General features: G+C 40.5%; 2 protein-coding genes and 1 long non-coding RNA gene across 3 annotated transcripts; all 3 read left to right on the top strand.

The window, feature by feature from the left end:
• Positions 1-17,412: 17,412 nt before the first annotated feature.
• On the top strand, positions 17,413-17,885 carry LOC148025697 (uncharacterized). The gene is made up of 3 exons (XR_015693203.1): positions 17,413-17,520; positions 17,617-17,718; positions 17,811-17,885. It is a non-coding gene; the product is annotated as an uncharacterized LOC148025697 (long non-coding RNA).
• Positions 17,886-32,796: 14,911 nt separating this feature from the next.
• On the top strand, positions 32,797-40,743 carry LOC148025698 (uncharacterized). Its single transcript, XM_087692006.1, has 3 exons — positions 32,797-33,348; positions 40,485-40,545; positions 40,631-40,743. Exons 1-3 carry the CDS (start codon positions 32,797-32,799, stop codon positions 40,741-40,743), a joined length of 726 nt encoding a protein of 241 aa, XP_087548132.1.
• Positions 40,744-42,223: 1,480 nt separating this feature from the next.
• LOC148025699 (pentatricopeptide repeat-containing protein At2g33680-like) lies at positions 42,224-46,028 on the top strand. The gene has a single exon (XM_087692920.1). It carries the CDS (start codon positions 42,595-42,597, stop codon positions 44,587-44,589), a length of 1,995 nt encoding a protein of 664 aa, XP_087549046.1. The 5' UTR covers positions 42,224-42,594; the 3' UTR covers positions 44,590-46,028.
• Positions 46,029-72,089: the final 26,061 nt, after the last annotated feature.

Below are 72,089 nucleotides of genomic sequence, written 5' to 3' on the forward strand. Positions count from 1 at the left end.
AGCTCAAATCATGTCCCAAAGCATCTCAAAACATTGCCAAGCAAACATCCCCAAAGCATCTAGGCATCAAATACCAAGCCTCACGAGCATCACATAAGCTAAGAGCATGCCATTTTCTTGCTGTAAATCAACTCAGATCTATTGCAAAAAATATTATGATCAGGATTTGGCAGATTTAACATTGCCATCGAGTCTGAAGCATGCCAAAATCCCAAGTTAGACTCTTACCTTGCCTAAATTGGGTTTTAAATGCCGGAAATATCAGAAAAAATGAGATTTTTGGGCCAGATTTTGAAACAGGTGCAAAAAAACATGAGCTGATAGTGTGGGGCATGCTAGTTATGCTGAGGATAAGAGGGCAAATGGGGGCATACAAGGTGCCCAATGAAGCCAAGGAACACCTGCAAAGAGCCTATGAGGGCCAGGGAGAGACTGGAGATGAAATCTTACCTCGGGGGAAAGAAGCCATGGATGGCATTGAAGCTCCAAGCTCTAGGTCTTCAATCCGGGCTGAAGTAATGCCGAGTCAAGCTCCATGATCAAGCTCTAATCCAAAGCTCTGATACCACTTGAAAGGTGAGAAGGATCAAAGCTTTCTTGGAAGTGAGCTATGGGCAAAGAGCAAGAGCAAGAAGAGAGAGAGTCACAAATGGGAACTCCAACAGTCACAATGTGTGACCGGGCCTTCCTTTATTGAAACTATCACTAAAAGAATAAATAATAAAGTGATGGTGACGGGTGCCCACCAGCTACAGTGTGCAGTGGCGGGTAGTGTCAATGTAGTAATACACGGCCAGCTAGGCAAAGGCGCCTTTACTCCCAACAGTTCCCACATCTTGCCTCTCTTGCTCTTGCTCTCTTGCTCCTTCCACCATAGCTCTTGCTTGTACTTGCGGCCTTTAATTTAAGGCTCACTCTCTTCAACTGGTATTATAGAGCTAAGATCGAGGAGCTCTTCCCTTCAATTTTCTTCAACTTGTGAATACCTACTATAATTTGTTTTAGGGCAGTCATGGATCCTTCACCCCAAGGTATGCATCGAGCTCCATCTTTTACCTACGGCTTCTTGCTATCACTTTAGGCTTGTTCCAAGGCTTCCTTGCGACTTATTAGAGCTTCCCTTATGCCTCATTTGGCCCAGCAATAGAAAAATACATAATAATCAATTCAACATGATTTGTGCTTGTTTTTCACGTCTATATCTCTAATTAGGCCGACCATCATCGTAAGCTCCCCAATCCTTGTGGCCACTCCCCTAGCATCGATCTTGTGATTTTGAGCATCATTTGAGCTCCATACTCTCTACTATTTGTTGTATATAGCAAAAATTCTACTATCATACAAGTTTGAGAGGGTTTACTTCAATGCTTGGAGCTTGCATGTGTGCCTACCGATGGCCATAAGCATATGCCTTGATATTGGGATGTTTGGCAAATGCCTTGAGGTGCAATTGGTTGGATTTGAGCTTGCATTGGCTCAATTTTAAAGATTTCAATATTGTAATACAATGAATAGCAAGCTTTTATTAGGGAACACTACATGCACGTTGCTCTTAGATGTCATTCGAGTGCTTCATATCAATGATTGATACTCAACATTGGTCTACTCCATTGAATATGCTATTGAAAGCTCTTGAGCCTCAATTTTGAGCTTGGTGACATTTATCTTGGCTGTGGCTACATGGATTTACTACTTTAGTGGCTTATGTAGCTACAGGTTTGAAGAACACGTTGGGTTTTATGCCTCCATCTTATGCTTCATGTACCTTGGATACTTGGATGTCATGTACTTAATGCATTGAGCTTGCATTTCTCATTTGGCATTCGCCTTTTATTCCAGTAGGAGCCACTACTTGACACTTGGATGTTACATAGAGCACTTGATATTTGCAATTGAGCTTGAGTGTCTTATAGTGAGACAGTGGGACTCATTGTGCCATATACATGCTCTCTTGATATGTATTGAATGTAGTTATCCTATTGTGAGGCTGATTTGATCTCTTGGCTTGGACCTAGCACTTATGTCTGTCAAAGTATTGTTAGTGGTATTTCTATGCTATTGGGTTATGTATTGAGCTTTCCTCAGTGGGTTATGCATATGGAAGTTCTCTTTATTTACCCTTGAGACCTACCTTGTGCATGATGTTTATGCCTATTGCATGTATTTTTATTAACACAGTGTAGTTGTGATAGTCTTTAGTGCTAGTTGTTCTTGGCTTCTTTTTTTCATCTTGATTGCTCATAGTGGGCTATTGACCTATTGTTGCACTTTATTATAGTAGCCTATTATTTCTTATCTATGCATTCTTTATGAGGGAAATCACTTATACTTGACAGTTTCTTGATTGCAATTTGTGGAGAGCTCATTACCTTGGCAATGTTTCTTGTTTATAGCTTGATTTGGCAATAGCTTTGGGGATCATTTGCAAGAAATTACAACCTTTTTTTCCATTCTATGCACTTTCTTGGTCTCATTATGGCTAGTGGTTCTCATAACAGTGCTACCATCAATATTGAAAAATTGGATGGGATCGACTACAGTTATTAGAAGACACAAGTATGGTAGGTCTCGGTATAGAAATTGCAGGTTAGAAGACCACTAAGAATTGAGGGTGACAAACTCGAAAACATTGATGCCAAGGATTGAGCTAAACTGAATGAGCTATGCAAGTCCACCATCATTTTATTACTCTCTAAGCATGTTCACTACAATGTTATGACTAACAATCAGACCGCATATTAGCTTTGGACACAAATTAAGAATATTTATGACAAGCATAGTCCTGCATTTCAAATCTATCAGCTAAAATAGTTAATGGACCTTCACATGAAGGAAGGGACTTCTATGTATGCACATTTGAATGAGTTTCACTCCATCATTAATCATCCAGCTTTATAGGAGATTTATTTCAAGGATGCTTCGCATCCTTTATTTTTGCTTGGTACAGTACATGAGATGTGGGACACTTTTCATATGGCTCTATGTGCTAATAATTCAAAGGATGGGCTGAAATTATAGGATATTGAGAGTGTCCTCTTGACAAAAGAGGTGAATAGAAATAATGTGGATGCTTGCATACATCACATGCATTAACTGTGAGAGGTTAGCAGGATGGCAAGTGCCGTGGTAGAGACTCTCAAATGTCTAAGTCTAGGACACATGGACAATCACACAGTAAGTCCCATGGTTGTAAGTCTGATCTTGTCATTATTATGGGAAAGCATATCATATTTGGCCATAGTGCCATAAAATGTGCAAAGACAAGTGCAAGGAAAAGGGTAAAGAATGAGTGTAGGAGAAGAATCATGACCGCAACATTGTGCCTAGCAAGTCTAGCATGAAGATTGAGGATATTAATGGGGTAAAACTTGATGTATCTGATGATCTTATATTGGCATCTTCTTTCTTGGATGCCTCATAGAGTTGCCAACTAATGCTTTGTCATGATATACTCATCGTTAATTGATAGATTCAAGGGCTTCCTTTCATGTGACCCCTCATAGAGAGCAGTTTCACTCCTATCATAGTATGATTGGATCTATTTGTTTAGGTAATGACCTAGCATTGGAGATAGTTGGTATTGGTTATTGTTCATGGTTCAAGTAGCATGTTCACTCTTCATGATGTATGTCATGAACTAGCTCTCACTAAGAGTCTTATATTTGTTAGCACCTTGAATGATGCAAGTTATTTTGTCTCTTTTAGTGATTCCTCATGAAAGATTACCTGTGGGAATCTTGTTATTGCATGTAGTGCTAGGTCTAGTATCCTCTACCCTTGCTTGTATTGGGTCAATTGACCATGTTTTTTGCCATGTCTGCAATTCCATATGTATCTCTTTGGCATCGTCACCTTGGGCACATGTCTTCGAAATGAATAAAAATGCTTACTTATTTGCATTATCTTCTACCTCTAGACTCTAAGTGTTTTGAGTCTTGTGATCATTGTTTATATGGCAAGCATACACATAGTATGCACAAGAAGTTTGGCATGAAGCATATGTGTAAGCCTTTGGATCTTGTTCATTTGGATATATGTGGTCCCATGCCTTGCCAATTGCTAGATGGTGTGATGTACATTCTGCCATGTTCCCAAGGACAATTGCAAATAAGCTGGATCCTAAGTCCATGAAATGTATATTTCTTGGTTATGAGGATGCAAGTGAGATGGAGACTCACCTATGGGATCTACAAGCTTACAGGGTTATCCGCAGCCGTGATATAGTTTTCTATGAGAAAAAGTTGCATACATAGCCTCTTGAGCAGGTAGCTGAGGTATGTAGGGTAATCTTTTAGGAGGAACCTCTTGCTCCCATACGACCAACTAGACATCTTGCAAGAGTTGATGTTCTAATGATCCAATATCCATCCATATTGTGCAAAATTAGCCTACTTTGAGATGCTCTATTAGAGGTAGACACCAGCCTAAGCACTTTACCCCCTCCGCGAATTATGTTACAATGACAGATGTAGGAGAATCTCTCTCTTATGATGAGGCCATGCACAGAGATGATAGTCACTCATGAGATATGGCTATACAGTCAAAGTTTTTTGTAGAAAAACCATATGTGGGATTTAGTTCCTTTGCCGAGTGGTGCAAGAAGACATTTCCATACAAGTGGTATACAAGCTGAAAAGTATCCATGCACATCCTAAGACCTCTTATAAGGCTAGATTAGTAGCTAAGAGCTTCAAACATGAACATGGTGTTGACTTCAATGAAGTTTTTTGTCATGTGATTAAGATGACAATCCTATGCTTGGTACTAGTATTGATTGCTCAACCTTTATCAAATGGATGTAAAGATAGCTTTTCTCCTATGGTTAAGATGATGATCATATACTTGGTACTAGCATTGGTTGCTCGACTAGATCTGGCGACTAGATCTGGACCTTTATCAAGATGTAAAGATAAGTTTTCTACATGGAGACTTGCATGATGAGATTTATATGCAACAGCCTAAGGGCTTTGAGGAAAAAGGCAAGGAACACCTAATGTGCAAGAAAGAGTCTTTATGGCCTTAAGCATGCACCTAGGGAATAGTACCACAAGTTTGATGATTTTATGCATTCATAGGGATATAGCCATAGTGCTATGGACATGTATTTATACACAAAGAAGGTTCGTGATGGTAGCCTTTTGATTTTGGTACTCTACGTGGATGATATGCTTATTTACTGGGAGAGCTCATGATGAGTTGGATGCCTTGAAAGCTCAGCTCAAGAAGAGCTTTGAGATTGAAGGATGTGGGACAAGCCTCACATATTCTTGGGAGATGCACATCATTGTGTCTGCTAGACTAAGGGACTCCTTTATCTATCCCAAAAGGAGTATATCAAGAAAGTCCTTGAGTGATTTTATATGAAAGATGGTAAGTCTATTCATTGTCCTCTACCTTCTCATGTGAAGGTTAGTCAGGCTGATTGTCCGTAGTCAGATGAGCAAAGAGCAGAGATGTCCAAGATCCCTTATGCATCCATAGTGGGTAGTTTGATGTATGCCATGATAGCCACTCGACTTGACATAACACTTGCAATGGGAATCATGACACACTATATGGCTACACCTGGCAGGTGGCATTGGGATATCGTGAAGGGTATCATGACATACCTAAAGGACACAATAGATATGTCCATATGTTATGGTGGCTAGGATACAAAAGTCGTGGGCTACATTGACTTTGATTATGTAGGAGATGCAGATAGTAGGAAATCCACCTCTGGCTATGTCTACCTTTGTTGGAGATGATGTTTCTTAAATGTCCAAGAGGTGCAAAAATGTATGACCCTCTCTACTTCCGAGGCTGAGTATGTTGCAAACCATTGAGCCTTGCAATAAGGAGGCTCTCTGGTTAGGCCACATACCTTGGTATTATTGATATGGTCCTTACTCTACATTTGGATTCTATGAGTGCCATCCAGTTGGCCAATAATCTGGTCTTCCATGATGTGAAGACAATGCACATTGAGGTGTGTTACCACTTTATTAAAGAGGTAATAGATTTACTCACTAAAAGTTTCAATTGATAGACACTTTGTAAATATAGATACTTCTATAAATTTATGGCATTGATGGAGTTAAATCACAAGTAATTTTGGCCACTTTTAAATTTTATATTAAAGGCACTTGTAAAGTATGTTGTACACAATTTGAACTTGCAAAATCAAGAAAATAAGTCTTTGCAAGCATGAATCATTGGGCTTTATTGAAAAGCACATTTAACACATTATATGGTTGCACTCAACCTCCATTTGATAGCGATGGAAACTTTTTATAAATAGGGATCAAGGGCAATCTAGATGTAAAAAAAAGTTAGACATATCAAGCTAGTCATTGTTGGCTTAAGGAAAAATGCACCATGTAGGGCATGTTATTCCTTCTCATTATTGTGCCAATCTTCCATTCCATATACGCTATGAATTTTGACATTTTTTGTCTTGTAGGGGTATTTTGAGGCATGGTCTGCTATGTACTTATCACCACAAAAAAACATAGGCCTTTTTCTTTCCACTCCTTCACAACATCTAGACCACTTGAGGTTAATGCAGTGCATGGTTTGTTTTTTAGCATATTTACCCTCACCATTAGAGCTAAGCATATTTACTCCTTCACAACATCTAGATCACTCGAGGTTAATGCAGTGCATGGTCTATTTTTTAGCATATTTACCCTCACCATTAGCATATTTTGAAGTTGCTACTAGACATGGGACTGCCTCAAAAAACATCGCCATAGGGGGCTGGCCAGAGTGGGGTGTGGGGCTATCCAAAACCTTGCTGAAAATTCTCATTTTTACAGTAATTCCTTGCATATCTTTTAACTACTTCAATTGCATTGAATAAGGGAGAAGGATTTTGAGCCATTATGTCAGTCAACAAGCTAGGCTCTAACCCATAGATATACTTGTGCAATTTTGCATCATCTCTAACACTTTCAACATACATTGTCAATTTCATGAACTAATTTATATACTCTCGCACTGTGAGATTATGTTAGTCAAGCTGATATTATCTTCTTGCCAACTACTCTTTTTCCTCAGAGGATACAAAGAGTTGAATCATATGCATCTTAAAGTCTTCCCAATTGACAAACTAATGTTTGGGGGGGGGGGGGGGGGGGGTTGTCCAAGATCCCAATGGGCACCCTCCCTTTGGTCCAAGTTGTGGCCACCCTTTCAAATCTTGGCCCATTTGTGGCTTCTTCCTTGTCGGGACTCCGATTCGAGCTCTAAAAAATCCTGCGCGTCCAGCTTGACATCCCACACTGACTAGCAGCGCCTGGCATCCCGCACTGCAAGCTGCAACCGCCGCCTTTGATGTTAAATATTTTTTCCCTAAATTTCGGATTTTTTGGCAAATTTTAGGCACATCCCAGGCTCAAAACTCCGCTCTCAATGGTTATCCAACATCTCAACATCTATATTGTGGATAGTTGCATTGTCTCCTTGACAAATAGGAGGTGGTTGAACTTCCAACGGCAACAATGGTGCAATTGGCATTTGGACACTTGTAGCTTGGATGCCATTGTATCTATCTCTATCTATGGTAGCATGATGTAGTTATTGTAATTCTGTTCTAACTATTGCCATGTGCATACGTTCAGCTCTCATAACATTAAGCATTTGCCTACGCACACTCAAGCCACCATTAGGATTGTATTGTCGAGTTGTGGTAGACATCTGAACCTGAAAGGATACCAAATCATGAGTAGCAAAGCAAGATGTAGCGCGAAATTGATTGGTTTGATATAGCTGATTTGGGATTTGAACATCCATATAGTTTCCATTTGCATGATGTTGTTCATACATATCTCTTGCATGGTCACGAAGATGTAATTCAGTCCTAACTCTTGCAACGTGCCTACGTTTATGTCTAGTAATTTTGAGCATTTCCCTACGTGCACGTAATACACGATCTCTAGGCACAAAATGTGTTGGAAGTACCATTGTCGAGAAAAACCTAAGATAAAAAGAAAAAGGTACTTTGATATTAGTATTTACAAATGTGAAGTTTTTTAAAACGTTATTATAGTCTATACTATGATAAAGATTATAATTTCACATAGGGAATAATGTAATCTCACATAGGCAAGAATATAAATTGAAATAGCATATTACGTCATTGTCGTGAGGGATACATAAGTCCAAATCACATGAAATTTCTCAAACCCAGCAATAAAATGACATATCTATTGGAGGATTTGTCCAAAAATTCTTGAAGGAATTAGATATGTTAAGAGAACTATGCATTGGACGATGAACTCGTATGATGATTCACACCAAAGTTCTGGCAGAAGGAGATTGAAGCTCTTTGAAGTTTGATTAAACTCTTCATTTGCTTCTTAACTGTATCCAACCGATGCATGAGCTTTAGGGATACAACACAATTGTTGTGCCATTTGACATGTTTGAGGGCACATCAAACTGACTTCGTTCTTGCTATGCCTTAGATTTTACAGACATTCATCCGTGCATTGAGAACACACGAAACGATGTCTGGTACAGGAACATTGCTTCTTGCATCAGATGTTTCAGCACACTCCATATGGCAATCGTTATACAACGTATTTTTAGAGAGAGAGAGAGAGAGAGAGAGAGAGAGAGAGAGAGAGAGAGAACATTTTTTAAAAGTAATTGCATACTTTTATGACCTAGGCGTACTAAAATTTATTCCTATCTCTTAGGGAAGATTTTAGCAAAGATATACCTCAAGATAAATTTGTTCTAAACACTATTTTCATATAAAATTTGAAGATTATAATATCACATAAGTAACAATATAATCTTACATGTGCAAGAATATAAATTGAAAGAGCATATTATGTCATTATCACAAGGGATACAAAAGTTCAAATCACATGAAAATTCTCAAACCCAACAATAGAATGACATATCTATTGGAGGATTCGACAAAAAGTTATTGAAATCCTTAGATATGCTAAGAGAACTATGCATTGGATGATGAACTCATGCGACGATTCAATAGGTTCAACATTGCAAAGAACCTATTGAGGCAAACTTTTAGAGATGTGATATGCACATCGAGGCAAATGCTCTCAGGTGCAAGCATGCTTGCATTCTTTTAAGCCAGTAATTCACACACTCCATCCTCTATACGATTATTGCTCTTAGCAAGGTCTCACAACTTTTCTGCATGGTCTTCCAAAGCACACCCTGGCCAGTGCTTGCGAACCAACTCATAGATTTCTCCTATATAGCCCTTTATTTCATCTATCTCGTCTTGCAAAATTATCCCATCAGCCAAGCCTCCTTCAAATTTTTCTGCTAGTATTTTTTCGATCCTTTGAAGGCAATCGCCAAAGTTTTGACAGAAGGAGTTCGAAGCTCTTTGACGTTTGTTTCAACTCTTGATTTGCTTCTCAATTGCATCCAACCGATGCAGGAGCTTTAGGGATGCAACGGAAGTGTTGTGTCCTTTGACATGTTTGAGGGCATGCCGTACTGACTTCCTCCTAGCCATGTCTTTGGCTTTACGCACATTCATTCGTGCATTGGGAGTACACAAAACAATGTCTGGTACATGGACATTGTTTCTTGCATCAGATGTTTTAGCATGCTCCATACTGCCATGGTTACACAAAGTATTAAGAGATCACAGAGAGAGAGAGAGAGAGAGAGAGAGAGAGAGAGAGAGAGAGAGAGAGAGAGAGAGAGAGAGAGAGAGAGAGAGAGAGAGAGAGAGAGAGAGAGAGAGAGAGAGAGAGAGAGAGAGAGAGAGAGAGGGAGAACATTTTAAAAAGTAATTGAATACTTTCATGACCTAGGCGCACCAAAGTATTACAATATTTATGCATACATGAGAGAGACACAATGAGACTATGTCGAGAAAATATTTGACACATCTTTTTCTCCACATCAAAGCATGAATATCCATACACACATGAGGGACATCATAAAAGCATTAAACTATTAAAGTATTCAAGCATTAATTGAAACTTAAATGAACAAAATATTAAGTTTTTTAAGTTTTAATAAACAATCTAATTACTTTATTCATCAACATTAACACATCTTTAACTCTATATTAAACCATGAATATCCACAGGTATTTGAGAAAGACAAAGTGTGCATCGATAAAGAAAAACATTTTACATGCGATAAATTACAATATTTAAATTTCAACTTTGTAACTTTTAGACAACACATAATACACATTAATTAATAACACACATACACATATCAATACATAACATTAACACAAACATAACAATATTATCACACATCCTCTCCATAACACACTTAACACACATTCATTTTTAAATGCATAATACACATTAATTATTAGCACATATGTACATATGAATACATACTATTAACACAAACATAATAATATTATCACACATTTATACTAAAACACATACACACATTAATTAATCAAACACTTAAAACACGTAATACACCTTAACAATGTAATGACACACATAACACATTAATTAATAACATGCATAAACACATTAAGAAATAATATTAACACACTTTCATATCAAAAGACATGGCATGCATACATTAATAGTAACACACTTTCATATCAAAAGACATGACATGCATACATTAATAACACACATAATACACATTATTTAATAACACACATTCATTTTTAAATGCATAATACACATTAATTATTAGCACATATATACATATGAATACATACTATTAACACAAACATAATAACGTTATCACACATTTATACTAAAACACATACACACATTAATTAATCAAACACTTAAAACACGTAATACACCTTAACAATGTAATGACACACATAACACATTAATTAATAACACGCATAAACACATTAAGAAATAATATTAACACACTTTCATATCAAAAGATATGACATGCATACATTAATAGTAACACACTTTCATATCAAAAGACATGACATGCATACATTAATAACATGCATAATATACATTATTTAATAACACACATTCATTTTTAAATGCATAATACACATTAATTATTAGCACATATATACATATGAATACATACTATTAACACAAACATAATAACGTTATCACACATTTATACTAAAACACATAACACACATAAATTAATAACACACTTAAAACACGTAATACACCTTAACAATGTAATGACACACATAACACATTAATTAATAACACGCATAAACACATTAAGAAATAATATTAACACACTTTCATATCAAAAGACATGACATGCATACATTAATAACATGCATAATACACATTATTTAATAACACACATTCATTTTTAAATGCATAATACACATTAATTATTAGCACATATATACATATGAATACATACTATTAACACAAACATAATAATGTTATCACACATTTATACAAAAACACATACACACATTGATTAATAACACACTTAAAACACGTAATACACCTTAACAATGTAATGATACACATAACACATTAATTAATAACATGCATAAACATATTAGAAATAATATTAACACACTTTCATATCAAAAGACATGACATGCATACATTAATAACATGCATAATACACATTATTTAATAACACACATTTATTTTCAAATGCATAATACACATTAATTATTAGTACATATATACATATGAATACATACTATTAACACAAACATAATAACGTTATCACACATTTATACTAAAACACATAACACACATTAATTAATAACACGCATAAACACATTAAGAAATAATATTAACACACTTTCATATCAAAAGACATGACATGCATACATTAATAATACACATACTACACATTATTTAATAACACACATTCATTTTTAAATGCATAATACACATTAATTATTAGCACATATATACATATGAATACATACTATTAACACAAACATAATAACGTTATCACACATTTATACTAAAACACATAACACACATTAATTAATAACACACTTAAAACACGTAATACACCTTAACAATGTAATGACACACATAACACATTAATTAATAACACGCATAAACACATTAAGAAATAATATTAACACACTTTCATATCAAAAGACATGACATGCATACATTAAAAATTTAAACATGCAATAAATTAAAATATTTAAAATTTAACTTTTATAACATTGAGAGAGAGAGAGAGAGAGAGAGAGAGATGCACCTGAGAAGTATTGATGATGACGAAAGAGTAGAGTTGATGACGAAAGCAAAAGTACAAAAACTGCATGGAAAAATAGAAATGATGTTAGAGAGTAACGTAAAATATATTTAAGTGCATCAAAAACATTGGCAATGTAATAATGCACATTAATTATTAACATGCCTACACACATCCCCCTCTCTCATTCTTCACAATAGCATGCACACAACACACAACACACACGCACACACTTGCACACACACACACACACACACACACACACACTCACTTACTCACTCACTCACTCACTCACTCACTCACATGATATCCTTACATTAATAACTCCCGTGACTATAGAACCACCGTTTCATATACCCCCATACATTAATAACTCCCATGCTATAACTCCCGTACATTAATAACTGATGCAATAACTCCCATACATTAATAACTGAAACGGTGTGCATGTACGGGAGTTATAGCATTAGTTGAAGAAAATTTTATATGCTAATGCTATATCATTAAAAGAAGAAAATTTTAGTCTCCTTTTACAATTCTTTGCAAAAGGCAGCCGATACCTGGAATGACCGTACTGAAAGCTTTTCCCCTTTCAGAGATGGGTTGTGCTGTCACTACAAGGGAATGGGGCAATAGCGACGCCGATTAGTGACGCCGGATATCGGCGTCGCTATAGGCGTCGCTATAGACGTCGCTATATGCGTCGCTATTTGCGTCGCAAAGCGACGCATATAGCGACGTCGCAGGGAAAAAAAAAGCGGCCGAAACCAGAGCGCCGTTTTCATTTTCTTTTCTTCGCCTTTTGAGAGCGAGAGCGAGGGAGAAAGCCAAGGCTTTGTGAGAGAAGAGGAGGAAGAGACTTGCTGCCGCCGCCACCGCCACCACCGTTGTTCACGAAGGAGAGGAGGAGCCCTCGTTGCAAAGAGAAGCCACCCATGCTCGCCATATCTCATTGGTGAGTCTCCCTCTCTCTTTCTTTTACTTGTTGAATGTTCAAATCGTTCTCTTTTGTTTGTTTAGGAGAGGAAAATGAAAGAGAAGGAGAGGGAGAGGGAGAGAGAGGGAGAGGGAGAGGGAGAGAAAAAGAAAGAGAGGGAGAGTGCATTCTCTCTCTCTCTCTCCCTTTTGCTTGTTTAATGTTTAAATTACTTTCTTTTTTGCTTGTTTAGGAGAGGAAACGAGAGAGTAAGAGAGAAAGAGAGGGAGAGGGAGAGGGAGAGGGAAAGAAAGAGAAGAAAGAAAGAGAAAGAGAAATAGAGGGAGAGGGAGAGGGAGGGGGAGGAAATAGGAGAGGGAGAGAAAGAGAAAGAGAGGGAGAAGGAGGGAGAGTGCATTCTCTCTCTCCCTCCCTCTCCCTTTTGCTTGTTTAATATTTGAATCACTTTATTTTTTGCTTGTTTAGGAGAGGAAATGAGAGAGAAAGAGAGTGAGAGGGAGAGGAAGGGGAAGGAAATGAGAGAGGGATAGAAAGAGAAAGAGAGGGAGAGTGCATTGTATCTCTCCCTCTCCCTTTTGCTTGGAGGATGTTTAAATCACTTTATTTTTTGCTTGTTTAGGAAATGAGAGAGAAAGAGAGATAGAGAGGGAGAGGGAGAAAAAGAGAAAGAGAGGGAGAGGGAGAGGGAGAGGGAGGGGGAGGGGAAGGAAATGAGAGAGGGAGAGAAAGAGGGAGGGGGAGGGAGAGGGAGGGAGAGGGAGAGGGAGAGGGAGAAAGAGGGAGGGAGAGGGAGAGGGAGGGGGAGGGAGGAAATGAGAGAGGGAGAGAAAGAGAACGAGAGGGAGAGGGTGAGGGTGAGAGAAAGAGAGGAAGAGAGGGAGAGGGAGAGAAAGAGAGGGAGAGGGAGGGGAAGGAAATTTAAGATAATATACGTATTGGTAATGGTATGCAATGTGCTTTGCATACGGCCACATACTTCATCAAAATGAACCCAAAATTATTGTTATAGAAGAAGAAACCCTTAAATTGAGTATAGGATAATTTCTCTCAGGTCTTATGACTATGAGTAGAATTGATTGAAATAAATTTTATTACCATAGTTATAAAATTTTATAGATGGCGTGCATTAATTTTAAAATGGATTACTTATACTCAAAGCCGAGATATAACAAAAAATTATCTACCGGGACAAACAAATCGTTGAGCATGATACAAGGCCGAGATATAACATCAGAAAATCTCTCGACTACTATATACAATGCAAGGTTTATGGTCAACTTGCAACTTGACGTACATCTCCATAAAGCTATCCATTTAAGCCTCGTTTGCTGTAATGTAGATAAGATGGCAAACGAAGAAGGTCCTATTGTTCAAGACCGCGAGTCGTATCTTAATCAGCGTGTCCCATGTCCTTGCTCTCAATGCAAGTTGGCAATTAGACGAAAACGTCGATTGTCTATAGAACACGTACGACGATTTGGCGAGTTTCAATCTGAGATCATTGATTAGGCGATTGCAGATTTTTAGCAAACGGTAATTTGAAGTTAGCATTTTTCATGCATTGTACTCTCAAGCTAATTGAAAACCATACACAATAAGATTGGGTCTTGTTGGCAAATTTTGTATCCAGGGGGGTGATGTCTCGACCCAAGGGGGAGTGCACCCTTTGCAGCCAATTAGAAGAGTTCGTGGACGTGCGATGGATGGATTGTAGGAGCCAATCGACCACTCGCAAGGCCCATCTATACTGTCAATGCCAGAGGAGACAGACAACCTTCCCGACCTGCCTACAATCTTGGAGCCTGAGATGGAGGCAATGATCGATGCATTGATTCCCATGGATGTTGAGACATCTGACCCGCTTAGAGAGGAAGCATCCATACCATTATATGATGGGTGCCGAGTATCTCGGTTGAAGACATTGCTTGCACTCTTAAGTGTGCAAGAAAAATACGGTTGGAGCGATACGAGTGTGACTGAGTTATTCAGGTACCTTGCACACAGACTTCATTGTTTTTTTTTTTAACAGTATTATTGCAAACATGGATGGATTTTTCAAGGTGTTTTATGATTTTTTCAGGTTATTGAAATATCATATATTGCCACCTATAAACACCATGCCTGAGTCTCGTGATGATGCACGACATGTTTTACGGAAGCTTGGCATGGACTACAATAACATCCATGCATGTATCAACGACTGCATATTGTTTCGAGATGAATACGAGACTATGGAGACATGTCCAAAGTATGGTGCTCACAGGTATCGACAGGACTTGCAAGGGCAGACCATCCCTCAAAAAGTCCTCAGACACTTTCCGCTCATCCCCCGCATAAACCACATGTTTCACACGTCTGCCATGGCAAGCTTGACAACGTGGCATGTGCAGAATAGGTCCACGGATGGAGTGCAACGAATATCAGCAGATTCGCGTGCATGGAGCCACATTGACTCTACCTTCCCAGGCTTTGCGCGAGAGCCAAGGAATCTTCGGCTCGGTCTCGCCATGGATGGTGTGAACCCATTCGGTCTGCGCTCGACTTCTTACAGTGTGTGGCCTATAGTGCTTGTCAACTACAACATTCCTCCATGGCTTTCTACGAAGAAAGGACATCTCATCCTTAGCTTGCTCGTCCCGGGCCGCTACAAAGTAAAAAATATGGACGTGTATCTTCGTCCATTAGTCGATGAGCTTAAGATTTTGTGGGAGGAGGGGGTCATGGTGCAAGATATGAGCAGACGCGATAGTCGGCGGTCAGCCAACATTCGAGCCATTCTCATGTGGACGATGCATGACTTTCCGGGATTGGGAGAGTGCTCAGGTGAGCAGACCTTTGTTCTCGCCGGTAATATCTATATTTTATTTCATTCAATCAAGTATTCACTAGGTCGTGGATCGCCTTGCAGGTCTCGTTACCTCAGGTTATCATGCCCGACATGGTTTATGTCACAATGGTTTGAAGCCGCTTTGTAAGTGTTTTTGAACATGTAATCTTCTATCCAAATCCCCGACAACCTCGATGGTGGTATGTTATATCTTCAACTCCTCGAGGTGCGAGAGTATACGATCAAAGCGATGTTCCAGGCATAGATGAAGAAAATATGCAAATAGAGGGATCGAAATTACAAGGGGTGGAGGCCACCGCAAGCTTGGAGCCCGCATTGGCTAACAATGATGGAAATACAGAAGTCGTAGAATTTTTTGAGAACGAGGCAGACTCGTTCTTTTGTGGTGACATGTCTATCGACCTTCCACTGTATGCAGAGTTGTGTCAGGAGATTAACATGGGACCATAGAATACTTTATTCTTGGAGAATTGTATTACTCAATTCGTTGTTTAGATCTTCCATAAAGGTAGATAAGATATGCATTTTAAGAGGGATTTTTCAAAAATGATTTATATTAATGTGTTTTGTATAGTTTAAATTGATTATTCTAACATTATTTTTTATCTGTGCATGTATCGACATTTTCAGGATGAGTCGAGGGATGAGCGATGAGGAGTTTCAGGAGATGATGGCACGTATGTCTCCAGATCAGCTCGCGAGATTCAGAGAGATGGCAGATCAGGAGCTGTCTCGTTCTTCGTTAGGGCGCTCTGCTAGATCAGCTTCAGCGCGATCAGATGCTTCAGCTTCGAGCAGACGATCTCGACGCTCGCGACTTGGGCCAGATGGAGGGACTGCGACTGCAGGAGGATCAGGGGGGTGCTGCTGTGGAGACATGGACGCGGTGTCTCCGTCTCGTCGTTCAGCTGGAGCTCGGTCACCTCCAGGATTTGTCACACCTGTGGGGACGTCCACTCCAGTTACTCCGGCCTTTGCGCAACCGTCGACAGATGTCACGCCTTTTGGTGGCACTCCTTTTGGTGGCACCCCTTTGAGTGGCACTCCGGGAGAGGGTACCCCCGTCGGTACACCGGATGTACAGGGGTCTCCTGGATATGCCCAGGAGCGTGGACGGAGATGGGAGAGGGCCCATACAAGGCACACTCCTAGGGATTATAGATACCTAGTGGATGGCAGGTCATGAGCCATCATCATGAATGATGAGGGGAGGAGGGTGATGGCTCGCATGAGGGAGTTGTGCCAACAAGTTTTTCGGCACAACGTCCTGGATCATTGGAGGAACATACCGGAGGGGAGCAAGGAGTACATAGTAGCATCCTTGCACGAGGAGTTCCCGGTGCCAGCCACAATGGATAGATTCTCTACGGGCTGGATGATGGATTGCATGCGTGCATACATGTCACATAGACGATCCGACGCACGAAAGGCAATCAAGAGTGGGGCTCCAAAGCCCGAGTGGTTAGATGCAAACGACTGGTGCCGACTGAGGGAGGAGGTTAAAAATTCGCCAGGACGTTGGAGTCAGCAGCGGGAGGCGGCGAGGGCACGAATCGAGGCCGGATCGGTACATCATCTTGGGAGTGGCGGCCACAGGACATATTTGGAGGACTTTGTAAGTTTCTCTTTTATTTTGCTTATTTGTTTTTTTGAGATATTCTTTGTACTGACAATCATGTTTCTAACAGTTAGCATTTTGTTTTCTTTGCAGCACTCCATTACAAATCGCGATCCGCAGGGCCTTGAGACTCGATATGCAGAGAGGCACGGTCTCAGATCATTGATCGACCGATTGTATAGACGCGGCGGCCCAGTAAGTCACTCATCTTTCTTGTCCGTAGTTACCATGAGATATTTGAATGCATTATTGTATGGTGGATTGATATGTTGTTTCTTTTTCTGCAGAATCCGTTTGATGCTCCTTTGCAGCGGGAAGAGCTTTCGGGGGACGACGATTTGTAGCTCGCCCTTGGATCCTTAGAGCTTACATACCTTTAGTTTTTAGTCGCCCGATCTATATAGACATTTTCTATATATTAGTGATATTGTTTTATGATTGTACCAATCGCATTTTATGCGATATCATGTATTTATTTCATCTATCAGTTTTATGATTTCAGTATACATTCTTTTTGTTTGCAAACGCTTTGTATGCAGCAGTGGAGAAACTATTTTGTATGGCTCTCATACAGCACACAGTGTTATATGTGGCAGGGCAGCTTGCTGCCGTGCCACAAAAAAAAAAATTTTCTCTGTTACCGTCGCTATTTGCGTCGCAAATTTACTACACGCGTCGCTATTGTCATTGCTATCAGCGTCACAAATTCTCTGTAACCGTCGCTATATGCGACGTATATAGCGACGATTCTATGGCGTCGTCAATAATGACGCTTTTTGCGATGACGGGGGCAAATTTTGTTGTTTGTATTTTCATCGCTTTAAACGTCGCTATAAGGTCTATATCTTGTAGTGTGTTTTTATGGAATCTGCTCCTTCGGTGCAGGACAGCCCCTCCTTTCCCCCCCTTTGCAACTGGGCTTCCCCCACTTACTCTGCTTTCTCGTTCCCTGGAGTAACCTCCATCAGGCATGCTCTCCACTTGAAGCCTAACACTGAAGGGGTGCACAACCCAACCTAAGGGGAACTTTGCCCACCTCTTGGTGATTTAGAGCTTGATACTTATATGCAAGTGTAGGAAGACTCCATGATCACCCCATTTTTTATGAGATACACCTTGATATGAGGCACTTTCATTAATCAAGACACCCATGTATGCAGTCAATGCGAGATGCATGGCACCTAAGGCTTCCATATGCAATGATGGTAGAGCAAAATAATGCCTAGATGTGCTTGAGATCATACTCAATATGCTATGTATATTAATGTTTAGGCTCCTCAACCCTTGAGCCACTCGTATAGTGTGAATTTGGACAAGGACAATTAGTGTTTTAGTTGCATGTATTCAAGGACAGTCATAGAAAGGTTATTGCAGTAAATTTTGCATTGCATCTAGGAGTGAACCCTATATCTCATCTTGAATAGGGCATTGTATTCTTGAATTTAAATCAAAAATCTCCCCAATCGGAGTTATGTTCTAAAAGATATGGCCCTTTTGTGCATTGAGGTCATTGTGGATAGAGTGTAGACCAAGCATAGAGATTTAATTGCAAAATTCTCCAATAATTTCTTTTCACAATTCTTACTAGCTCATCTTGAAGATGGATTTTCCCCCTTTGATTTGAATAAAAAACCTCCCCGATCAAAGTTCTCTCCTTGAAGTTACACCCATTTCACTAACAGTTGATCTTGTGGATTGCACTTATATGGTAGGGCAGAAAGGCAAAGGTGAGGCCCATGAGGAGGTCCAAAGGGAGATTAGTGACTTCAGAGCCTCAATGAATGAGGATGTAGCCTAGTGATCCACAACCTCAACACAAGATAAGGCAAATGAGTCCAAGTGTGAATCATGAGGATCTTCACCATTAGACTCGCTTCATGTTCCATAGGGTATTCCTATCATCCATGTAGCCAATCCCCCCCATGAGACCCCTACCCTCTACTGGTAAAAGCTCCCCCACTCTCCCTAGGAGCCCTAATGGCACTTATCCAACTCAACCCCATAATAGACACCATGGTTATTAGGGGTAGCATGTATGGGTAGCATGGTATACATGGTCAACAAAGTTATTATGGGTAGCAAGGCCCCAATGAGCTTCGTGACAAGATCATTCTTACCAAGTACAATGGGCAATCACCATCCCCATCAGACTTGAAAGAATAGACCTATAAATTGGAGTCATAATTTAATATTTACCCATGTACTAATTATCCCCAAATTCTATTCACCTCTCTCCATCTATAGGGATTTTCCCACACATGATGGCATTAGATCAACCACCCCCCTGGCCTCAATTTTTCATGCAATTTGCATGAAGAAGCGTGGAGGAGATGGTGTGGACAACAACGGCAAATTTTTCGCTTCCCTCCATGGATCTTGGATTTGCAGGCTGAAAGCAACCTATGCAATGGACATTGGGGCACTTTAGAGGTTCATTTTGTCATGTTTGAGCACTTTAGAAACATTGGGACAAAATGATGTTTGAGCACTTTAGAATCATTCACCTTTGCATGTGCATGAAACCATGGTATCGGAATAAAAAACCCTGGATGCATAGCACATATTTTCAATGACAATGACCCATGTTGAGTGTGGAAAGGCATCCTAAGCCGTAGGATAGATGTTCGTTTCTTGGGATTATATAGTAAGGAAACATGGTATCTCCTGGATTCGAAACGGAAGAGTGGAGTTTGTTCGTTTGTTTTATATGTTGAGCAGCGCATCAAGGGGCTAATCCCTACGATGTAGGAGAGCTGCAGTGGGGCTACAGTGTTTCTACCGAGAGGTTGCCTCCCATGTATGTGATTATCGTGGCATTTATTGCCAATGTGTATGGGTTCTCCCTCTGTGGAGTTTATAGAAAGGAAAACGTTGGACTACAAAACTATAAAACTATAAACGCATAGATTAGGCTTTAGGGCAGTTTGTCCTTTAGCAATAGATAGACGCTCCTAGTCAGCGAGGCCGTGAGGGTGTGTTTGTCTGTTATGAGCATGAGGTCCGGCTAGTGCCATAGCCAGTGCCGGCCCATTTCAAATCCCATCAGTGGTGCATCTGCCAAGAGCTTCCAACAAGTGGTGGTTCTCGAATCTAGGTTTTTAGGGACCAAAAATTTGGTTTATGTCCTCTGACAAGGACCATCAAGCCGAAATACAAAAAGCAGAACGTGCTGAGAGGGCTAGACGGCGGTTGGAGATTGTAAGTCGCTATTCTCCTCAAAGGAGTAGCCCGATACGCATAAGAGACAGTGGTCTTAGTAACCCAACTGCTGCACATAGTCTTTTAGGTGCAAGAGGAAGCACAAGTTCTTCCTCTCTTCCACCAAGTCAACCCACTTCAAGTGGGGGTGTGATTCTGTTAGTTCAAACTCCTATTGTCAATCCGATTGTCGTCATGGCACAACCCATTGCAATTCCTGTACGGATGTCGGATTTGCCAGCTTTAGGAGTTCCTTTGCCCATTTTTAATGGGTTAGCCGAAGAAGATGCAGAGTTTCACATTTGTGAATTCCAAAGATTAATGTTTAATTACCGCATCCAAGATGAGGGACATCTCATGATGTTCTTTAACATGACGTTAAAAGGAAGGGCTGCGGTATGGTATCATAGCATAGAGACTGGAACCAAAACCACAATCGACCAATTTTATGTAGTTTTCCAAGGAGAATATGCCCCTGAAAGAGGTGGCCAATACTGGTTGCGTGTGTTGAATGTAACACGCCAAGACCCCCATGAGAATGTGAAAACCTATGCCAAGAAGCTTAAGGAAGTGTTTCATAAGTTACAAACTTACATTCCTATTCTGTCGGCTGCCCAATTGCAATACTTATTGCATGGATTGGATTTCAATATTCAGGTACAATTGAGCAGTGTGGCTTTGGCTGATATAGATACCGCTATCACGCGGGCAGAAGGAGTAGAGTCATGATTACAAACGGCCTACTCCTCTCAAAATTAATGCGAGTTTAGTACCTGGAGGCAATTTACCATTGATGAATGGAAGTCAAGGGATGCCTATGAATAACCCTAATGGGAGAGGAAGCATGGTTCAAAATGTACCGTTGCTGCCAGCTCCTCCCAGTGTGACTATGCCTATGACTAGTCAGTTGGCCCCACCAAGTGTTGGAGGCCAAGTTTCGAACCCTAATGCTGTTCTTGTGAGTCAACAACCAATGCCCAATCAGATTGTTAGGCCAATGGAACGACTGATAGACGATCAAGGCTATGAGTCGAGTGCATCTAATATCCTTGGCGAAGTTAAGGATATGATGAAGCACTACACTGACAGGATTTCTGAACAATATCAGCAAATAGCTGTTGACGTCAATTTCCTGAAGAAGCAGCAGAATCTGATAGGGAGTCGACGCCCTAAAGAGGGTGGACCCTCAAGATTCAGCTATAAGTGGTGTGGTGGACAACATTTCCCTAGAAACTGTCCAAATGTTAAATGTGATATTTGTGGGAAGTCGGCCACTTAGCCGCTACCTGTTGGAGTAAGATTAGTTCCCTCCAACAAGGGAGTAAACAGCCAAGTCCAGTTAATCATAGAGTGCAAGATAATAACCTCCGGCAAAATGATTGACCAAGACAAATATTGCAAAGGGGAAAGACCATTATAGAAGAGTTGCACAAGGCAATGGAGTCAGCCTTATTAAGGCTGTACGCGTCAATGATGCTGAAACCTCTAACCTACGAGCCATGACAAGAGGCCAAAAGGCTAAAGAGGTTGATAAAGATAATGCAAAATCGGTCGAGGGAAACCCTAAGCAAGGGGATAAGGGGACGCAAGTCCTAAATCCTGGCGTGGAAGGTGGACCTCTAAGGCCTGTGACAGCAAAGTCGATCCTAAGAAGGATGAGGAAGTGCCAAGAAAGAAGGCAAGAGCTAAAAAAGAAGAACCAAAGTCAGACCGGAGACCAAAAGAAAGGATGGTGTGGCGAGAAAAGAGAGCTTTGGCTACCTATCATGATTTTGATTTAGCAAGTTCTCTTTGCGAAGTCAAACCAGATGTAAACGTCTTACAATTGATTAAATTATCTCCAGGAGTACGCAAGGAATTCAAGAAAATCCTACGTATTGGGTATATTGTAGAACCTTTGGGCATAGCACGAGTAGGGAAAGATTGGTTTGATCATGCTGAAAAGAATTGCCCTAGGGTTCCAACATACGTGGATGGAATATTAGTAGAGCATGCCATCATAGACACTAGGTCCTCCGTCAATATCATGAGTTTAGAGTTGATGGAGAGGTTGGGTCTAGGCATCCAAAAAGACAGCTCCACCCTTCTTAGAATGGCTGATGATAGTCTAAGGCAACCAGAAGGTTGCATTACTAAGGTCCATGTTACAGTTGCAAGTGTAGAATGCTTCTTGGACTTTAGGGTGATAAGATTTGCAGGACGTCCTAGCTATCGAGTCTTGCTAGGTAGGCCTTGGATCTTACGTCAAGTTGATATACGTGACGGTCGAGTGGTTCTAGGTAGAGGTGCTAATCGAGTAATAGTCTATGCTTACCCTGAGTCTCCTCAGAGTGATAGAGCTCCTTTATCCTCTATTGAATTAGAGACAGCAAATGATCCATCTGGTAGCGAGACATCATCCAGTGATGAATCTAAAGAGGGGTCCAGAGGATATTTATCATATAACCCTAAATGAGCCGACAAAGCCGCAAGATAGGATAAGAGACGCGGATGTAATTGAGTTAGACCTTGGCACGCCGAATGATTCGCGGCCAATTAAATTAGGTTCCATGCTCAGTTCAGCAGAAAGGGAGAACTATGTGTGCTTGATTCAAGAATTTCATGATATCTTTGCTTGGAGTTATGATGAGCTGAGAGGCATCCCTCCCAGCCTGGCTGTTCATACTATTCCTGTAAAAGAAGGCAGTCGTCCTGTGCATCAGAAAGTAAGGCATATGCCTTTTGAATTGAGGGACGGGCTGTTTGAGGAGTTATAGAAGTTATGGAAAGCTGGTTTAATTTTCCCTGTACAGCACACAGAATGGTGTTCATCAGTTGTTATCAGGAAGAAGAAAAACGACCAGATCCGACTATGTGTAGATTTTAGAGAGCTGAATAAGCAGACGGTTAAGGATTACTACCCATTGCCATTTATTGACCAGATTTTAGATCAATTAGCAGGTAGGGAAATATATTTGTTTATGGATTGCTTTGCGGGATACAACCATATGGCAATTGCAGAAGAGGACAAGTTGAAAACAACTTTCATTACTGTCTTTGGTACTTTCGCCTACCATGTGATGGCCTTTGGTTTGTGCAATGCACCTGGATCATGGCAACAAACAGTAGATAAGACCTTTGGTGACATCTCCCCAGATGAGTTGAAAGTATTTATTGATGACCTGGGGGTAGCCACTCTAAGGGAAAGGATGTTGATTATTTTAAGAAAGTGCTTTGAGCGCTGCAGACAATTTTGTATCGCTCTTAATCCACGGAAGTGTGTCTTTGGAGTGCCTTATGGGCTATTGCTAGGCCATGTGGTCAATTCAGTAGGGATCACAACCGACCTTGAAAAGATCAAGGTTATAGTCGCTATGAGTCCACCACGCACTCCGAAAGAGGTACATAGCTTTCTATCATCGGTAGGGTACTATTGGAGGTTTATAAATGCCTTGGCAGAAAGGACGTTGCCATTAACGAACTTATTATCCTTTAGCTATCTATTTGTATGGAGCGACCCTTGTAAGGTAGCTTTCGAGGATGTGAAACAGGAGCTAGTAAAAGCACCAGTTTTAAAAGCACCTAAAAGAGGCGAGGTGTTTTACATATTTTCAGCAGCCACCATGCATAGTATCAGCTGTTGTTTAGCCCAAATCTGGGAGGAAAAGTGGTATCATCCGATAGCTTTTGCTAGTCGAAAATTGGGCATATTAGAAATTAACTACACCTATATGGAGAAGTTGTGCCTTGCGATGGTCTTTGCGACTAAAAAATTCAGGCAGTACATCCTCTATGAGAAGGTAGTGTTTTATATGAAGGCGGAAGGGCTTAGATTACTTATGAACAAGCTGCAACCGCGTGATCGTTTGGCAAAGTGGTTAATCACTTTGCAGGAGTTCGATTATGAGGTTAAGAGTAAGCCACCGAGGTTGCAGGGTATTGTGGAATGCCTTGTGGATTTCGGAGAGCTGAAAGAGACTTTGGTTGAAGGAAGTGATATCGAGGAAATGTTTAAAATTGATACAGCTTCTATCCCATCTTGGTATGCTGCTATCACGCATTATCTATCAACGGGAGAGACTAGAGCTGGTTTATCAAAATCTGAAAAGAAGAAAATCAGACAACAGGCTTTGAAGTTTTCCTTGATTGTAGGAACACTGTATCGACAGGGTGTTGATGATATATATTGCCAATGTGTGATGCATGACGAGGTTCCTTTCATCTTGGAAGAGTGCCATGACTCTGCGTTTGGAGGGCACTTCGCTGGATGGTTGACGATGCAAAAAGCTTTAAGAGCTGGATATTGGTGGCCGTCCATCTTCCAAGATTCCTTTGAGTATATTAAGAGATGTGATACCTGTCAAAGACATGACAGCAAAGAGAATAGGAAACACCCACTTACGCCTATCATGGCTATCCTTTCATTTGAGAAGTGGGGCATTGACTTTGTGGATCCTATCACCCTGTCGTCTACTACCCAGAAGAAGTACATCATAGTAGCAACTGATTATTTTACAAAATGGTCAGAAGCGCGGGTGACGAGGCAGGACAATGCAAAAGAGACTGCAAGTTTTCTTTTAGAGCAGATTATCTACCGTTTCCATCCACCGAAGGAACTAGTATCGGACCGTGGAACCCACTTATTGAATAAGGTGATCAAAAGCTTGACTGAAGCTTGGCAAATCAAGCATAATAAAACGACCCTCTATAATCCTCAAGTAAACGAGCAAGTTGAAAGTACTAATAAGCAGTTTGTGGGTATCTTGTCTAAAATAGTCTCTGAAAAGAAACAAGATTGGGACAAAAAGTTGTATGTTGCAGTTCTTTCTATATATGCAGGAGGGATGGGTCATAATCTTATGCATTTAGTTTAGGGCTGCGAGTCCTATTTTTCCTCCTTGGAAAGGGGCCTATTATTGTATATCTGTACTATTTCTGGGAGGGATGTGTAAGTGCGATTCTATTTTATTTCGTTAGGCCAAGAGGGCCAATTTTGCGAGGTTTAAACTTTTTTATTTCATTAGGCCAAGAGGGCCGATCAAATTTTGCAGTGAAGTGATTTATTTCATTCGGCCAAGAGGGCCAGTTGTCTGTTTAGTACAAGTGTGGTTAATGGTTTCTTGTTTTAGTTCTGTGCTAGATAGATTTAAAGAAGAGCTTGGAAGGAGCCGTTTTCGCGCGAGAGCTTCTTGTGGCCCTATCCAGGTGATATCTCTCCTTTACGAGTACCATGTTTTATGCTATATATGTCGGTGTGCTTGTAGGGGATTTTCTTTTCTTGATTGGGGACTGGCGTCCAAGGCATGAAGTCCCAGGTTTAGGTTAGGCATGTCTAAGGGAGGGCTGAGTAGTTGTTGCCTCCTGTAAAGACATTGCCAGGCATCGAAAGACCTGTTTCAGAAGGCAGTTCTAGTGACCCTGTTCTGCTAGCCTGCTAGGCAGCCGTTTTAGGAGTTCTTGTTAGTTGTGAGGCCATTAGAGAAGCCTGCCGGAAGAAAAATAATGATGATGATAGAGAGGAAAAACCCTGAATATCTAAAAGAAAATAAATATATACAAAGGTTTGTAAAAAGGAGTTCTAACCCCTATAAAAATAGAAAAGCAAAGAGAGGAAAATTTATAAGTAGTTGATCATCGCCTTGCGAAGGCTAGGTTCCTGGGGACGAGTCAAACCCGGGGCCGATGCCTTGTCTTCCTAGGGGTGGCATCTTATTGGAAAAGAAGAAAGTAAGGAAGGTTGGAGCAAAAATAAAAGTGAGTGTCAGAAAAGGATTAAGTGTCGCCTTGCAAGGGCTTGGTAGGTTCTTGGGTACCGAGACAGGACCTGAGGCCGATGCCCTGTTCTCCTTGGGTCACTACGCTCAGCTCCCTCCTTTTTACATGCCCGAGTATTGAAGAATATAAAACCTAAAAGAAGAAATGTGTTAAAAGAAAATACTTCTTGATCAGGCTACAGGAGTCCTCGCCTGGTAGGAGCTCCTGGTTGTGTTGTCCTTAGTTAGGTAGGCAGTTAAGACCACCACTTAGGGTGACCTCTTTGATAGTTCTTTTTCGTTTGGCCATGTTGGAGTAGTCGGTTAGTGACTAGCTTCGGACCTTCTATCAGATTATGCTAGGCCTACTCCTTGTGGATTTCATGCCTTGGTTTTGTCAGGGGGTAGGGTGAGTATTGTGCTGTGTTTTAGTATGTATCTATTTTGTATCAGCTTGATGCTTCCTTTGGTTATTTTGTGCAGATCTATTGTGGAATTTGACGGGCTGAGTCACCCTATCCCGTGGTCGCCAATGAGAGCGGAGTTTTGAGCCCGGGATGTGCCTAAAATTTGCCAAAAAATCCGAAATTTAGGGGAAAAATATTTAACATCGAAGGCGGCGGTTGCAGCTAGGATGATTTTAAGCACCAAGTGAAAGACGGCTTTTAAAAGGCGTCCGAGTGACACTTGTGGATTTTTTATAATTTTTTCGACTGCAATACGGGATGCCATGAGCTGCCAGTCAGTGTGGGATGTCAAGCCGGATGCGCAGGATTTTTCAGAGCTCGAATCGGAGTCCGGATGAGGAAGAGGCCACAAATGGGCCAAGATTTGATGCGCAGGATTTTTCAGAGCTCGAATCGGAGTCCGGACGAGGAAGAGGCCACAAATGGGCCAAGATTTGAAAGGGTGGCCACAACTTGGACCAAAGGGGGGGTGCCCTTTGGGACCTTGGACCCCCCCCCCCCCCCTCAATTTTTCATGCAATTTTCATGAAGAATCTTGGAGGAGATGGCATGGACAACAACGGCGCATTTTTTGCTTCCCTCCATGGATCTTGGATTTGCAGGCTGAAAGCAACCTATGCAATGGACATTGGGGCTTGACTTCTCCCTCTAGGCTGAGCATATCGCCTCCCTTCGCGCGAGGAATGGCTGTGTGGATGAAGAGAATAGATTCTAGTCTTTCTCTCTCCTCCCTCTCTCTCTTCTCTATGGGTTGTTCATGTGTGCTATCTTGAAGAAGGAATCGGGGAGGGAGAATGAAGGAAATGGTGATGGAGATTGATGGAGATGCTGAAGATTGAAGTAAGCATTAGATTGAGAGCAATGGAGTCTTCGTCTGCTGGTTATGCAGTCATTCAAAGCACCTTGGGTTACGTAAAAACACGATATGACCATTTTTATGAAGAAAATGAAGGATTTTTTATAATTTATGATGATAATTATGTTCTTATTGGATGAAAATTTATTTGTGTGCTTCTTTCATCATGATAATTGCTATTTATCAGAAAATTTTGGTTTTGCAATGATTTACATGCTTTATTTAATTTTTGAAAATCCAAAATGCGATTTTTAAGTGACAAAATGGTAGTTTTTTCGTTTCGGGTGGGTAAAAAGTATTCCCGTGGGGGAATATGGAAGATAAATTGAATGTTAGTGTGCTGAAGTGATTGGAAAAAGAAAAACCAGAAAATAGCATATTTTATTGCCAAATAAATCAAGAAAATGGGAAAAATAAGGGGAAAAATAGAAATACGTCTTGGAAAAATAAGGAAAAATATAATGATTGTTTGTGGATGTGTGGTAGTGGAAGAGTATTAGGTTTAGCCTCAGTTTTCCCTATCTTTTTGTCAAAGTATGTGATTTATCGCTTTTTATACATCAAAATATGACAAAATGAACCTTTACACCTATGCAACGAAAGTAATATCTAAATGTAGGGGGTTGGGAGGTTTGAATGGTGTGATTTGTGTGTTGATTGTTGTTGATTTTCTGATGCACATCATGACATAGAGTCCGTGTTATTTTAATTAAGAGGATAGTAGCACGAGTGTTATCTCGGTATTATCATTTCATCGCCGCAATGCGTTAGTGAATAAGCATGAAAGCCTGGTTGTGCACAAGCACGTTGCTGATTTGAAAATGATGTTTGAGCACTTTAGAATCATTCACCTTTTCATGTGCATGAAACCATGGTATCGGAATAAAAAACCCTGGATACATAGCACCTGTTTTCAATGACAATGACCCACGTTGAGTGTGGAAAGGCATCCTAAGCCGTAGGATAGACGTTCGTTTCTTGGGATTATTTAGTAAGGAAACATGATATCTCCTGGATTCAAAATGGAAGAGTGGAGTTTGTTCATTTATTTTATATGTTGAGCAGCACATCAAGGGGCTAATCCATGCGATGTAGGAGAGCTGCAGTGGGGCCGTGGTGTTTCTACCGAGAGGTTGCCTCCCATATATGTGATTATCGTGGCCTTTATTGCCAATGTGTATGGGTTCTCCCTCTATGGAGTTTATAGAAAGGGAAACGTTGGACTACAAAACTATAAAACTATAAACGCATAGATTAGGCTTTAGGGCAGTTTGTCCTTTAGCAGCAGATAGACGCTCCTGGTCCAGGAGGCTATGAGGGTGTGTTTGTCTGTTATGAGCATGAGGTCCGGCTAGTGCCATAGCCAGTGCCGGCCCATTTCAGATCCCATCAACCATGAATTGCTACCCTTTGGAGTGGGGGTACGTAGCACAAGTCGACAAAGAAATGGAAACACAAATAATCCAGATGGTGGATTAAGAAATTGTAGGCAAATGCTTGATGCTACTAGAGCTGAACGTAGACAGAGGGCAAGAGCAAGAACGCAATTACAACAATTGCATCACACTACAACAAATACAATTGATATAAGTGCTCAAATGCCTGGTGCACCATTACTATCCTTAGATGTTCAATTGCCTCGCATTATTCAAGAAGAGAATGAAGTTATCCATAATGCAGATGCAAGTACTAAGATGGTACATGACCAGTACAGTATTCAAGCTCCTATATTTCTACCTCAAAATGGTGGATTTTGTTCAATTCTCCATGACATGCCACCTAATTTGGATATTCATCCATCAGTAACAATTTTGCTCTTCCAAAAACCAAATTTGCATGCAATTGGTACCCTTTGCAAGGTTTTTCACCATTCCATGGCTAAGTTACGGTGAAACTAAAACAATGCGTACAACTTCAATTGGAAAGTATTGCTATAGAGAAGGGAAAGTAATTTTACCACCTCTACAGCAGCCACCACAACCTCTATGTAATTTGCTTGATGGCACACATCCACAAAGTAGAGAGTTCAAAAAAAATATACGTGCTTGCAATAGCGCATTGGCTTTTGTTTCAATGGGTGCAAAAATTGATGAGCTTTTGCCTCAAAATGGAAATGGTTATACTTTTCGAGTTCATGGATCAATATATCACCGGATGGGTTCCCTATTGCCAAGTGAGGACGGACAACAAATACCAAAGTTTGCACAACTTTATATTTATGACACTAATCATGAGTTATTGAATCGCATGGGGGTTTTACTTGGGCTTTTGCCAGACTTACTACAAGAGCTTCAACAAATGATGCATGATCACAATGCTTACACATAGGCCTTTATAGCAGTTGGTGCAAGCTTGCAATGCAATCCATTAGTAGAAATAAGAATGTCCATTTTTCAAAATCGATCCACCTCTAGACGATATTCAATTCCCATTGCAAGTGAGGTTGCTGCGATCATGCATGGATAAGGTGATGATGATACACTTGATCATCGTAGCATTCAAGTTTGCACACGACAAGGCCATTTAATTTATATTTCTAACTTACACAAGGCATATATGCCACTGTTATATGTTCTTCTTTTTCCAAATGGAGAGGATGGATGGCATACTAAAGTTCCATATGCATTTATGGATGCTCATATTAATGCCAATAATCTTGCAAATAAAGATTGTGTCACTCAAATGCAGTATTACGCTTTTCGACTTCAGATTCGAGATGATACTAATGCATGTCTTTTGCGTGGTAGTCGCTTGCTACAACAATACATTGTCGATGCTTATTGTAGCATTGAACAATGTAGATTGGCTTGGTGTCATCGTAATCAAGCAACATTGCAAGTTGAAATGTATAGGGGATTGGCTGATATGGTCAATGGTTCAGATGCAGTTGATACTACTATCGCTGGGATTGGTGTGGGCAGGAGAATAGTATTGCCATCTAGCTTTACAGGTGGACCAAGATTCATGTACCAATTATATCAAGATGCTATGGCAATTGTGCATAGCAAAGGCAAACCTGATTTGTTTATCACCATGACATGCAATCCTAAGTGGTCTGAAATTACAGATGCTTTATTGCCTGGTCAAACTGCACATGATCAACCAGATTTAACTGCTAGAGTTTTTCATTTGAAACATAAGGACATGATGCAGTCGATAGTGAAAAAGGAGTTGTTTGGTAAAGTTGCTGGATATGTGTCCATCATAGAATTCCAAAAGAGAGGCTTACCTCATTCACATACGCTCTTGATATTAGAACCACGCTTTAAGCCACTAGAAGCATGTCATTATGATAGACTCGTTTGCGTTGAGCTACCTGATAAGGAAAGGTTTTCGGATTTGTATCGAATTATTACTAAATGTAACATACATGGTCAGTGTGGTGAGTTCAATCAAAAAAGTGCTTGCATGGTGGACGGAAAGTGTATAAAGGATTATCCAAAAAAGTTTATACATACAACTACAGTTGATAAAACTGGTTATCCTTTATATAGACGTCGAGAGTATGGAAGGACTCATAATGCTAATGGTAACCTCCTAGATAACCGATGGATAGTGCCTTACAATCCTTATTTGAGTTCCAAGTATAGTGCTCACATAAATGTTGAGGTTTGCTCGACAATTGCAGCTGTTAAATATTTATATAAATATGTATATAAGGGCCATGATCAAGCAACCATTCAGTTTAGAAGTACGCGTGGTTCCAGATCCAATGATATTGACACAGAAAATATTGATGCACAAAATATTGATGAGATTGAGAGGTACTTAGATGCACGATATATTTCAGCTTCTGAAGCATGTTGGTGAATATTTGAATTCAAACTTCATGATGAGAAACCCGATATTCAACTATTGCAAATACATTTACCTGGAGAGAATACTGTTTCCTTTCGTGACTCTGATAACATTTTTGATGTGGTGCAAAATGAAAATGCTCAAAAAACAACTCTCACAGAATGGTTTACATGCAATCGTTTGCACCCTAACACTAAAACAGTTCTCTATCAAGACTTTCCAATGTTTTGGGTTTGGAATGCACACAAAAAAAGGTGGACAAAGAGAAAGCAAGGAAACACATGTGGTCGAATATACTTTGTTTCACCTACGTGTGGAGAAAAATACTATTTGCGCCTACTACTCACTGTATGCAAGGGGTGCACATCCTTTGAGGCATTGCGTATGGTTGATAATGTGGTATATTCAACTTTTAAGGAGGCTTGCATTGCAAAAGGAATGTTGGAAACAGATGATGAATGGCAAATGTATTTGCGTGAATCTGCGTTGATGCAAACCGGTGCTCAATTAAGAAATTTGTTTGCATCTATCTTGGTATTTTGTTCGCCTGCCCGACCTGGGGCTCTATGGGAAGAGTTCTTAGTTCCACTAACAGAGGATATAAAACATTGACTCTCCTTGCAAAATAGGCGAAATGTTGATATGCAAGATGAGGCCAATAATCATGCGTTGATGCATATTCAAAAACTTTTAGATCAACATGGATGCAATTTGGCAAAGTATCATGGATTGCTTGAGGTGACAATGCAAGAGTACACAAATCCTTTGATCCTTGATGAACAACTATATGATAAGGTAGAACAAGAGAATACCTTCTTAACAATGCAAGCTATGTTGAATGATGGACAAAGAAATTGTTTTATGGCAATAATGAATGCTATTGATAGTGGTTTGGGTAAACCATTTTTCTTAGATGGCCCAGGCGGTTCTGGAAAAACATTCCTATACAAATGTTTGCTTGCAAAGCTTCGAAGTCAAGGTCGCATTGCCATAGCTACAGCATCCTCTGGTATTGCTGCATTGCTTTTGCCACATGGTCGTACTGCCCATGCAAAGTTCAAAATTCCATTGCAAGCAGATAATAATTCTACATGCAATATACATATTCAAAGTCACCTTGCAGCATTGTTAAAAGAGGCAAGTCTTATTTTGTGGGATGAAGCTCCTATGTTGCATCGTAATACCTTTGAGGCACTGGACAGAACTTATAATGCAGTGTGATATGCCATTTAGTGGTAAAGTTATTCTACCAGGTGGAGATTTTAGGCAAATATTACCTGTTGTACCAAAGGGTACCCGTGAGGATATTGTCGGTGCTGCTATATGTTGTTCCAATTTGTGGCAATATTTCAATGTTTTGAAACTTACACAGAATATGCGGGTCGCATTAGATCAGGATCAGTTTGTTGCATGGTTGCAAGACATTGGAGATGGAAAAGATTTGACACATACCAATAATATATTGCAAATTCCACCTGTATTGTCGTTAAAGGGAGGATCTATGCAAGACTTGATCAATTTTGTCTATTGTGAAATGAATTTTGTAATTGATTACAAAATGTTCTTTAGTGGACGTGCCATTCTTGCACCTCGAAACAATGATGTGGAAATGATAAACAATCATGCATTGCAGCTGATGCTGGGAGAGGTTAAACAATACTACAATGCTGATTCTGTGGATAGAACTGAGGAGAACTCATTCCTCTATTCTGTGGAATATCTAAATTCCCTTGACCTTGGTGGAGGTATTCCTCCTCATATCTTGCTGCTCAAAGTAAATGCTCCAATAATATTGCTCAGGAACTTAAATCATTTTAAAGATTTATGCAATGGTACTAGGCTGGTATGCAAGGCTTTCAATAACAAGGTCATTGATGCAGAGATAATTACAGGTGTTGAGATATCGAGCTCCACTCGTGATATGCCGGGGTGACCATTGTGCATTTATGTCACCGACTTGTTAGCTGCAGACGCAGTTGGTACACCGCCCATGAATGATAGCTAGATGACAGCTATCCTTATCTACTCTAGTTCGTGGCTCAGTTAGTATGCCACCTTAGTTAGTTGAGTTTGGTTTGAGACCCATATATAGGGTTCTTCTATTTCTATGTACTAGAGTTCTTTTGGCTTACACAACTAAGAAGAGGAAAACTGTTTTCAACCTCCACCTCTGTGTGTATTCCCCCATTGTGCAAGCAAGAAAGCTACAAGTGAGACTCCTTTCTTCTCTCCCAAAATTCTAACATGGTATCAAAGCCTTGTTCGTGGTAAGGAGCTCAAGAAAGCAAGCCAAGCTCACGGTGTTCTGGTAAGAGGACCACTGTTGCTTTCATTTTTCTGTTTTGGGAGCAAGTCTCTGCAGAGGTAGCACAGCCGGGAAGTGCAAGAGTGCATTGTCTCAGATTGAGACGCCCTTCGAGGTGTAGCAAGAGAGCAGTATATGCTGCGGGTGGGGGCTTTAGCCCTTGGTTGCTCTTTTTTTTTATTTGAGGCCATTTCGGGGCCTGTTTTGGAGGCGGAAGTTTTTTGCACGCACTCAAGAAAAGGCCCAGTTTTATGCTATGCAACCACTGTTCTACAGATCGGTGAAAAGTTACTGTAGAAATTGCATTGTATGCCTGTGCGCAGAGTCATTGGGAGTTACAGAATCATCCTTGTTACCTATTGATGCAAAATCGTCACTAGGAAGTGATTGTGTGGTCAAATACCACTTTCGTCAGTTTTGCAGATTTTCTCTTGTGAGGCTGAAGCTGTGTTCTTTGTAGTGACAGAATTTTTTGCAGTGTTCTGTAATGGCGTTTGATTCTCTTTTACAGATTGTCACTGAAAAGCTTAACAAGAACAACTTCCAAGCATGGAAGTTTAGAATGACGAATTTCCTTATGGGAAAAGGATATTGGGAATTCGTTGTAGGAAATGAAGAAGAACCAGTTCTTCCTGATGTTCCCAATCAACAACAAATGCAGGCATTTAAAGCATGGCATGAGAGAGCCAGGAAAGTTATGTACTGGCTGTCTATCAGCATTTCAGACTCTATGATTATGCATATTCAAGATGCAAGTACACCAAAAGAGGCATGGGATACTTTGTCAAAAATGTATAACACAAATACGCAAGCCAAGAAAATGCAGCTCAAGCAAGAGTTGCACAATGTGCAAAGAGAAAATATGAGCATCAATGACTACCACATGAAGGTGAAGAAGATTGCAGATGCACTTGCTTCCATTGGGTCGCCAGTGGAAGATGATGATTTAGTTTCTGTGACCTTGAATGGTCTAGGAAAGGATTATGCACAGTTCTAAACATCCATTTCCGTCCGTGAAAGATTTCCTGATTTTGAGGAGTTGATTGCTCTTCTAATTTTTGAGGAGCAGAGAAATGGTGGTGCATCTTATTCAGGAGGAACTTCAAAAGAAGCTGTCTTCTACTCAAATGCTGGAAGAGGTAGAGGAGGCCGATCTGGAGGCCGTGGTAGAAATCAAAATATACAACAAACTCAAGAAAACCAGTCCTATGGAGGAGGACGTGGTAACTCTAGAGGCAGGGGGAGCCAAAGAGGTCATGGTGGATGGCAAAGAGGCCAAAATGCAAAACAGCAATGTTGAATGCTACTACTGTGGTAAAATGGGTCATATGGCTAAAGATTGCTATAAAAAGCAGAATGACATCATGAATGGAAAATTGCAACAATGGAATTATGCATCTTCTAGTAGACAGGGTGATGACAGAAATGAGAATTTGTTTATGGTGCAACACATAAACAATTCTGTGACAAGTGCAGAAGAAAGCAATGATGTATGGTATGTTGACTCAGGTGCATCAAACCACATGATAGGTCATGCAGAATGGATGGAGGATGCAAGAAAAATGGAAAAACCAGGATTTGTGGAGACTGGTGATGATACTGTACATCCTATTGTGCAGATTGGAAAAATTCCTTTGTCTATGCAGGATGGGAAAAAGAAATACCTGTCCGATGTATTTCATCTCCCGAATATCACCAAGAATCTGGTTTCTGTTGGTCAAATGGTTGAGCAGGGCTTACAGGTCAGATTTAATCCTCATGGATGCTTTGTTGAGGATATGAAAAATAAAGGTCGCTTGATAGCAAAAGGAAAGAAGAAGGGCAGAATGTTTACATTGGATGCAGACATGCCTGAATTGAGTGCAGCAATGTTTGCACATGGGACTAGAGTAGTTGCAGATATTGATATCTGTCATAAACACATTGGTCATGTTAATGTACAGCGACTTAAATCAATGCAAGCCTAAAATATTGTTGCATGATTGCCTAAATTCAAGGTTGCAAAAATGTATAAGGTATTTGAAGCCTGTCAATTTGGAAAACAGGCAAGGAAACCATTTCCTAGACATGTTCAAGAGAGTAAGAAGCCATTGGAATTAATCCACTTTGATGTGCGGACTACTAAAGCTGCATCTCTTGGAGGCTTCATTATTTTGTCACTTTTATTGATGACTATAGCAGAAAAGTTTGGATGTATTTTATGAAAAAGAAAAGTGAAGTTTTTGGGCATTTCAAAACTCTTAAAGCTATGGTTGAAAAAGAAACAGGCCTGCAAATAAAATGCCTAAGGTCAGATGGAGGGGGAGAATACCTCTCAAATGAGTTTGCAAGGTTCTTGCAGGAGCATGGCATAAAGCAACAATATTCATGCAGTTATACCCCACAGCAAAATAGAATTGCATAAAGAAAAAACAGGCATATTGGAGAGGTACCTCGTGCCATGCTCAATGAAAAAGACCTACCAAATTTTTACTAGGCTGAGGCAGTTGCTACAGTAGTCTACATAATGAACATGACTCCCACTGCAGCAATACATGGCATGACTCCAGAGGAGAGGTATACTGGTAGGAAACCAGATATTTCTCATTTGAAATTTTTTTGTTGCATTGCCTATGTTCATGTGTCAGATGAGTTGAGATCCAAGTTGGATCCAAAAGCTGAGAAGTGCATCTTTATTGGTTACTCTCTGTAGCAAAAAGGGTATAGATGCTATAACCCTTCTACTCGTAAGTTTATAGTAAGCAGAGATGTTGTCTTTGATGAGATGAGTAGCTGGTATAAACTAGTAAATGTGATTGATAATGTAGATGCACAAAATGGTAATGCTGCACAGAATTCACAGCAACAGTCACAAGATATTAGTGAACCTGGAGCGTCCTCTAGCAGTGGTTCACATTCTTTGCCATGGACAGGTAAATTGAGATCAGGAGAATCTTCTCAAAGCAATGCAGATAATGGTATGCAGGTATCACGAAAAGGAAAAGAAAAGGTAGATCAGCCCATGTTTGATGTGAATGCAGGTCACTCTTATGTGGATGGTGAATCCAGTGGCTCAGAACAGAGCATTGATGATGAGTTGGGTATTCCTTCTATTGTCACACTTGAAGTAAGGAAGACCGGGGATGTTTTGAGAGCACCTAGGAGTGAACCTACTTTGCGCAGGTCTACCAGAGCTAGGTATCCTATGGATAGGTTGAAATATGATGGATTTACAACCATTCACTATGCCTACATGGTCAAAGTGATATGGGAACCAGAACCCACTTCTTTTGAGCAAGCCATGGGAAAAGAAAAATGGGAGAAAGCCATGGATGAAGAAATGGATGCTTTGGAAGCAAATGCTACATGGGAATTTGTACATTTGCCTAAAGATAAGAATGCAATTGGTTGTAAGTGGATTTATAAGGTGAAGCACAATGCAGATGGTTCTATGAACAGATACAGGGTAAGATTAGTAGTTAAGGGGTATGCACAAACATATGGTATTGATTATGAAGAAACATTCAGTCCGGTTGCAAGGATGGCAACCGTAAGTGCAGTCATTGCTATGGCTACATCAAAGGAATGGTCTTTACATCAGATGGATGTAAAGAATGCCTTCTTGCATGGTGATTTGCAAGAAGAGATATATATGGAGCAGCCACCAAGTTATGTGCATGCTGTTCATCTTGAGTTTGTTTGTAGGTTGAAGAAAGCATTGTATGGCTTGAAGCAAGCACCTAGAGCATGGTCTGACAAGATAGAACAGTATCTTGTCACTATTGGCTTTCAGATTTCCAAGGTAGATTTCTCACTTTATGTGAGAAAAACAAAGAAATGTATTATGCTACTTGTCATTTATGTTGATGATTTGATTATGACAGATGACAGTGATGAAGATATCCTTCATGTGAAAATGCTATTGAAGCAGAAGTTTGAGATGAAGGATTTGGGAGAGCTGCGTTATTTCTTGGGCATTGAGGTGATTAGATCACCAAGTGGGATACGGCTCTTGCAGAGGCAGTATGGATTGGACATGCTGTCCAAATATGGGATGACAGGTTGTAAGCCTATTTCAGTTCCTTTGAGCAGAATGTGAAGTTGAGCGCAAATGCAGGTGAGCTTCTGGAAGACCCTACTATATACAGACGCATAGTAGGAAGTTTGATTTATATGACTATTACCAGGCCAGATTTGAGCTATGCTGTTGGATTGGTAAGTCAGTTTATGCAGGCTCCAAGGAAACTGCATTTGGATGCGGCTAGACGCATACTCAGGTATGTGAAGTCCACATTGCAATATGGACTATTTTATGAGACTGGGATTCAGATACAGTTGCATGGATACACTGATGTTGATTGGGCTGGTAGTATTTCTGATAAACGATCTACCAGTGGATATGTGTTCTCTTTTGGGAGTACTACAGTCACTTGGAGCAGCAAGAAACAGCCTACAATTGCCTTGTCGAGTACAGAGGCTGAGTACAGGGGTGCAGCAATAGCTGCATGTGAGGTAGCTTGGTTGCATAAGCTACTTTATGATATGCATCAATCTACAGATGGACCAGTTGTCATTTATTGTGACAACATGAGTAGTATACACTTGGCAAATGATCCACTCTATCATGCTAGAACAAAGCACATTGAGGTGCACTATCACTATGTACGGGAGAGGGTTTCACTAAGTCTTATTGATCTAGTTTATGTCAACACAGAGGATCAGGTAGCTGACATATTTACGAAGGCATTGGGCACAGAGAAGCTGCGTAAGTTCAGAGACTTGCTTGGTGTGCAGGAATTGGAATTGAGCTCGAGGGGGAGTGTTGAGATATCGAGCTCCACTCGTGATATGCCAGGGTGACTGTTGTGCATTTATGTCACCGACTTGTTAGCTGTAGACGCGGTTGGTACACAGCCCATGAATAATAGCTAGATGACAGCTATCCTTATCTACTCTAGTTCGTGGCTCAGTTTAGTATGCCACCTTAGTTAGTTGAGTTTAGTTTGAGACCCATATATAGGGTTCTTCTATTTCTATGTACTAGAGTTATTTTGGCTTACACAACTAAGAAGAGGAAAACTGTTTTCAACCTCCACCTATGTGTGTATTCCCCCATTGTGCAAGCAAAAAAGCTGCAAGTGAGACTCCTTCCTTCTCTCCCAAAATTTTGACAACAGGGACCAATATTGGTGACAGAGTTTTTATCCCGAGGATAACTTTCATCCCAACTACACTGGAACTTCCTTTCTCAATGAAACGCTTGCAATTCCCAGTCCGTTTGGCGTTTGCAATGACAATCAACAAATCTCAAGGCCAAACGTTATCATGTTTGGGGATATATCTAAAAACCCCAGTTTTTATTCATGGTCAACTCTATGTTGCTTTCTCAAGAGTAAAGTCTCCGGACAAATTAAAAGTCTTGATTGATGAGGAAGAGGACATGGTAAATGGTACCATCAATATTGTATATAAAGAAGTTTTACAAAAAGTATTGTAACCTCTATTTTTTCACAAGTGTAATCTTTGTTCTCCCATATTATATTTGCATAATATTTTTATTTCAATACAATCAAAGCCTTTTTTTCTTCTTTGTTCACATATCTATAAAATGTAGTGTTGTACTTTCTTATGCTCTTTTTCAGTAGTGAGTTCTTCATCGATGAAAAGCAAGTTTGACTTATTTTCTTTGATTTAATACTTTAATGTTTTAATCATATCTCTCATATATGAATAGATATTCATGATTTTATGTAGAGTTAAATGTATGTTTGTTTTACTATATGAGAACATAGTGTTTAAATTATTTCTACCATAAAAAGTTATTTGAACTTTCTATCATGACTGTAATGTTTTTTTTTCTCATATTATATTTGCATAATATTTTTGGTGTGATATCATCAAAGTTTATTTATTCTTTTTTTATCATATATTATCAAGAAATGAACTATTTTACTGTCTCTTGTTCTTTTTAAGTATTAAGGTCTTCAAAGAAAAGTAAGTTCAACTTTTTTCCTTTAACAAAAAATGAAATGTTTTAATCTCTCATGTTTTTTTAAAATATTATATTCCTTGAATAAAACCATGTTTGACTTATTTTCTATGATTTTTTTTTGCATTTATAAAAAAGTAAGTTTTGAGAAATTATCATGTATAAAGTTCTTTTATACAATATTTATACAATATGCATTACAAACTCTTTTTCTCTTTTAAATTGGTCTTCTAATTTCAATATTGTAAACTCATTTTTTTTCTTTTTCAAAATTTGATCAATATTACTAATTTTTATGTTTTCTAAATTTTATTAATAGATGGCCCAAACAGTGTTCAAATATTATCATGCCTCTCCTTATCAAATGAGACTTTAAGAAGCATTGTGAACTATTGCTACAGATGATATTATCCATAGAACTTTGGCTAGGGTAATCGAAAGATTACCCAATGATGGATTTACTAATGGAAACACTCCTTTATATGTAGAAATTTTATATTTTGGATGGATCCAATGCTACTATGTTGGACAAACAAATGTTGAGTACTTCATATCTCGGTTCCGCACTAGACACATACCAAATGACTGAAGTAAATGGGAGTTTCAAGATTTATCATGTTTTGTAACTTTGCATCAGTTTCATCCAAATTCCGCCGACTGCTCTACTAATGTTAGAGCTAATTATATCACGTCCCCAGGTAATTCTTACTTACCATTTTCATTAATGTTTTGCTTTATAAATTTAATATTGTTATTTCTAAAGTCTTTTTTTTTCGTTTTTAGATGTTGCAGCACAATCTGGGGCGAGGCGTGTCACAGCTTCCCCCACACATGTTCTCCATGCTAGATCCACTGTTGATAATTCATCCAAGAAGAGAAAGCTTTCCTTTCAATAGTTGATTTTCGACAGTACGATTATCTTTTTGAAAACATTATATACTTTTTTTTCCATTTACCTGTTGTTATAGTTAGAATTCTTTCAGTGATATTTAAAAATTACTTTTGCTTCAGTTATCTTTTCCAATTATTATGGTTGAGATAATCAATGTTATTGTATTGAATTGTTAGATTTTATAATGAAGTTTAAAGATTGAAAGACTATTTGATTCATTACTAAGTGGAAGAATGTGTGAACAAATTAAAACATTTGTGCTTCACATTTCGACGCGAAGCGCCGGGAGAAAGCTGGCACGTAGTGCCGGGTTGAGGCTAGGTGCGGAGCACCTAGTGCAAGTTATGAAAAAACAATTTAAGCCTAATGGTTGATGGTAGGGTCACAAAGTTGAATAGACACATGATACCTTTAATTGTAGTGGAGAATTTGGACAATGTGTGAGATTGTGATCTAGCAGTATCACATTGGTGTGTGAAGCATGTTACAAATGCGAGGAAGGCAATATAGGTTGTTAAGCCCTATTAACATAAATGTAAATGTATACCGACATAAATTATAATGTGGCATATTTTAATAAAATTTTCTAATGTCTCTTAGTATTATTATTATTCTCTCTCTCTCATGCCTACTAGCTACTGCTACTACCACTACCACTACCACTACCACTACCACTACCACTACCACTACCACTACTACTACTACTACTACTACTACTACTTCTTCTTCTTCTTCTTCTTCTTCTTCTTCTTCTTCTTCTTCTTCTTCTTCTTCTGCTGCTGCTCCTCCTCCTCCTCCTCCTCCTCCTCCTCCTCGATGTGTGTGTGTGTATACACGCACGTGCACACAAATGCATGCATGCACGTGCACTTGATGTGTCTTCTTCTCTTTTCCTCCTCAAATTTGAAAGGTTTCATGAATGATTTGGTTTGTAGACCCTTTTGCACTTTGTCAATATGATTCTAGTGCCCAAGGATATAGAAGGTAGACCTTTATCAAGCGACTATTGCAAAACTTTACATATTTATTTCAAAACATGGTATATGCTTGAGTTAAATAAATACCAAACTAGATGATCTAAAAATGGTGGCCTTGCAAGGGTATTGCTGTTGAGGTCCATCATCAAAGTATCAAACATGTACATCTACCATTGACATGCACATATTGTGCAAAGACGGGCCATATAACAACACTGTACATTAAATGCTCATTCTACATCCCATACAAGATCAATAATGATATTTGCCTTCTCTAGTAGTCTCACATGTGCGAATATGTGGGATACTGCTATACTTAATCAAACAAAGTTTTTTAATAGATTTAATTTGTGGCATATCTCATCCTCAAAGGGACAAATGCACATCCATTTAGCTTGGTTTGACAATGAAGCCATAATGAGTAGACAATTGGAAGATGGACAAGGTGATTCCTTGTAAAAGGTCATCTTTGTTTCTGCTAAGAGGTGGTTACTAGTGATTGTGAGATACATGTTCTCTATCTCGTAATGTCTATCCTAGTGATGCCTGTGTGCAACTCTTGCATCCTAGGCGCATACATGTTGTACTGTAATGGGGTTGTAATGGAGCCCGAGTCTCTCACTATGGATCCATTTGGCTTTACAAACCACCATTCTATGTGTACTATATTTCAGCTCTTCAGGTGTCCATCCTATGTCATCTCGTGTAGTGATCACCTGGCAGAGAGCCCAACTCCCATGAATGAGAGAGAGAGAGAGAGAGAGAGAGAGAGAGAGAGATGGAGGGAGGGTGACGATACTACTGCGATCCTGCGACACCATGGGTTTTAAGAAGTTGATGGTTGCTCTTCCATAGTAGCTGGGTACAGCACAGATCAGATGCTCTGTTCCAAACGGGCCACAGGATTACCGTCTGCTTCTTGTTTGGCTCAATTCCATTCTGTCATGGCGATCGATGGGGGAGTTTCCAAAAAGCGCAAAGCCAAGAGGGAATTCAGCGAGGCTGGCATGGAGGACGCCCTCCGGACTCTAGAAACCCAAAGGCAAAGAGGAAGCCCTCTCACTAGTGACTCGGTTTACCATGTCCTTCAGGCTGCAGCCACCCAGAAGAATCTACCTGCTGCCAGACGCTTGTATCAATTGGTTGTCAGCACTAACCTTGCATCAAGCAACTTCTTAGCAGACAACTTCATTCGATTGTTTGGGTCATGTGGTTGTCTAGAACCAGCGACCGACATCTTCTGCAGGGTCTCGAAGCCTTCCGTGCTCACATGGAATTCGATTATCTCAGTACATGTAAGGAACGGACAGGGTCGCAGGGCCCTAGAGTTGTTTGATGACATGAAGATAGCTCGAGCTAAGCCTGACAAAGTAACGTATTTGTTGGCTTTGAAAGCATGCGGCATGTCTGGGTCAGTGGATTTTGGTAGGTTATTGCATGAAGAGATCGTCGATTGTGGCCTCATATTTGATGAAACTATTGGAAACGCTTTACTGGATATGTATGCTAAATGCCAATCCCTCGAAGAAGCTTGTAAGGTATTTGATCACATGGCTAATCAGAATGTTGTATCATGGACTGCCATGATCTCAGGATATGCATCGAATGGGCATGGTTTTCTGGCCCTTAAACTTTTTGAAAATATGCTTCAAGAAGGCATTGTTCCAAATGCTTTCACCTTTTCTTCGGTTTTTCAAGCATGTGGTGGCATATGTGACATGAAACATGGGAGTCTCGCACATGATATTTTTATAAGAAATCAACTCAAATCAAACGTTATAACTGCTGGGGCTCTTGTTGATATGTATGCCAAATGTGGCTGCTTGAAAGAAGCACGAAAAATGTTTGATGGTATGCCCCAACCTGATATTGTGTCATGGGGGGCATTGATTTCGGGTTATATCATACAGGGGGATTGGTTTGGTGCTCTGGAGATTTTTGAAGAGATGGAACAAAAAGGTGTACTTTCGAACCGGGCAACTTTATTATCTGTTGTGAAAGCATGTAGTATGGTAGGAGCCACTGAGCAGGGTAAGCTTGTACATGATCGGATTATGAGATGTGGGCTTGAATCAGACGTGGCAATTGGGAGCACCCTTCTTGACATGTATAGAAATTGTGGAAGCCTCAAAGATGCATCTAATGTTTTTGAGAGGCTGCCTGACCGAGATGCAGTGACATGGGGGGCAATTATTGCTGGTTATGCTTCTCTTGGAAGCTGTGAATTGGCTTGGCGATATGTTGAAGACATGCTAAGACATGGCTTCAAGCCTAGAGAGACAACATTCACTAATATACTCAATTCTTGTGGACAGGCTGGCCTAAGCAAGGTAGGGCATGATATTTTAAAGATGATGAGAGAAGCCTATGGAATTGTTCTAAACCTTGAACACTTTGGCTGCCTGGTGGATTCCTTAAGTCGTGCAGGGCAGTTGAGTGAAGCTGAAGCTATACTTCAGACCATGCCAATCTCACCTGACATTATCCTTTGGAGATCTTTGCTCACCTGCTGCAAACGTTATGGCAACAGAGAGTTAGGAGAAAGATGCTTTCATGAAGCAGTGGAATTGGACCCTGATGATGCATCTGGGTATGTCCTTATGCTGAACATGCATGTTGATTCGCATGAGTGGGAAGACTCTAACAGAGTTCTAAAGCTACAGAAGTCTGCAGGTGCAAATAAGATGCCTGGCAAAGCTTGGGTTGAAGTAAGGGACAAGGTGCATCAGTTCATAGTGGCAAACGAAGGAAATCGTCTGGCATGCTGTTCAACTGATACCAAACTTTGTAGAATGGGCAGGTCAATGAAGAAAGATGAAGGCTATGTTCCACAAGCAGACTTAGTGACCACTATCTATAGAGTGGAGAAATAATACAGATGTAGTGTATCGCATTTGGTTGCCAACTAATTTGTCCTTGGTGAACTCCAAAGTACATGTCTTGAGTTTATACCGAGGCTTATTTCTCCACATTATCTTGCGTGGAAAATGTTCAAAATTATGCTTGTCTTGGATCACAATGCTTCAGGTTCTGAAGCTACAGCATGGGGCAGTCTTTTAATATGCTGGCACAAATTGAAACACAAATATTTTCTTAATAGATTGATTTGCCAAGGCTGATATTCAGAATGACATTGCAAATTGTAGAAAAACTTGTGGTCATTCATAAGTTTGGAGAAAGTATTTGCTTCTCGTGGTTTATTCTTGGTTGATGATGCTTCTCATAAGTATTGGGTCTATTTCTTAGCCAAATGTCTGAAACCTATGAGAAGTTTATGGAGTGGATCCCTAAGGTGGAACTAAGACTTCTAGATGGTTAGGAGGATGTGTAGTGACAATTGGGGGGGAGTTTACTATCAGAAGTGGATGCAACAATGGAAGCATGAAAGAATGCTGAAATAAACTGCTGAACACAAGACACGAGAGGAAAGAGAAATCACAAGAAACTGCAAAGGAGAACATAGAGATGTGCTTAGGTAATGGAACCCATATAACAAACATGAGACATTCACATACAACATTGAGTCACTGGCCTAGTGGACATTGGCATAGGCTCCCTCTCTCCACAAGGCATGGAGTGGATCTACAAGTGATGAATGATAGAATGTGGAGGAGGCCAAACAAATAGGTAGAACAGAATACAAATAATACATCAGGTCGGCCAGCAATAAATGCCAAAATAATCACTAATGCGACCACTAAAAAAATACCTAAATAATACCAGAATGTTTGGTACAGCCCAAACTCACACATGAATTGACCATATTGCTAACCCTCCTCTCAAATTATGGGTGATTTAATACAATACAATGATACAATGATAATGAGTCATCATAGTCCATACAAAGATCACTAGAATAGGACCATGGATACCCAGGCAATGGGTGATCAAGCCATCACCAAGGTGCCTTGGAGGGAACGTGATTGTTGATGTTAATCATACTAGACACTGAAAATAGAGAAAAATCACAGCACCTCTTTGTGTCTATTATCATTAATGCCTCGCAATAGCATATATGACCATCCTATCAAAAATGCCTTGGAGTATGCATAAATGTGGATTCTCCGTCTTTGGCCAAGACCACTAAAGTGTTACTCATGTAAACTTGCTAGACTTCAAGCGATACATTTAGGAAGTCTCTCTCTGAAACTTGTGCACTTGTATATCTGTATAGATGAGGTCTACTTGCCCTATCTCATCACCCCCTCACACTCCCTCCTTGGCACTAGAGAGTCATGAGGGATGATTGCATCACTTGCACTAGAAAGTAGAAGACGAAGGGGTTGCCAAGATCTTTCCTTGATATGAAGAAGATGATTGGAGGAGGTGAATGACTCGACGGAGGAGTCTATATTCTGCTGCTATTTCTTCTCCTTCTTCTTTCTTAAAGTTGCTAATTGTTTGCAATTGCAAATTTCCATTATTATCACAATGATAGCATTGGGCCTTCAATTTTTGCTTCTTATCAACCCTCTTTGAAGTTGCAAAGGCCTCCCTAGAGCCATCATATTGTGATGGAAGCCACCCCTATAATCGTAAAGACGCCTCATGCTCAAGCAACATTGAGGGCATACGTGTAATATTTACTAGTGCTAATGATGTCTAGGTTCGCAAAGCATTGGCCGCTCCATTAAACTCCAGAGAGAGCTTGTAGAGCACAGTCCCCACAAGATAAGCTTTTGGAAGTGTGGACTACATGTGTCGAAGTTGATCTTGTACTTGCGTAACACAAAGCAAGAATGACTAAGTAGTATCGTTCGACCCAAACTTCATCTGCTGGAGTTGTCCATAAAGGGTAATTGTATGCATAGTCAGGGGAGCCTCATACAATATTTGAAGCTTTGCCCATATCGCTAAAGCAGTCTTGCAGGAGGTTATTATTGGAAGAACTTCTTTAGAGATAGAGTGAAGAAGAGCAAAATATGCATGGGTATCATCGTTATCTCATGTGAATACAACTTTTTCATAGTTGTCCTCATTGAAATCAATAGGAAGAGGAGTGGGACATTTAGAATGCTCAAAAGCTCCAAAAACAATGTACCATAACTGCTTTTGCACAAACCATACTTTCATAATTGCACTCCATGTTAGATAATCAAGGCCGTGTAATTTGTTATTAGTAGAATAGTAGGGAGGAAGCCATCTAGACAGGATAGGCAGAGAAAATAAAGGACAAGAAGAGGAAGAGAGAGAAAGTATAGCCAAAGCACAACACACATTGTATTGATTGGAGTTCACACGTAGTGTAGAGATAGCTAAAACTATTGCAAAAGGACAAAATCCAATCAAACCTAGCCAAAAGTGAAGATTACGGCCAACAGAACCTAAAAATTCAATCGCCTGGCTTATAGGAATCAAAACACAACCAAACCAGGCATTAAATACAGCTGTATGACAATAATGCAGAAATTGAAAACACAAATTGTTGGAGACAAATGGAGATAGTAGAAGCAATTAATGTAGTAAGTGTAGATTGTAGAGAGTGGAAACAAGGCAATTTGCAACAGACAGTTGTCGCTAAGCTTGGAAGGAGATGACAGCAGGTAAGAGAAATCAGTGATCAACAGTAGAAGATTTGTAATCAGCAGAAAACAGTAGCAAGAGGGGAGATCCTGATATTTGATACCATGTCAGCAGGGGATGCAACATTTCAAGTATGAAAGAATGCTGAAATAAACTGCTGAACACAAGATAGAAGAGAAAGGAAAGATAAAACACAAGAACATTACAAAGGAGAACTTAGAGATGTGCTTAGGATATGGAATCCATATACCAAATATGAGATAGTCATGTACAACAGTGAGGCACTAGCTGAGTGGGCAATGGCACTGGCTCCCTCTCTCCATAGGGCATGCATTGGATTGGCAAGTGATGAATGATAGCATGTGGAGGAGGAGCCTAAATAAATAGGCAGAAAAGAAAATAAACAATGCATCAGGTTGGCCAGCATTAATGCTAGTCGACTAGCAATAAATGTCAAAATAATCACTAATGTGACCACTAATAAATGCCTAAATTATACTAGAATGCTTGGTACAGCCCAGACTCACACATGAGCTGACTATACTGCTAACATTTACTGCATGAAAGTTTGTGTAGGCTGCAGGGATGGAAGCATGAAGCATCAGCTTTCCATGCCTTAGACTCCTTAGCAGAATGGGTGGCAGAGTGAAAGGACCAGACTGTGATGGAGATGGCCCAGTCCATGCTACATTGGACATTGTTGGATCATTCATTTTGGACAGAGATTGTTGCTACTGTGGGAAATATCATGAATTGTAGCTCTGTAGGATGCAACTCTTGAGGAGGCTTTCCCAAGTTTGTTGAACATTTCTCATCTGTATATCTTTGGTTGTGATGGAGAGTGAGAAACGGAAGCAAAAGAGCATAGAGGGAAAGGAAAGAAGATGAACTGTAGATTAAACAGAAGAAAACTCTGATGTAAATGCAATACAAGGCTACAAACAGTCAGCCCTGCACGAGTGTATGCCATGTTAGCAAGGGAGCTCGACTGATAGCAGAAGATGATAATGTGACTGAGGAAGATGATGACGGCTGGTAGAAGATGATCACAGCAGCAGAAGAATAAAGATCTGAGCTGCATGCAATGAATAGATGCTGTAGTTGACTGCCCTAAATATAGGTGCATGAGGATAAATTGGGTGACCTTCTCAAAAAGCATGTGAAATCTGGCTGACAGTTATAGAAAGTGGCTGCCCTGTCTAATCTGAAATGCAAAGTATCCCCTGCCCATATGAAGATCAAGCTGGCCATGAAAAAGGTCAAAGACTATCTTGACTCAGCCCTGTTGTTATGTAAACTGTCCTCCCACGCTGGAAAGTGGCTACCCAGGCTGAGAAATGCTACGAAGAGCAGAGAAGATTAAAGATATGATTGCTGTTGTGCCACTTGGACTGTGATTGAGCAGAGACTGCTTCAGACGCGGGCCCAGAAACCATAAATCTCCACCTGATGTGCCTGATATGAAGGCAGCTGTCACAAAAGAAAGACTGACAGACAATAGCAATGTTAGGGCTCCTAACATCCTGGTCCTAGGCTGAGGCTCACAAGTAGAAGATGAACATGGAATAAGACATACAATAACATGTGTCATAACACTCCCTCTCAGATCTTGGGTGTGGCTGAAGGCAAGAGATTAAAATTTCAATGGAAGATCAGAAAAAATCAATGTCCATGAAGTGTATAATGAAGAGAACAAGTTGAGTAGGATGATCCCTTCTCCAAATAAGAACCTGATAATATGGGTGGCAAGAACTAGCCGATGGGAGTGGAGAGGCCTTGAATGGGTCACACCAGATGTATCCAGTTGGGAATGGATGAGTCAAGTCGTTGATCCAACTAGAAGCCAATAGTGAGGAGCTAAAGAAGGTGCTATAAAGTATTCTTGCCAAAGATAGACATCAAGGACCAAAGCGTACGGGATGGGTATGCTAGCAGCAAGGAATGTTTGCTTGGAGAAGAGGGAAAGTAGCCATTGCAAAGGCCTTGTGAAGATGTGAATCCCGAAAAGATCTCCTCACGATCATGGAAATCCCCCTCTGAAATTGATAGAAGGAACAACTTAGGAAGCCATCTCCTCACGATCAAGGATTAGGGCAGAGTTGTTTGAGAGTGGTGTTGGAATGCGTCATACTCTTGATGGATCCGAAGTGCAGCAGAAACAGTCCACCAGGCTGAGATGAAGATGTCTATGGAATAGGGAGAGGAGTGTATAGTTGTTCAAAGTCTTGGACAACCTCGGATGATGATGGCAGTAGAAAATATAGTTAACAACAATAAATGCAGTTGTGTTCAGGTCGATGGCGGTCTCAGCAGTTTGTATGATGATTGGGATGAGACAATTGTTCGATGGCCTGATTTTCTGCAAAATGCAGGTGTGGAACAGCTTGTGAAGAGGTCATCTAGCTGGAAAAGATGGTCTGCAGGAGGGATTGTGTAAAGAAAGCATAGGGAAACCCTATGACTGCTTTGGGACCATGTAAAGAAATGCTTGACCACAGATAGAAAAACGTGGAGTGTACAACAGACACAGAGGGTGATGTGGAACTCAAGGTGTAGAGAACTCATAAAATGAAGGAATGAAGAATGCTGATATGCTGAATATGATACAAAGGGACCTCAAACCTTCTTGTCTTGGGGACCAAGGATGAGGTGAGCTGAGAGTGGTGTTGGGGATAGTGTAATGTGGAACTCAAGATGTAGAGGGAACTCATAGAATGAACAAATGAAGAATGCTGATATGCTGAATATACAGAGGGGACTCAAACCTCCATGTCCCAGGGACCAAGGATGAGGTGAGCTGAGAGCGGTGTCGGGGACGCTGGGAATAGCTCCAAGAGTGTCGTACTTGTGACAGGTCTTGAAACGCAACAGTCCAGCAAGCTGAGATGATATCAGATGATAATGGTGGCATAGAATGCAGGACCAGCAGTGCAGGTTGAGGATGATAACAGCACTTTGTAGGGACAGTTGGTGCTGGGTGGCCTACAAATCTGCAGAATGCAGGCTATAGACATGTGGGATGATGATGTCAACAGCTGGATGAACTCCTGGACAGCAAATGCAAGGTTGGGCAGGTCACCAACAGGTTGACAGGGGCAGTAATGATGTCACCAGCAGGGGGCAGCCTGGAAATCAGCAGTAAGGAGCAAGCAGCTGGACCACAAGTGATTGGGCAGTAGCTGGTGATAAATCTCCAAGGATAGTGATGCTCTTCACATGGGCAACAACAAGTAGAAAATAGCAAAAAGCTGATGAATCACCAACAGCTCCTGCAAATGGGGTATGGGCAGTCGTGCGAGGGTAGTAGGCTGATTAATACCATTTATTTTTTATGATCAAAACTAATTACTTTTTGGGGTTGTTTTAAGGAGACATTATTAGGGATTAAATGCATACACTAATTTCAGATTAGTGCAACCCTAAATTTAGTGGCTTAACAGCCCCTCTCAAGCTCAAAAAGATATGTCCAAGATGGTGACAAAGTCACGCCTCCGACCTCTTTTATGCTTGGAAAGGTCCGACCCCAAAGAAACAAAATACATCTGAGTTTGGACCAAAGGTACCTCCATGGGCTGCCCAAGGGCCTATCATTATCGAAAACCCAATGGATGTCTTCTTGAGTAGCCCAATTCAATGTGTCTTACATGTTTCTTTTTCTTTTAATGGGACAGCAAATGCAGGGTTGGACAGGCTATAGATAAAATGAACTATTGCAAGGTAAGGATGGGGTAATGAAGTGTAGAACCAAGTTGTGATGATAACTACCATAGTAGATTGCCATAATGAGGAAATGCTTTGAATATGGTGGATTCAAATTGACCGCTCTTTGACATGGTAAAAGAGAAGACATGCTTACAAAATACAAGGAGTTTTCACCTTAAGTAGGTGCTTGCATTCACCGTCTCCCATCCAAAGAACTTTGTTTTACATAAACACAATGTCAATGCATGAGGAATGCAAGGAGTAATGCAATGTATCATGCTCAAATAGAATGATATGCGAAGTGTAATGGTACCACTTGAGCAATGCCCTCATAGAAGTATCACTAATTTGCCCAAGCATAATCAAGGGACATACAAAAATGATGCAAAGGCATTAATAGATTAATATAGTCATCAAAATCATATAAGCACCAAGAGAACGAGACCTCCTCCTCTCACCATTGGATGGTGGAAGGAGAAGTATCACATCTTTCCCCATCATGTCAATGCCGAGGGGGAGAAGTTGTTAGTATGTATCTTGTATGGTTATCTCCTACCTTTGAGCCTCAATTTGAGTTACACAAGGACATTAGGAGCTTTGACACAATCTTTGTTTGTTACTATATCTCTTTGAGACATTTTAGATACAGACCCTTCTTGCATATGGTTGGGTAGCACGTTTCATGGACCTTCCATGCAAACGTTTGTGCCACTTGAAAGGGTCGTTGGGTTCCTCACAAACTGCTGCAGTCATTTAGCAGTAGTTTATTTCATCTGGCCCCCATTCCTTCATGTTTTTAGTCACCATTATCACTCTCTCCTCATCTTTCTTATCATCGTTGTAAAAATATTGCACGGCACAGCAAACAGAATCTGAGAAAGAGATAGAGAGTACACAACAGATAAGAGGAGAATCAGTAAATTCTTTAACCCCAAACAACTGATACAAAGATGGCTCTGTCCACCCGTGTGAAGCTTAGATGGCGATCTAGACAGAAGATAGGTGAAGAGCTTAAGGCTAGCTGGAACAACAACTCTGACTGGTTGAAAGATGAGTGATCGATGGCTGTGAAGGGGCTTAGCTTTTATAGCCTACGAAGGTCGTGAGGTTGACTTGACCGACCTACCATATAAACCTCCACTAGTCGGCCAGAGAATATTTCATATTCCCTTTACCATCGGGCGCCTTGAGTTGCTACCAGCTTAACCACTCCGTCTAACCCAAAGATTAGACCCACAATGGTCACCTTTTTGCCATCCGGTCACATAGACCTCATCTGATATACAAGTCAGGACTCAACTAATGTCCGGGCTCACATTTGGCTTCTCCTCATAATGGGGGCCTTACAACTTTGAGCACCATGGATCATTGGTAGCACCTAATGAGGGTGGGGCATTGATCATATCTAACAATCGTTTCTTGCCTTCGTCTGGCATCCTCATTGACGCTTTGAGCCACATGTAGAGACTGACATTGTACTTCTTGTTTGAGTCAGTTTTGGTCCTTTGATTACACAGCGTTTCGCTTGTCTCCATCCTCTCTTTTCACTTTATGTTCTTATTCTTTTTCTTTTACTACTCTCACATGGTATCATTCACAAGGTGGGAGCCAGAGGAGTGACCATAGTGATGCATTCCCTAACACTAGCGCTTTGCAGGCAAGCACTCTCTAACAATTACATGGCAGTTTGCCCTCTCCTTTGCGTGTGTTGAGTCCTAATACCACTAGATTAAACCACAGAATAGCCAGATGGGACATCTCAGCAAGTTGGCGTCATCAACCAGCATGTCGCCTGTAGTAGCAAACCCTTTTCTTGCGTTTTCTTAATAGGTTCTTTTGAAGGACATGGATGACTGGTTGGTTCGATTGGCAGGATCTTCTGGATCAGGATCACTAAGATTTATCGAAGTGGCGACCGAGATTGTGAAAACTGGTGTTGCGATTGCTGTGATAGAGAGGATTGTCGCAAAGATCACCGAGATCGTGATAGAGATCATAATGTGGATGACATGACATGAAGACCGCAATTGGGCCAACTCACGACCACCTTCACCATTCTGTTCTTGGTTTCTCTTCTGCAGCCATGACTCCACAATTGGCAATCATGATACTACGGTTGCCCATCAGACCCTCTCTCCCCCCCTCTAGCAAGTTTGATGGGGCAAATCAATTGCTCTAGTCGTGCCAATCGAGTGCCTCCTCAACACTTTAGACCTATGGGGGTTTGCCCTCATTCCTCATCATCAACCTATCATGGATCCCCCTTGTTGGAGTGACCCTCTTCCTTTGGAGCTGTACAGATTCTCTGCTTGTGCATTTAAGATATTAGAGGTTTAGGCCAGGCTAGCATCCCTCTACTAGTCCTAAAATTCGAGCATTGAATCACCCTAGAGTTGAATCATGGATTCCCTTGTGATGAAGGACCACATCACCTAGGAACAGGAGACCCAAGATGATCTTGCATCCCTAGGAAAGATTATGGCTTCAAATGACCTAGTTGTGACACTTTTGTCACATCTCTTGTAATCAAAGTATGTTGTCTCCTATACGAGTCTCCTCACCTCTCGTACACAAGATTCCATCACACATTGTTTTAGTTTAATGGTCCAAAGTAGAAATTTGTGCCTTAGTTGGCTATTTAAGACATTATTGTGCTAGCACATCAAACTCCACAAGGATGATATAAAGTATAGTATTTAGATAATAATGATAAAAAGTGTAGTATTTAGATAATCCTAAATAATAGGATGAAATATCAAAATAAGCCCACTATTTTTGCAATGTAAATACTTACTTTGTGTTGCATGACATCTTTTATACAACACTATAATTAGAAAGTCCACCTCTCTTTATCCCCTTCTAGCATAGTCCAACCCTTCTACCTCCTAATATCTTAGTTTCCTCCCTCCACCCTTCCTATGACCTTCTACTTGCCTCTAGATCAATCCACCTTTTGTCTACAACCATTCCATTTCTACACCTCTCTCTATCCCTCCACCCCTATCCACATAGTTTACCTCTATTTAGGGTAAATGATCCAATTATGTGGTGATGTTTAGAAACATCCACATCAATCTTCTTGATTACTCTTGGAAAGAATTACAATGGTGCTTTTTTTATTCTTCACAAATCTTCAAGATCTTTTATTCAACATAAGCATAATTGCACCCCTACCATATGAAGAAAAAGTTACTCAAAATGATGACATATAAGTTCATGTTGTGAGGCTAAGAGAAAAAAAACCAACAAAGCACTTCCTTAGATCCAAAAGTTAATAAGAGCTCCAATCCATTGTAATACTCAAGGTACCTCAAAGAAAAAGAAATATAGAATAAGATTTGTGATTATATGTCAAAAAGTAGACAACTCAAAAATCTTTTCCAGCTAAAAAAAAACGTATAACACCATAAATTTTGTGCTTCCATACTTCAATCCATATGATGGAGAGTCAATTGTTATATATATATATATATACTTGGAGTCATCATTAACCATTTTGCGCTTTCTCTTCATCATCAACGTTTGAAATCTAACCCTCTTATTTTGAATAAACTCATATTTTGATCGATCACTATTTATAATATGTCAAAAGCCTAAATTACCCATTTAAAAAACCCCAAAAACTACATACTTTTCACGCCAAAGGTAAGCCACCTATATGTGCTTTCACCCTTCTATTCTTCATTTTTTCTCCATCTAATTAGCATAGGGTTATTCATGGTTTCTTCCTTTGGTGTAAGGAAATTTCCCTTGCTATTTATTTTTTGGATAGAAACTAGTTATTATTGTAAATGTTGACATACAAGTTACTTTATCTTAACATCAAGGTAAAATTCTCTTTACTCTACCACTTTGAGTTCATAAGAGTGACACTCCAAACCCCTAATCAAGTTCTTACATGGATGCCTAAAAGCCCCTTTTGTACTTACTTTTGACCCTTGAGATAAAACCTTTTACCTTAACATTGGAATACATCAATTTCTCTAGAATGTGTTTTTTTACTATGAGCATCCCAATGTAAAAATTTTACTTTAAGCCCCTCAAAGCAATCCAATATTATGGGTTGAGGATTAGACACTGGCTCAAGTGGATATATGTAAGCGAAAAACTCTAGCATTGATAGGGAAAGCATAAATAGAGCCTTTGAAGAAGTTATTAGAGTATATTATCTTTATAGAAAATGAAGTAGGGACAAGCAAATCGCATAATCCTAGAGTGATACATGAAATGAGGGCTCCAATCTCTTAGAGTGATACGTGAAATGAGGGGCCATATCTCTTTGAGAAAGTAGTAACCTTGAAGAAGAAAAGTCAAGAGTTTTTTAAACTAGTGGAGAGCATATGACCTAGGCTTGTGTATATACCCAAAATCCAATGTACTCATTGCAATTTACCACTACATGTCCAAAACCTAGGAATGCGAGGAATTTCACCACTTTTGCAAATATCACCATGATGTAGCAACTTGCAAAGTGCCCAAGTGGCTAGACTACCCAAATCCTTATGGCAATAATCCTTATCTTGTTATTAGAGGTGCTTTATCTAGAAAAGGATATCCTTTCATACTAATTGCACCATCAATATTGGGATTTTTACTTAATGGTGGCAGGACTTAATAGAACTCTTATTGATTCAAGAGCTTCTTATCTAGCTACAAACACTCTTTCTCTATCCAAAAAAGCACTCATCAATCTACAAGGATGACAAATGCATGACTAGATGCGAGTTGTAGAGATCTCGTAGACTTACCTATCTCATTGTAGTCCTCATCACTTAGTGGGCTCACAAGTGGCTCCATGATCCAAGTGTTGTCTCCTAATCCCTAGCTTCAGCTAAGTCCATGTGTCCTCTAAGTGATTGTGAATGAAGAGAAGAAGAAGGGAATGACACAAGAGTTACAAAAGAGATTCTCTAGTGGTTCTCACTCTCCCACACACACACAAGCATGGGCGCGTGCACACACACACACACACACACACACACACACACACATTACAAGATACTCCAATGGATAAGATAGAAGCAAGAAGAAGAGACCTTAAAGTTAGCACACACAAGAATAACCTCTTATATTCTATTTTGAACCTTTTATAATGGACTTAAACGTATCCCTTTCTTGGGCTCTCGACCATTTCTTGTATTGCATGCATATAGCTAGGACTCTCTCCTCATTAATTAAAAGGTAGAGCCTAAGTAGAAGCACACAAGTGAAAGCAAGAGCAAAGAAAATCAGATGTGAGCACTATCGTCATAGAGTGCAGTGCGGTCACACTCAGAGGCCGACACATGTGGACATTTACATCCTACTCTACAATCAACATCCAGAGTGCAAAGCTCGACATAGTCACAACAATGAAGGAACTGATGCCAAATGTACTCAACAATAAAATAATCTGAATGTATTACTATATGAAACAATACAATTGTCTTAGCAGAGACAAAAGTGTTGTCAACATAGCATTGGGGATAGTTGATGAGCAATCACAAAACCTTCATGAACTCAAGACAACTAATGAATACAAAAAAATGTCAGTGGTACTACCACATATTGTGACTGAGGATAATACAAGTGTTAGCCCTGCTACAAAATAGCACTCAGAATGCTAGCCAAATAATTGGTCAAAGGGACACATGAAAGTTCTAATAGTCCAGCATGGGAGCCCTTTTGCCTTCGAATCCTAATTTTCCTTGGATGTTTGATCCTTATCTCCTGGACTAGGCAACGCTTCATCTCCTCACTCCCATTCTTATATAGCCTATAGCTTACTACGATATTCTCTTCGTCCATGTGCAATGCCAAATGGTCTTCACTGCTCTTGCACCCATCGGCTCATTAATGCACTGCTAGTGGCTCTTAGCTTTGAAGGCCACTAACTAATGTCAACTCCTTTAACAAAGTGTACATGTGTGTGGTCACAATGTGTGAAGTAAATATAGAGCAGTGTAGGCATAGGCACCTTTACCCTGAACAACCTCCCACTTAATGGAGAATGTGCCCCTAATGAGGAAAGGATAATACAAAGTGGTAAAGTACAATGTATATAAAGTACAATAGGATGAGGAATAGACATCATCTCATCCTACACCAATCATCTTTCTAAGGAAGATAAAATGTTTCGATCAAAGTCTTTTAGTGAGCAGATTTGCAAGATTCTTATTAGTTGAGATCTTGACAAGCTCAATAGACTTGTCCTCTACCATCTCCCTGATGAACTAATAGTGCACCTCAATGTGCATTTTTTCAAATAGAAAAGTGAATTCTTGGCTAATTGAATAGCACTCATAGAATCCAAATGCAATGTAAGAGCAATAGTAATACCAAGGTCTATCACCCAACAGCCTGACCATAAGGTCTTCTTGCAAGCCTCAATGGTTGTAATATGCTCTACCTCGATAAGGCCATGCATTTTTGTACCCTAAACATCCAAGAAATAGCACCTCCAAAAAAAGTGAAGACATACCTAGATGTAGACTTCCTACTATATGCATGTCCTGCATAATCGAAGCTAGTGTAACCACGACTGTAATAGCATGACCACCATAGAAAATTATTATATCTACAGTGTCTTTCAGGTACCTCATGATATCCTTTACAACATCCCAATGTCATTTGGCCAGGATTAGTCATATAGCATGCCACAACTCCCACTACAAATGCTATGTCTAGACGAGTGGCTATCATGGCATACATCAAACTGCCCACTATAGATGCATAAGGGACCTTGTCCATCTTGACCTTCTGCTCATTTGACTAGGAATAATTTACATGTCTGACCTTCATATGGACAACCAATAGGCTTAGCACCCTGCATATGGAAACGCTTAAGGACCTTCTATATGTAGTCCTTCTTTGATAAGTAAAGGAGCCCCTTAGAGCAATTGCGTGTGATGTGCATGCCAATAATATGTGAGGCTTGTCCCATGTCCTTTGTCTCAAAGCTCTTCTCTTGAGCTAACTTTTCAAGGCATATAGCTCATCATGAGCTCTTTCAACAATCAACATATCATCCACATAAAGTACCGAGATAATAAGGCTACCATCACAAGCCTTCTACTGTAGAGACACAAATCCATATCACTATGTATGTATCCTTGTGAATGCATGAAAGAATCAAACTTATGGTACCATTCCATAGGTGCCTGATTAAGGCTGTAAAGACTCTTTCTCAACTTGCACACTAGGTGTTCCCTTCCTTTTCTCCCAACGCCCTTAGGCCGCTGCATATAAATCTCATTATACAAGTTTGCATGTAAGAAAGTTGTCTTTACATTCATCTGATAAAGGTCCAAAACTAATTGAGCAACAAAAGCAAGTACCAAGCATAGGATAGTCATCTTGACCACAAGAGATAAGACATTATAAAAGTCAACACCATGCTTGTGCTTAAAACCCCCTTTGCAATCAATCTGACCTTATATACTAGCTTGGGGCATCCAGGGATACTCTTTAACTTGTACACCCACTTGCATGACAAAGCACACTTTCCACTAGGTAAAGGAACCAAATCCCATGTATGATTTTTCTACAATGAGTCATACTTTGACTACATGGCCCTCTCCCAAGAGTGATTATCACCTCTACACATGTCTCATCATAGGTAAGAGGCTTACTAACATCTATCACCATAACATAGTCTATGGAGGGTGTAAATTGATCAAGTTGATATATGTCTCCAGTAAATCATCGCAAAATAGGCTATGGGGCATGCACATCTTGTCAAACAACATGATCCTGAGCCACTGGAACATTAATTGTAGGTTGTCTAGCTACATGTACGGTAATAAGAGTCTCCTTTTGAAATATCACTCTCTATGTTGTCACAGCGTGTAGGGTTGAAGGTCACCACAAGGTTTTGGCAAGAAAACTGGAAAAGGTAGATTGAGATGTGTCTTCAAGAGATAAGTAGATTACAATGAATGTTTGAAGGTTCAAGAGGTACTTCACAATCAATCACAGGGGTTTGAGAGAGAAGAATATATGGGGATTCAAGAGCTTAGACTTCGGAGATGGTAGAGATAAGAGAAGGGTTGAAGGTTTCAAGCCAAGTTCTTGAAGATAATAATAGAGCTTCCAACTGCATGTTCTTAGCAAAGATCACAAGAGTATTTTCTCATAAGTTCTAACTCAAATCAAGCTTGTTTTCTTGACTGTAAGAGCAATCACAAATTATAAAATCAAGTACAATATGCTGTCATGTATCATAAACAACTCTGCATCCCATCATTCATACATGATGCCATAGCATTAATCAGTTTTGCATGATTACATTCAATGTAGAGTGTTAGGGACAAAAGCTTATGAGTCAATTAAAAGGCTTGTAGGGCAAAGAGACTTGCTTCAAGAGAGCTTCAAATTGAGTTCTTGATAAGGATAAGCTAGCATAGCCAAGAAATAAGAGAAAAATCTCCTCTTAATTCAACTCAAAGCATCAATGAATGATCTACAAACATTGCTCTACCATAGGGGAACATAATACTTGCATATTACGACCTAGTTAGTACAAGGTTTTATTGTGTAGTGTGAATCTTAAGATGATAGGTCATCTAAGAAAGCTAGGGATGCCTTGGCCTTAATGTGCCTTGAGGCTATGTTATGAGGGAAGGGGCTAGGGCTTAGAAGCAAAGCTAATCAACCGAGGCTACTAGATGCATCTAACTTAAGGATCCTTAGATGCAATGAATATGCAATTGCCTATTCAATTTGGAGACTTTGTTGTCTTTTATTTATTTTCTTTTCTTTTTCTTCTCTTTTTTGTAAAATCTTACTCCTTGGGAAGGGCTATAGTGAGTGATGAGACCTTCTTCATAGATCTATATGTGTGTGTGTGTGTATATGCATATATAAGCCCATCGAGATTTTGATTTGAGCCCTAAGTAATTACATAAATATTCAATCACTACTAACAAGATAGAATTGGAAAATGATAATAAGGTAAATGATGAGAGGTGCTTAGGATGTGGAATCACTCACATGTCCCTAGGTTCAAGGCTAGTAAAGAGATAGTTACATTGGTGCTCTCAAGCCTTTTCATAGTAGATTCAATTGACAAGTACCATAGCATCATCTCTTTATGCACTATTACTTGAGCCTTTTCAAACTAGATTTAATCAACAAATACCATAGTATCATCCCTCTATGCACTATTGCTAGAGTAAAATGGGAGGTGCAAAGATTTGTAGACCTTCAATAATAGAAGGAGATTGTTAATGTGCAAAAATAATTTGAAACGATGTGAGAATGCTATTATCCTTAAACCAAACCAAGGGAGTGCAATTGTAAAGGCATATAGCCCAAATTCAATGATGGCACATTTTCACCCATCTCCAACGCTATACCACTAGGACTCCTTAGATCTACTGTGAGAGATCTCTTTATTTGAATGATATAGTCACTCATAAACTTGTATAAAGTATTAGGGTTGCAATGGGATGCTCTATTTGAATTTTCACTATAGACCAGTTTTAAAAACCTTTAATTTTTCACGATAGGCTTGTCAAAAAAGCCTTTGAAGAAGCATGGAATGTGTAGAAGACCAATCATGAACTTGTGAGGTGGGCACGATACCCAAAAGGGGTGGAAATCCTAGATTTTTGTATAAAAAGATGAAAAAGATTAGACCAAGATATTCATGTGTACACAAACTTGAGTCTCCACACTTCATGTTACCTATCTTTTCTTGCTTGCTTGAGAGTGAGGGACAGGGAGAGTGCATGTGAGGGTGAGAGACTAGAGAGGTGAAATACTCTTCCATTGTTATTTCTTTTTCTCCATTTTGGTGAGAAGTGGAGTTAAGCAGCTGCATGAGGATCAAGTTGAGAGACAGTGAGGGACTCATGTGTGGCCATTTTCTATTTACTTCTCTTCTACTCTTCTTCTCTATAATCTCTTCTTTATGTAGGCATACAAAGGTGGTTGTCAGGATGTGGAGATACAACACTTGGAGCATTGCTATGAATTGTGGAACTATTAACAAGTCTTTGAGTTTTGGACTACAATAAAAGAGGTGAGTTGGTAAGTTTACTAAATCTCAATCTTGGTCTTGCATTCATTGCTTTGGAGGTTGGAAGAGTGATGCATGATTGGTTTGAGAGAAAGGTGAGGTAGCTAGGTGAGAAATGGCCAACTAACATGGTTGATACTATTGAAAATAATAAGAGACCATTCAATGTCCTTATGGGGTCACTCATAAATATGTGAGCATATTGTGTGGGTTCAAAAGAAGGATTTTAAAAATACCACTTTTAGATATGTTTTTAATTTAGATTATATAAAAAAGGGGTATATATTATTTAATTTTACAAATAAGGGTATTTTTAAGTTATCCTTGAATGTATGTGATATATAGGATTTACATATAATGAATTCCCCAAGCTAGTGTACTACTTGTTGCATGTGTGGCCCAATATTTTGGTTCCATTTCCATGACATAGGACATAATCAATTGTTGAGATCCTCACATTCCCAGTGTAGTGGTATAGGAGGAGGCCATCCTTAACGTGCTCACTTCGAAGCACATATGGATAGGAAGGAAGATTGGATTAAAAGAAGATCGGTTTGTCAATAATGGGATGTTTGGTAGAAATAGAGTAGGTTAGAAGCTCAAGAAATACCAAAAAACTTAGACAAAAACAAAACAAAAGTAAAAATAGAGGAACACTCAAGCATTATGAGTTGAGCTTGGATTAGAGGGTATGGTTCAAGGAGAATCGTTTGAGATAGTTGTATTGCCTTTTCAATTATGAATTTGTGGTAACACAACCTTTAAAACTCTCTATTGAGTTTAGAAAAGTAGGTACTGGGAAAAAAATATTAGGAAAAGAAACATATGTAAAAGTGAACATCTTTTTGCTCTATATCATATGTTGGATTTAGTAATCTACAAGGTAAAAAGTAGGAGGAGCAAATTGACATCGAGAAGGAAACTAGGCTTCATAGTGTCATGATCATCATCATTATTTTATTCATGTCGACTTCTTCTCTTCATAAGGTATGGGGGCCAAGATCCTATGGCTATCTTGCACCTAATCATCTATGTCAATACATAAAAGCACTTCACTAGGGCTGCCTTAAAAGCACATAATCATCTTACCATAGGCTCATGCACATCCTTATTGTCATTTAATTGGCCATCCTACTTGACCATGGTTAGTAACTTGGCCATGTAGCATTGAACTTAGTTGTGATTGATTAACTTGGCCATGTAGCATTGAACTTAGTTGTGATTGATGGTTCACTCCACTCAACCACTTGATTATAGCCTCCTCCATTTCACATTTGAGCTCAACAATGAGCATTCCATTGTATAAGACCACTCACTCAAAAACACAATTGCAAGCACTTGATTACACAACTTGAATGCTACTCCACCACATGATTGCAAGCACTAGACTACATGACTCAAATGCTACTCCACCACCCTCGTGACAATCCATTCGACCACATGTGCAAGGATTTGATCACACAATCAAGACATTCAAACTCAACAATGAGCAAGTGATGATATGACTTGGATATACAGATGCTGCACTTAAGCTCATAGCTATAAACTTGTCACTTTGCTACTTCTATCATTTCCTCAAGGTCAGCACATCCATTTTCCAATTTGCCACATCCACTTGAACACTCTACATTAGGGAGATTAAAATTGTCAAATATTCTACCAAGGCAAGTAACCTTGCACAACTTACAATCTACAAACCAAGCCATTACTAGGCACACTACAACTAAGCACATATCATTTTTCATTGATTGCACCATAACAACTACAATATGTAATCTATATGTAAATATCCTCTTTTTTGCAACCCAAAAACATGTAAAACCATCTATGACATTTGCATTTATAAACAACTAGCCTAGCTGAAGCTATTGTATATCTAACAAACTATTGTCTATTGACTTACAAATTCATAATGGAGGCAAAAAAGAAAACAAACGGAAAAAATCATTGCAAGAAATCCTTAAAGTTCGTATTTGCAATATATGCACTACTCTTGTGCTCACTAAGTTTCATTGCAATGCTACAACCTTGCTAGCCTCAATAGCCTCTTGCAACTATATTCCATGGCAAATAGAATAAGATGAAAGAGCTTCTTGCCCATTTCTTACTCATTTTCTTTCACTCCCCCCTCCCCACCCCCCCTAACCTCATCCTTCAATTGAGCCCCACATAGTTGTGAGATAGCTTTGATACCATGCAAAGAGGTGAAGCAACCATGAGCATACATACACACACAATGCACACTTGAGCACATAAAGAACTAGAGCTAAAATATTTCTTTTCTTCCTTATTCCATACAAAAGACTTAGTCTACAATATGATAAAGTACTAATATAAAAATTATTAAAACATATATGCATATGATCACTAAGTATGAACTTGCTAGAGTCAGGATTAATGGGACTACAAATATCAAAGTGTACTGATTGAAGGGGTAAGTTGTTGGAGAACATGCTGAGAGGCATGGCCAAGGCGAAAGTGAGAAACAAGAGAATCTTGTGGTGTACTAGAGAGTGAGGTGGAATTAGTAGAAGCATGGGAAGGAGGCTGGAGAATTCAATAGTCAAGTGTGCAAAGCCGACTTAATTTTGGACAAGTGAGTCTAAGAGAATGTGAAAGTAGTTGCAAGATACAGTGGTGTTTAAAGAAGTGAGCAGTAAGAAAAGCTTGAGAAGTGAGCTCACTGATGCTTAAAAGCTTTTTGCTGAGATTTGGAACATAATAGAGTTCCTTGATTATGTGGTTGGATGGAACTTGAATGGTGTTGTAGACTTGAGCTTGTTGGATGTTGTTTTCCCCCATGATGACACTGAGTGGAGTAGACATCTCTTTGAAATTGACCAACCATTGTTTGTGAAAGGTCATATGATTAGTAGCTCTAGAGTCTAGGAACCAGGTCTATACTTCTGTGGAGTCTCGATGAGGTACCCAGAGACTTGTAGCTAAGTTGATGATGGTATTTTGTGTCATAATTTCCAATGCTAACAAAGTGAGCTTACTCCCTTGAGTGATGTTTGCTGAATCTATTTTTTGTTGACAATCCTTTTCTATATGACATTGTCTTTTGCAAACATTACATATGAGATGATAGTGAGGATTCCTAGAAATGGATAAGGATTGAAATGACTAAAGAGAGTTGGGTTTGTGATGAGGATTGCCAAGGATTCCTTTGAAGTTGGATCAAGAAGAAAACTTGGGCTTTGGGTGAAGGGAGTGAGCTCTTTTGTGAGGATGTTTTGGGTCGTAGCCAGTTACAGCCAGAGCTTTTGAATCTTGAGTAGAAGAAGTGGAAAGAGTATCCCTCATGACTTACTCTTGTTTGATTCTATTAATGAGAGGTTGAAGCTTGAGTTTATTAGTGGATTTTTGAGTGGTAATAAAGGCTCTCCAAGATAGAGAAAAAGAGGAGAGAAGAAACATAGCTTATAGTTCTTCAGAAATGACTAAACCAAATATTATGGTTTCATATGTAGAGAATGTCATTGATTTAAGAACTTAGTGGCAGATTGATCTTCATGCACAGTGATAGTGGATAACTTTCTGAACATGGTCATTTGATATACAATATGTGTGTGTTCATAGGTATTGTTGAAGAAATCCCAAATACCTTTTGCAGTGGGTATTGTTCTTACCAGTTGTAATTGTCAATCTCTCCGCCTTGGATAAGAATCTCTATCCTTGAATTTGCATCTCTTTGCATCTGATCTTCCTTGTCTTCTCCTTTATTTTCAGGCTCTTCTTCCTTGCCATTGATGATATTCTAGAGGTTAGCTTGGGATGTGTAAAGTTCCATGTTCAACTTCTAGACTTGATAGTCATCGCCATTCAGTTTGTTGATCTTGATGTGTCAATTGTAAGAGGTAGTGGCATTGACAAGAGTCATTGGAGTAATGAGAGTAAGGGAAGATAAGTGATTTTTTATTTTGGAGAAGATATGATCAGCTAGAGAACTAGAACTTGGGGCTCTAATACTATGTAGTGAAAAGCAGAGGCTAGAGGCTAAGTAGATGAGAAGACACTATGCACAATGAGATAAAGAGATAGAGACAATGTGGAAAGTAAAGTGAACTACAATTATTGATTTCATTGCTAGTAGCTATATATATATACATGGTATATTAAATGAGGTAGATGAGCTCCTATTCTAAATATCTGAGACATTTACAATGAGGATTATTCTAACAGATTATGCATTAAGGATCAAGAAAAATGTGGAAGCTCTTGGATCTATTAGTGTAGTAGTTGATAACGATGATATTGTGTGTGCATATTTAGATGGATTTAGAGTTGAATGTAAGAGCTTCAGTTTATTTATGAATACTAGAGATGATATCCTTGACTTTGCAAATTTAATTTCTATGTTGATACTTGAGCAGAAGAATCTTCCCTTGGATTCCTCCTCTTCTCAAAGTATTAACAAGTTTGAACAACTAATTTGCTCAAGTAGGAGAAGTAGAGATTGTGGCCAAGGCCAAGGTGGTAGATATGGTCAAAGTTATGATGTACAATAAAATAAAAGAGGACGATCTTAAGGAAGGGAGAGCCAAAGAGGGCAAGTTATAGGCTCTAACAAAGAGTAGAATTATGATGATGACAATGAATGTTGGCAAAGCCCACATTTCTAAGATTTTCTTTTTGAAAAAAGGTTGATATTACAAATGAAAAGAGGAAATAAGTAAATATGTAAATATAGATAAATTTAAAAATATATAGTTAAAATGGATTGTGGATAGCTTATCAAAGTTCACAGTTGATGGAATGCATAAAGTATGTGCAACATGTCAATTTGAAAAGGAGACAAGGCATATCCTTCTACATAAAAAGAATGTAGCAAGGAGCTACTTGAGTTGATATAGTGTGATATATGGAGATGAATGTTGCATCTACAAGTGGATGCAATTATTATGTCTCCTTCATTGATGTGGGAGCTTTCGCTCAACTGCCAAGACCCACAGACTGCTTATTGTTTCAAGCGTTCCAAGCGAGCTCTAATGGCTACCTCTCACATAGCCAAGGCACCCTCGATCCTAAGAGTGTAGTGAGCTTACCTTGATGCCGATATGAGTTGCCTCCTCCTTTCCACACTCCGATAGCTCCACGATCCTAGATGCTAGCTCAAGCATGCTCAAGCCTCCTCCTTCTCCAAGCTCCAACCTCCATAGCCGTGCGGGCAAAAGAAGGAAAGGGAAGAGAAGAGAATAGAAGATGATGAATAGCTTCACCCCCTTGATCCCTCACTCCCTCCCTCACTCTCACCCTCGCTCCCTCTCTCAAGAGCACACACAAGCAAGGAGAGGAGAAGAACAGGAGAAGAGAAGAGCTCTTATTGGGCACACACCAAAGAATGAGCTTCCATTCACTTTTTGAACTTTATATCTACAAACCCTAAAACCCCATGGGCACCCATCCTTTTTTACATGACCGGCCATTGTGGCAAGGTCCCTTTTTCTAATTCCCTCTTTTTGCTTCATGGCCTAGGTCTATATTCGACTATTCCTTTACAGGTGGTACAGGAGGGAGCTTGGCGCTCTTTTACAAAAGTTTTTTGGAGTTTTTGAGGCGCCTTTTATTTAAAACTACGCTTTTGGCCCCGGCTTAGCTTTGGAGCCCGCTTGCGTGTCCTTGCTCCTTTTCCATCTTCTTTTTGCTTTTTCATTCATCTTTTTGCCTTCTCGGCTTGGGGTTAACATTACCTCCCTCCGAGACGGGTGCCAGTCCCATGGCACTCTTGTCGACTGTTGGTGGTTGAAGAGGTAGTCGACAAAGCAGTGATGTGAGGGCAGGGCAGCATGTAGACTTGGGTGCTCATGGAAGCATGGGAGGAAGGTTGGGTGGAGAAGTAACGGATGTTGATGGGGGCCTCCGAAGTCGGTGGGTGGGCACAGTGGTGGTGCGTGGAAGGATAGGGGGTGGTGCTCCACCTAAGGGGGGGGGAATGTCTATCTTAGTGTGCAGTGCGAGTGGCTCAGGGTGACAGGTCTAACCATAGGCGAGTGGCCTCCCTAGGTATGTCCTGCTCTTGATGAGCCCTAAGCTTGAAGTGGGGGAGCAAAAAAGGGCTAGGGGGTTAGGAGTGGAGCCAGTCGACCAAAGCCACCGGGCACGCCTAACTTGAGGACCCCTAGGTGCGGTGATTGTGCTTTATGTGGTGCTGAGTGGTTGTGGAAGTGAGTTGTTTGGTTTATTCCATGCGTAGGGATGCACAGGTATTCCATGTGTAAGGAGCCGTTTCTTTTTTTTTTGCACTGCTAGGAGAATGACAATCAGTACCTAATCTTCCTTGTCAGATGGAGGCAGAGAAGGGGGTCGGATGGATTTGCTCAAAAATTGACAGCTTTGCATATACCCTTTGAGGTTCATGCGGACGTGGAGAGAGGTGATAGAAAGGAAGGGGTGATTGCACCTAGTAAACTAGCTATCGTTCATGTCTTCTAGGAGAGATAGGCAAAAGGAGGGAAGAAGGCTAGCTCTCATCATTAGGCATGCCATAGCACATCCATCAATAGCATTGGGGTCAAAAAAGAGGGGGTGCAAGCCACTCTCTTGTGGTGTCGGGTCTTGCTTGAGTAATAGCTTAAGAAGCCTAAGGTAATTACATGTAGTTATAAAGGTGAGATCTAGACAGGAGGAGAAGTCTGTGAGAAAGCCCGTCATGGAATCACTTAGGCTTCCTAAATAAAAAAGGAGGGCATGCTCGAAGGAGATGGTGTTGGAGTTGTAGATGATGGGGAAGTCATGCCGCCCATGGAGGGTGGCAACAAAATCTACGCCTACCCTATGAGGATATGCCATGAATGTGGGGTCGTTCCTCTCATAGGGTAGGGTGTTGCAAAATGCCATCCAGGCGAGCATGTTAATATCGCATACTCACCTTCTCCAAAGAGGTTGACAGTTGTAGCTCCTTACAGTGTGTGGTACCTCGAACACCTTGTCTTGCCAAAGCTCTGCTTCCTCCGTGCCCCACAGAGTGGGGGTCTTTGCCCTGTCTTCCAGTCATTTTTGGCCCAGCCGGCTGCTAGTCGTGATCACCTCCTCCATTATCTTAATTGGTAGGATCCTTCTCAAGCTATTAGGCATGAGGAAACTGAAAGTAAAATGGTCCTTTTCGTTTTCTTGCTATTCCCAAATCACCAGCTCTTTGTGAAATTGCGTCGGGAGGTCATTGGGGCATGGTGGGAGGGGTGTGGATGGCCGCAGATTGGTTTGGCTCTCAACTGCCTCCTGGTTTCTTCAATTAATTTCCTTCGTCGCTCCCTGAGCGTGGTTTGTCGGGTCGAGTTGTTGCTGTTCCTGATCATGCGGCAAGGGGGGTTGTGGGATTATTTATTCGCTGGTTCTCATTATGACAAATTCAATGTCAGCCTCCTTTCCCTGTCGGTCGTCTAGTTGCACTCCTTCCTCAAAGTCGAGTGCGTCCAACTCCTAGGGGGTTAGACCGGCCAATAGCAGGTACTTTCGTTGTTCTTCTAAGCCCAGCCTAACCTCCGCAGGTTGGGGTGGCATCTGTAGCCTGGCATGCAGGGCTCTACGTGCGATGCTAAGTTTCTTCTGCACCATCTCCAATTACGCCTTTCCCTCCAGCCGGGTCATGTCTAGTAATGTGTTGAGGAAGGCCTGTTGCTGGGCAGAGTGAAGGCTATCTGGGCGGCGTCCACTTTGCTTTCTACCAAGATTTTTTCTTTTTCCACCAAAGCAAGGCACCGCACCAGTGCCTTCACCTATTTCTTGTTCTGCATGGCCCATTCCTCAACCCTTTTGTTCATTCCTTCCATGCTCTCCCCCTGCTTTTGTGCTAGGGTTACGAGCTTCTACTCCTAGGCTCTGAGTTCTTTGCTCATATTCTCGTACTCTTTCCTTTCGAGGTGTAGTTGATCGGCCATGGACTCGATCTCTTTTCGTTGTTGCTCCCTCTCTTGTCTTCTCTCCTCTTCTTTGGCGTTTAGTTCCTCCATCATTTGCTCAATGGTGGCGGTTTTCACCTCCAATTCCCCATGTTGCATCAGGAGGAGCTTGTATTCCCGTTGCATTTGCACAAGTTTTTTATTTTCATCCTCAAGCCGCTGTTTGTAGCTTTCTTCCATGTTTTCTTTTGCTTTCAATTCTTGCTTGAGGTCAAATATTTGACATTGTTGCATGGCTATGATGCGGGTTTTCTCCAGTTGGAAGGCGGCACACTGACTCTTTCTCTACCACCAACTGAGCCACCGCCATTCTCTTTTCCTCCTTCGCCCTCTCCAATTGGGAGAGCAGCTCGGTGATGTATTCGTCATAACTGACTAGTGGCATTATTGTTGCGTGGGTGGGGGTGGTTGAGGCCTCCACACGCATATGCTTCTAGTCTTGCCTCGATTCTGCATCCGCGGCTGGCCTTTTTTGCCCTATGGCCGTGGTTTCTGTGCTCTTCCCTTGGGCCATTTCTTTACTGATAAAGTATTGTATCCAGGCCACAAAGTTGGAAACTTCCATGCTGGTGGGGATGCTAGGGGTGAGCATAGTGGGTTCAGTGGAGGGTGCCATGAGGGTGGGGATAGGATGGAGGGGTGCTTTGCCTTTGCCTTCTAGGACTGCGGGCGGCGTGGCTTCTGTTGCCTGCGCGCTAGAGCTAGGCCCTTCTTCCCTCAGCTGGTTCCAGGCTCCTGGATCATCCACCTTGCATTGTTGCTCAATGGACCGGCTTGTGGCCTCGGCCAAGTTCTCCTCTTCCTTTCTTCTTATTTCCTCCTTCCTCCGCAGCTCTTATTTGTCTTTCTTGTTCGGCCTTTCTGTATTTGTCCTCTAGTTTCTCTTTTTCTTCCTGCTCCTCTCTTCTTCTCTTTTCAGACTCCTGCTTCGACGCCTTTTTAACCCGCTTGACTTGCTCTGTTGTTTCTTCTTATTCCTGCTTCCTCTTCTTCTCCCTCTCCTCAGCCTCCCTGTGGGATTGTCTTTTTGCTTAATCTTCCTTCTCCTTCTTGCACCTTCATCCGGTTTCTTTTTCCTCTGTGTTACCTTCTTCTTGGTTTCCTTGACCTACTTTTTGCTTGATTGCTCTTCTTGCCCCTGTCCTTCCTTATCGATCTCAGTCCTATCGCTAGACCTCTCCTGGTACTGATGAGGGGGTGACCTATCGGGCATTTTTCCTTCCCCCTCTTCTACATCCTGCATCTCTTTCACGGCCTTCTGGATGAGCGTTGTTAAGATGCTTCCATAGGCTATGAACGAGGCCTTGGACGAGGCCTTTTTTCTTTCTATGGCCTTAGATGCCGGAGACTGTCCTTCTGCGGGCATGCTTCCTAAAGCCAGCGCCTTAGCCGCCTGGTCGATAGTTTTATGCACATAGCCGTTCCAATCGACTTCATGTAGGGTATGAGCCGCCACATTCTCCAGCATCGACACACTGATTCGGTGCATCAATGCATTGTAGCGCTGGCTGAAGAAGAGTATGTGTACCAGTTTTGCCTGCAATCTGGTTTTTGCATCAGGGATATCTTGAATGCTGATGCCGTCATTTGTCAGCACGTCCTCCTTTCTCATCCCCAGCATGGCGTACACATCTCTCTTCTGCTTCTTTTCTATTTTCGAGAATACACTCATTGGACGTGAGGGGGTGTTGGTCATCTTATCATCTCTTGTAATCTAGCTAGCTCCATCTTCATCTTTTCTAGCTCCTAGCTTGAGTTAGTGCCCTTGCCTTTATCCTAAGTACTTGGGCCTAATCTTTCACTTGTTGTTGATGCTCTCTCAGAATTCTTAGATGTAGTCTCCTCTCAACTCGAGTTCCTAGAGTTTCTCTCATTGAGCTGGTCATCCACTCTGATGGCCTCTTCAAAGACCCTTGTTAGTGTGTCTCCTTGTAAGCTTGAGTTGCCAGCCAAGGCCTTGTGGAGCTCTTCGCTTCTTATTCCATTAATGAATACTGCAAACATCACTCTCTCAGTTGGTCATTCACTCGTTGGGATTCTCTTGAAGAGAGATATCTTCCTTATCCCTCTTCTTAACATTCATCAGTCGTACTAGCAGGTTGTCTCTAAGTACCCACAGCCTCTGAGAATCTCTTAATGAAGAGATTCTTGAGGTCATTGAAGTCATTGCACTTTGCGGCATATAGACCAATATACCAAGTCCTTCCCTTGTTGCCTAAGCATAAGACGAAGGCTTGTGATCATTGAGCGAGATCCGTGAGGTCGTTGGCTTCACACACCTACTCAAACTACTCCATGAAGAGTGTAAGGGTCATTGTCTGGCTAGTATTTATCCAACTGCTTCGTGACTATAAAGATTTTAGACTAGCTCTTGGAGCCTTGAGTAACCCCTAATCCTGCGAGCAACGAGATTTCCATTACAGTGGCACTTCGCTCAGTGAAAGCATTGTCTAATAGTTGCTTCATGAGAAGCTTACTTAGCGTAAGATCTCCTTCTAGTTCTCTTTCCCTCTCAGCATCAAGACCCTGTCCTATTCCTATTTGCTAGTGCTAGCACCCACTATATTTCACACACCTCCATATTCTGCCACAAGCTCCTAGCTTGCTGCTCCTGATTGTCGGGCACTAGGCTTCGCAAGGCCTCCCATGCTAGTCTCCTCTCCTCTCCCAAATTTGCTATGGCATCCTTGAAAGTCCTGCCGTGTGGTCTATCTAGGCCTGTAGATTGTAATTGGTGACCAACAGAAGAGGGGAATGAAACCTTTATGGACTACTGACTAGTACTAGTGATTGCATTAGGTAGAGGAAGAGGTAGAGGCTTAGGAGGGTAGACCCAAGAGCCAATCACATGTTGGACTTGCAGTCACCCAGGACATATCTCTTCATGCTGCCTTGAAAGGGAGCAAGAAAATCAAGACAAGGCTGATCAGAGATGCGCCAAATGCAGAATCACACACCTCTTTGTTGATTGCCCTAGATGAAAGCCATCCTCTAACTCAACAAACGAGCCATCAGCCACATTGGGGTTGTTTGGTGTTGAGACACTCGATGGGGAGGGCACCCCCATCCATTGTGTATCATGACCTATGCACAAAAAAAGTAGACTAGCATATCATTGCTAGGGCCTAGCAACTTAGACGCAGCCTCAATTGGAAAGAAGAGTCATAGGAGAAGAAATAAGAAACTAGATGCAAAGGCCACGCTGAAAACAGAGAGTGCTGCAACACTGCCTACTAGATAGAAAGTG

The sequence above is a fragment of the Lygodium microphyllum genome, chromosome 14, assembly GCF_053477565.2.
Source record: "Lygodium microphyllum isolate KBCC chromosome 14, Lygodium_microphyllum_v1.1.10, whole genome shotgun sequence".
NCBI lineage: Eukaryota > Viridiplantae > Streptophyta > Polypodiopsida > Schizaeales > Lygodiaceae > Lygodium > Lygodium microphyllum.

What these genes read in the sequence shown, in the direction of transcription:
- LOC148025698 (XM_087692006.1), top strand. Translation starts at nt 32,797, where the DNA reads ATGCCATTTAGTGGTAAAGTTATTCTACCAGGTGGAGATTTTAGGCAA. An exon ending in CTCATATCTTGCTGCTCAAA is followed by an intron (nt 33,349 to 40,484) that starts GTAAATGCTCCA and finishes ACTTTGCATCAG; the next exon opens with TTTCATCCAAATTCCGCCGA. An exon ending in TAATTATATCACGTCCCCAG is followed by an intron (nt 40,546 to 40,630) that starts GTAATTCTTACT and finishes TTTCGTTTTTAG; the next exon opens with ATGTTGCAGCACAATCTGGG.
- LOC148025699 (XM_087692920.1), top strand. Translation starts at nt 42,595, where the DNA reads ATGCTCTGTTCCAAACGGGCCACAGGATTACCGTCTGCTTCTTGTTTG.